Below are 72,089 nucleotides of genomic sequence, written 5' to 3'. Positions count from 1 at the left end.
TGAGTACAGGAAAAAGCAGTATAATTTGGCCAATTATGTTGCCTGTGTCTCTACATCTAAGCATTTCTGAAGTTGGTCATAATTCCACATAGGGAAACACAGGTGCTATATAGAAAAGTGCTTTGGTATTTAAGTGTACCAAAAAAAAATCTGTATGGTAACTCTATGCAGTTATATACAGGTGAACATTGAAATTGCTGGCCCATGGTAGTTGGATATGGATAACTTTTTTCATTCAGGTATTAATTTCTCTGAATTATTAATATTTGCATGGTAAATGATCCTGATTACATATTGACCTAGCAGCAGGGCTGAACCATTCTTTTCTTTCTAACGATTGAACCTGGAGGCAAGAGCTTTCTCAATCACAATGCTTACTGTTTTGATGGTATGCTATTCAACTAGTTTCCTGATACTAGATATAGGAGCACATGAACATTTGTCCATAGCAGAAATTATGGAGCCCTATTATCTGTTAATACTGGCGAGTAAGAACTGTGCTTCTCTGAGAGGGAAATTTCCCCTTGTCTTCCTGCATCTTTACCTGTCATTTAAAACATACTTTGAGGATTCTATACACGGGATTTGGATGCTTCCATGAGGACATAGATTGATACTGTCTAGAGAATGCTCCAGCTCACCTTCTCAACTTTATCCAACCTTATTTTGCCACTATTCTAATGTAGTTAGTATAAATCTCTTCACTAATGAATTTTTAAAAGACACTTTTTGATAATATTGAATAAAATATTTAACTTTAAAACCCGTGTAACAAGAACAGTAGTTTCTCTGCCTAATTTTCATGTCGGTGTTATATAGAACTGCCAGCTATTTAACAATTGGATTCATTTCTCCAAGGTAAAAGTGAAGCTCCTTGAGAAGTGTAATAATGTGTGGCATAGGTCCCCCATGTGTTTTGAAAAGCAGTTTTTTTAAGAAAACTGGAAAATTCCATAGTACTAGGTCATTTCCTTTCTGTGTTCCTAAGAATCTCTCTCTCGTATCAAATATTTCTGCTTATCTTTTCTTTATAATGGTTACTTAGTTTTAATCTCACAAGGCCCTAATGTTTATATGCACATAGATGAATCAACAGATGAGCAGAACAAGTTCCCTCATTTTTGCCCCATGTCATGGACTAAACAGGAGTGCTTAGGCAATCAATGCACATGTCATCTCTGCTATAATAAATGTCTTTCAGTGATACATAATTAGCATAAGCTCTTGTCAAAGTTTAATTCTTGCATTTCTGACTTTGTCAACTACAATGTATTGCATTGGGAAAGTGATGTCCTTGTTTATATTTCATCTAATAAAAAATATCTTTTAATAAATACAGATGATTTCTTTGAATTATTGGATGCTTCAGCTGATTATTATGTAAGGGTTTCTTTGTAGAACCTTAAAACCACAGTCATGAAACCACATTTTACTCAGAGATGGTATGTTTTAGGCTTGACTTTGTTAGGTCAAGTCTAAATGTGTGCAGACACATAACATTGCCATTGTTTTGTTATTCTAGTGCACTTGGTACAACTTAGGACTGTACCATTTATCTGTCCCTTGTGTTCTGATAAGTCCTTCCAGGCATCTCCATTGTGACACTTATTTCTAGTAGCTTGAATTGGGAGGATTAACCACATTTTCTCCTATACTTCATCATATTATTCTGTTTATCAGTTATAGACTTTGGGTCATCTAAAGCCTGCAATCTGAACTCCAAATTATTCTTAATGTCATTTTTTTGGTCATTATGCCATAAAGTATACAATATAAACTATTTATATAGCATTTATATTGTAGTAAGTATTGTTAAGAAATATAGAAATGATTTGAAATATACAGAATATGATTTTAAAGCAAAAAGGAAGTACATGAGTTACATTTGTGCGAATATTATACCATTTAAAAAGAAAGAACTTGTGTAACTTCAGATTTTGTATCTATGGACTGGGGTTCTGCAACCAATGCCTCTTGCATACTAACAGATTACTACTTCTTAAACTTCCATTGTGTGCAGTAACAGACAATGTTGAGGACATGGTCTTAATCATTTGGGATCTTCTAAATAATTAAAATATATAATATAGATATAGCTATGTGGTCCTTCCTTCCTTACCACAAACAACGTCAGATATTCAGAGGTATACATATTCAAAGGATGAAGATTATTGTTTAGAGTAACTGGAAGGAATTTGAAGAGAATTGTTCCTAGCAGAAATGTTTGGAAAGTTGTAGGGTTCTTGAAAAGGGTCTTATCTAGAAATCTTCTTAATATCACTTGTTGGATTTTGATTCATGTATTTTTGCCTTTTGTAGGGTTTATGTATTATGTTACTGAATTCCATTCCTATTCTGCCTTGGTTCTCATGGCTTGAGTACATCAGTATCCCTCATGATGGCTATATGGTAGGCTGTCTTCATTTGTTATCGTAAGTAGGTTCCAAATCTGTGACAAAATCAAAATAAAACCTGACCGGCTCATTTCCCCAGCCATGATCTGTGAATGTCCCCCATTTGGGACTCTCCTTTCAAGAGCAATGAATGAAACTCTACTGTTAATGTCAGTTAGCACATGTTCCTGGAGCCATGGGGGGTTTTCCCCAGTCACCCATTGTTTGATGAGGAGGAAAGTTGTTGAGAACTATTATAGTAACATGTAAAGATTAACTAATGATGATAAGCATGCTGTGCTTTAATTATGTAAGGAAATAAATGAGAGGATGGGGGATTAGAATTTATAGTTGATATCAAAAGGAAAATTAGAAGAGAAACAAAGACCATATAATTATATTTATAGTTGATATCAAAAGGAAAATTAGAAGAGAAACAAAGAACCATATTGGCTTTAGTGAACTACTCTACACCAGAATAACCTGTGTCAATACAGTATGACTGTTTCCAGTTCCCATAATTACAACTAGATTTGAAAAAAACAACAAGAAACGATTGTTACTGTAAATAAGCTATATTATTTGTGCTCCATTGTATTATTTTAATTATAATGTTTGAGGTATAAAATTGGGAGAGAAGAAAGTAACCACAGTCTAATCTATCCAGAGTTCTCGTTTCTCAGCGAGTGGGAAGCAATATCACAACCCTAGGCCACTTGAATTCCAGGAAAAATAATTTTAATTACTTTGGTGTGGCAAACACATTAAAGGGAAAGAGAATATTTTTAGAAATAATAATAATAATAAAGATTAAACCTGAGGACATTATTGTGATAATCCCTTGACACTATTTACCTTGCTCCCTTGTAATAATCCCTTGGAAGTATTTATCTTGCCCTGCTCCCCCTTGTGTTTTAGGCTATTCAGCACAATGAATTTTGGGGATGAAACTACTGTCCAGAACTCAATACAACAGAAAGCAGTAGCTGTTCCAAATATGTGATGTAAGTTTGCATTCAGTGTCACATTGGATTTGCTTACTATCATAGTATGATGTGGAAAGATCCCTGGGCTTAGAGCTGGTAAGGATCCTTTCACAGTCAATAAGCTTTTCTGAGCCTATGTTTTCTCACTTGTAAAGTGAGTGTTGTACACTAGTGTATGTGATCATGCTGTGTGATTCTTGTTCTCTTAACAGTAAAATATTATCTAATGTGAAAAAATGAGTTCTTTTTCAGAAACACTTGAATTTGTAATAGACTGTTTTAATGGTTTAGCAAGGGTTTATAGTCTTTGAACCTGTGGATTATTGGATACTTATGGGCCCTACCCAGGTGCTTTTCTGACCTGTATCAGGGATACTTACTTTATCCTGCTGTGCTCCAGCTGCTACCTAAGGTCGAGCCTGATCCTGGGCCTCCTGGTATCTTCCTATAACTGATTATCTGCAATGCTCATTACAGGCTTGGTGCAAGAACTGATAGAACATGGTTTTGTTCATTAGCCCTTTCTCCCCTCTGATCCTGGTTTTAGAATTCTTAGCTTCTTTTTTGAGTGACTGTCTTGTGTGTAAGCAGAACTATAAGGAGATTTGATCATATGGGCAGGAGCCACAGGTGACATCAGGTAAACTGAGGTTTCCCCACCAGGTGTAAATGAAGTTACTCCATCAGTATTTCCTTTGAGGAGAGCAGCATCATAGATTTGAAAACAAGTGAATCTGAGGAGCCTAGGAAATTGGTTCACAGTATGGCTGTGTAAACATGGCCAAGTAAGTTAAGCTTGCATCACTTCTTTTTTGAAATGTGTATAATATTTATATTTCCTTAGATTGTTTTAGGAATTAACTAAGCTGTCAGGCACAAGATGCTTAGTATATCTAGCCAAATGTTAAATATTCAATAACTGTTACCTATTATATATGAAATGGCAACTACTGAAGTTTTAGGTGACCTATAGACTTCTTTAGGAGTAGCAACTATATTGAGTAAAATTTGAAAGATTCTTAGAATATAGTCATATATTTTTGTGTTGAATTGCAGATGTACTGGTGAGGAACTCTTGACAAATGAGGGCATCAATCTCTTACCTTTGAGATTATGGAAGAATCATGTGGCTTTTGCTTTCTCATAATTGTCTACCTAAAATTGTGATTTCTTAAAAGAAGTTATTAAGCTCCCCTTTAATATACTGTGAGTTACTCTTACATTAATAAGAAGCACCTTAATTTATTTTAAGTATCCAATGAAGTTTTTTGTTTCTTGTGCATGATTGCCAAACATACTGTCAAATTATTTTCAATAGAAAATATTTTCAGAAAAAAACACAACTAATGGGATTATACAAGAAAGAATCCAAGCCAAAAACTATTGTATATTGTCATTAGACAGTAATTGTGGACAGTAATTGTGGGGAAGAAATCCAGTTGAATTTATTGGTCAGAAAAAAATTGAATCCTGGATACTCTTGTCTAGTTACTAATATCTCTGGAATCAGTTTTCTCATTTTCAAAATTAATATGTTGATTAGTAGTCCTTCAGTTTTAATAGATTTGCTATTACTTAATAAATAACAGATGTTACTATATTAATGCTATAATGGTAGAATTAAATCTAAAATAGGTTGAAAAAACAGAGATATATCCAGGGTAAAAAATTATACAATTCTTAATACACCTATATAATAAGAATAATAAGAATTGTATGCAAAAAAGATAACTCATGTATAATGGCATAATTTGGTGTGAACATACTTTATATACAGAGTTACAAAAAATTTTGCTGTGAATGGATAATTATAATGTAATGCACTCCACTATTGTCATGTATGTAAGAAATAAATAAAAAAAGAAAAAAAAATCATGATTATAGAAAAATTATGTTTATTATAAGTCTATTAAGATTGTGGAACTTACTGTAGTTCTCTATTGGAATTATGAAGTTTCAGTAGTCTTATATGTGGGCTTTGAGATTTAGTAGAGGGCCAGGGGTCTGTGAATATAGTTATTGTGCATTTTGGGCACATTTTGCCTCTGAAGTCACTTCACTCCCCAGATGTCTCAGTGGCATATATGTGGTTGCTTCATAATCTCCTGAGAGCTCTGTTAAGTCACAGATGTCTGGCCCTGTCTGTCCCACCACAGCAGCACCTGCAGACCTGCCTCCTTGAAGAACTTTCCAGGACTGGATTTGGCCATGTACAAGGTCCATTAGCTCTTAAAGCTTTAGATTTATAGTCTAATGACCGTTGGATCTGGGTCCACACAGTATCCCCCTACTTGTACACCTCTTTTATTTCCATATACTGTGTTCTTTTTCACCTTTACCAGGAATAGGAAAGTATTTACCATTAATACTGAAGTATTTTTAATCCTTTCTTTTACTGAAGGGTAATTAACCAAAAGTACAATTCAGTGAATTACTAAAAAAATGAAGACATGTGTTCAACCTCCAGTTCAGCCCAAGAAGTAAAACATGACCAGCCTGGGAGGCCCAGGTGCCCCTCTCCCAACCACTACTTCCTCTTTTCCCCATGGGTTGTTTTTGAAATGACACTTATGTAATCATGTCCGTTGCTGTTATCAGAACATCACTACAGCTCAGGTTTGTGGTCTTGTGTGCACAGCTACATAGTTAAATCTCTTTCCCACAATTAGTAAACTTTTAATTTTCAAATAATCTTAGATTTATAGAAAAGTTGAAAAGATAGTGTAGGAAGTTCTCATGTGCCCATGCCCAGATTCATTTAGTGTTAATATTTTATATGTTCCTATAAAACAAGGTACAGTGTCAGGCTAAGAATTAACATCAAGACATTGCTGTTGATTCAACTGCACACTCTGTTCAGATTTCACCAATTTTCAACCATCATTGTTTCACTGTTCCAGGCTGCAGTTCAGGAGGTCACAGTCCATCCAGCTACCCTTCCTAAAAGCAAAATACTTATAGGAATCAAGCAATTTGGAAGTTAGTGAGCAGAGATCTCTAGTTACTGGTCATCCTGTTATATCATTTAGCCCATCTATGCTGCCTGTCATGTTGTTGCAACATGTGTCTGAAGACAAAGATTTGTATTTTTATATTTGAATTTTAAGAAAAAGAAATTTCTTCTTATGATTTGACTAAGCCTTCATCTCAAAACTTATAATGTAGTTTTTCTGGTTATTATGTGAATGTCAAGGTGAATAAATCTTTCCTGTGTTTTATACAGTTCTACCTGTGCCTTCCTCATTGTGTACATGCTTCCATATTATGTACACGTATACCTTACGCTCACACTAGAACAACCAGATTAAGCAAAACAGTCAAAAGTACAATACCTATACTTTTTTAAAAATTGATTTTATTTTTTAAATAGATGATAGTGGAATGCATTACAATTCTTATTACACATATAGAGCACAACTTTTCATATCTCTGTATATAAAGTATGTTCACACCAATTCATGTCTTCATACATGTACTTTGTATAATGATGTCCATCACATTCCACTATCCTTGCTAATCTCCTACCCCCTCTCTTCTCCTCCCAAACCTCTACCCTATCTAGAGTTTGTCTATTCCTCCCATGCTCCCCTTTCCTATCCCACTATGAGTCAGTCACCTTATATCATAGAAAACATTCAGCATTAGTTTTTTGGAATTGGCTAACTTCACTTAGCATTATCTTCTTCTACTCCATCCATTTATCTGCAAATGCCATGCTTTTATTCTCTTTTATTGCTGAATAATATTCCATTGTTCATATATGCCACAATTTTATTCATTTCTACTTTTGAAACATGAATTTAATAAGAATATATACTACTGTCTTTATTTCCCTTTTGTTTTACAATGGTCTTTGTAGTTATATATATATATTTTTTTTATTTTTGGTCATTCTTGAGATTGAACTCAGTGACGCTCTGCCAGGGAGCTTTATTTTCAAGACACCTCTTGCTATTGCTCCTTCCGTTTTTTTTTTTTTTTTTTTTTTTTTAATTTTTATTATTGGTTGTTCAAAACATTACATAGTTCTTGACATATCATATTTCACACATTTGATTCAAGTGGGTTATGAACTCCCATTTTTACCCCATATACAGATTGCAGAATCACATCGGTTACACATCCAGTTTTTTACATATTGCCATACTAATGTCTGATGTGTTCTGCTGCCTTTCCTATCCTCTACTATCCCTCCTCCCCTCCCCTCCCCTCCCATCTTCTCTCCCTAACCCATCTACTGTAATTCATTTCTCCCCCTTGTTTTTTTTCCCTTTCCCCTCACTTCCTCATATGTAATTTTGTATAACAATGAAGGTCTCCTTCCATTTCCATGCAATGTCCCTTCTCTCTCCCTTTCCCTCCCACCTCTCATCCCTGTAGTGTAGTTTGAAAATTGGTATCACTATACCGCCTGATTCACACTTCCTGCTTAGAATTGCTTTTGCTATTCTGGGTATTTTGTTTTTCCATATGAATTTCATGATTGCTTTATCTATTTCTACAAGAAATGCCGTTGGGATTTTGATTGATATTGAATTGATCCTGTAGAAAACTTTGGGTAATATTGCCATTTTGATGATGTTAGTTCTGCCTATCCATGAACAGGGTATATTTTTCCATCTTCTAAGATCTTCTTCTATTTCTCTCTTTAGGGTTCTGTAGTTTTCCTTGTATAAATCTTTCACCTCTTTTGTTAGGTTGATTCCCAAGTTTTTTTTTTTTTTGAGGATATTGTGAATGGGGTGGTTTTCCTCATTTCCATTTCAGAAGTTTTGTTGCTGATATACAGGAATGCCTTTGATTTATGCGTGTTGATTTTATATCCTGCCACTTTGCTGAATTCATTTATTAGCTCTAGTAGTTTCTTTGTAGACCCTTTTGGGTCTGTTATTTATAGAATCATATCCTCCACAAATAGTGATCATCTAAGTTCTTTTTTCCTATTTTTATGCCTTTAATGTCTTTTGTCTGTCTAATTGCTCTGGCCAGTATTTCGAGAACTATATTGAATAGAAGTGGTGATAGAGGGCATCCCTGTCTTGTTCCAGATTTTAGAGGGAATGCCTTCAATTTTTCTCCATTCAGAATGATGCTAGCCTGAGGCTTAGCATAGATAGATTTTACAATGTTGAGGAAAGTTCCTGTTATCCCTAGTTTTTCTAGTGTTTTGAACATAAAGGGATGCTGTACTTTGTTGAATGCTTTTTCAGCGTCTATCAAGATGATCATATGGGTCTTATATTTAAGTCTATTGATGTGGTGAATGACATTTATTGATTTCCATATATTGAACCATCCTTGCATCCCAGGGATGAATCCTACTTGATCATGGTGAACAATTTTTTTGATGTGTTTTTGTATCAGATTTGCCAGAATTTTATTGAGGATTTTTGCATCCTGGTTCATTAGAGATATTGGTCTGTAGTTTTCTTTCTTTGAAGTGTCTTTGTCTGGTTTAGGAATCAGGGTGATGTTGGCCTAATAGAATGAATTTGGAAGAGCTCCCTCTTTTTGTATTTCCTGAAGTAACTTGAAAAGTATTGGTATTAATTCTTCTTTAAAGGTTTTGTAAAACTCCGCTGTATACCCATCCGGTCCTGGGCTTTTCTTGGTTAGTAGTCTTTTGATGGCTTCTTCTATTTCATCCATTGATATTGGTCTGTTCAAATTGTGTGTATCCCCTGACTCAGTCTGGGCAAATTATATGACAAGAAATTTATTGATGTCTTCACTATCTTCTATTTTATTGGAATATAGGTTTTCAAAATAATTTCTAATTGTCTTCTGTATTTCTGTAGCATCTGTTGTGATATTGCCTTTTTCAACCTGTATGTTAGTAATTTGAGTTCTCTCTCTTCTTCTCTTTGTTAGCATGGCTAAGGTTCTGTCGATCTTATTTATTTTTTCAAAGAACCAACTTTTAGTTTTGTCAATTTTTTCAATAGTTTCTTTTGTTTCAATTTCATTGATTTCGGCTCTGATTTTAATTATTTCTTGCCTTCTGCTACATTTGCTGTTGTTTTGCTCTTCCTTTTCCAGGGCTTTGAGATGAATTGTGAGCTCATTTATTTGTTTTTTTTTTTTTTTTTTTTGTCTTTTTTTGAGGAATGACCTCCAGGCAATGAATTTCCCTCTTAAAACTGCTTTCATTGTGTCCCATAGATTCTGATATGTTGTGTCTGTATTTTCATTTATCTCTAAGAATTTTTTGATTTCCTCCTTCATGTCTTCTGTAACCCATTGATCATTCAGTAACATATTGTTCATTTTCCATGTGATGTAGGATTTTTCCTTCCTTCTTTTATCATTGATTTCCAGTTTCATTGCATTATGATCAGATAAAATGCATGGTATTATCTCCACCCCTGTATATTTACTGAGGGTTGCCCTATGGCATAATATATGGACTATTTTTGAGAAGGATCCATGTGCTACTGAGAAAAGTGTATATCCACTTGATGATGGTTGATATATTCTATATATGTCAGTTATGTCTAGGTTATTGATTGTGTTATTGAGTTCTATAGTTTCTTTATTCAACTTTTGTTTGGAGGATCTGTCCAATGGTGAGAGAGGTGTGTTGAAGTCACCCATAATTATTGTGTTGTGGTCTATTTGATTCTTGAACTTGAGTAGAGTTTGTTTTATGAACGTTGCAGCACCATTATTTGGTGCATAAATATTGATAATTGTTATGTCTTGCTGGTGAATGGTTCCTTTTAACAGTATATAATGTCCTTCCTTATCCCTTTTGATTAACTTAGTCTTGAAGTCGATTTTATTCGATATGAGGATGGCCACCCCTGCTTGCTTACGAGGGCCATGTGTGTGGTATGTTTTTTCCCAACCTTTCACCTTCAGCCTGTGTCTGTCTTTTCCAATCAGATGTGTCTCCTAGAGGCAGCATATTGTTGGATTTTTTTTTATTCCATGTTACCAGCCTGTGTCACTTTATTGGTGAGTTTAAGCCATTAACGTTTAGAGTTACTATTGATATATGGTTGGTACTTCCAGCCATGTTTGATTATTGATCTTTTTTTTTTTTTTTTGGTTTGTTTCTCCATGATTAGCTTTCCCCCTGCCCTCTGGCTTTACTGAGGTACTTCCCACTGTTGATTTTGGTTATTGTTTTTCATTTCTTCCTCGTAGTAGTGTTTTGCTCAAGATGCTTTGCAATGCTGGTTTTCTGGCTGCAAATTCTTTTAACTTTTGTTTATCATGAAAGATTTTTATTTCATTGTCGTATCTGAAGCTTAATTTTGCTGGATACAAAATTCTTGGTTGGCATCCATTGTCTTTCAGTGTTTGAAATACGTTGTTCTAGGATCTTCTTGCTTTCAGCGTCTGTGATGAAAAATCTGTTGTTTACCTTATTGGTTTACCCCTGAATGTAAGCTGCCTCCTTTCTCATGTAGCTTTTAATATTTTCTCTTTGTTCTGTATATTGGATATCTTCATAACAATGTGTCTTGGCGTTGGTCTACCGTGATTTTGTATGCTCGGTGTCCTGTATGCATCTACAATTTGTACATCCATTTCCTTTTTTATGTCTGGAAAGTTTTCCATAATTATTTCATTCAACAGATTGCTCATTCCCTTGGTTTGAACCTCTATACCTTCCTCTATCCCGAAGAATCTTAAGTTCGTTTTTTTTATGTTATCCCATATCTCTTGGATGTTTTTCTCGTGATTTTTTACCAGCCTTTCTGAGTTGGCTAGACTCTTTTCAAGATGATATATTTTGTCTTCATTATCTGACGTTCTGGTTTCTACTTGCTCCACTCTGTTAGTGATACTCTCGTTTGAGTTTCTAATTTGGTTTATAGTTTCCTTCATTTCTAGGATTATTGTTTGATTTTTTTATAATCTCTATCTCCTGATAATGATGCTTATTTGCTTCTTTTATCTGTTTATGTAATTCATTTTCAATGTGTTCTTTCATTGTTTGAATTTGATGTCTCATGTCCTCTTTAAGATTCCATTCCATCTGTCGAAGGTATTCCTTAAATTCTTTATTTGACCATTTTTCTGATGCCTCTAGGTCCTCCTGTATATTTAGGCTGATCTGCATTGTTTGCACTCCTTTTCTTCCTTGCTTTTTCATGCTGCTCATGTTATTTCTTGTTCTGTTTGACTGCTGAGTTACTGTTTACTCCTATAAATTTATTTGGTTTTGTGTATCTCTGGGGTCTCTCTTTTGTGATGGGAGACTATGTCTAGAGATGATGCATTTTGTTGCACTTTAAAGCAGATTCTTCGTTTCTTAAATCGTGTACGGATTCTGATGGCGTATAGCAGTCTGCAGTTTGGTCTTGAGACTTATATTTAGGTCGAATGATGTGATGGTATTGAGGTTGGTATCTCTTAGCAACCTTGGAACGTTGCTCTACTGATGAGGGATATTAACAGGAGAATGGTCTGGAGTATTTGGGGGTAGCTAGGGACTTGGTAGCACTATATAATGCCTCGGAACATTTACCTATATATATTTAGTAAATTACACATAAACAGCGTCATGATGCTTGGGAGGAAAGGTATTGAAGGGGAGGGAAGAAGTCACTTAAGAGAATGAGAGTAAACAGGTAGAATTCAAGGAAAGGGGAATAAGGATATTGAAAAGAAATGAAAAGACAAAAGAAAAAAAAATAGAAAATAAAAAAATTAAAAAATAATTAAAAAAATAAAAATTAAAAAATAAATTAAAAATAAATAAAAAAACAAATAATAAAAAAATTTTTAAAAAAAATTAAAATTAAAAAATGCAGTCTTAGAGTTTGATTAACCTCTCTTCCAGCAGGTGGAGCTGTGCCCACCAGGCCAAGCTTCTCCTCTCAATATGCAGCAACAAATCACTGTGAAGCAGCTCCTCCTCCCCGACTGGGCGAGTCTCCAATCCTGAGTGCCTAGGGCCTTTTCTTGTGTCTAGTCACTTCCCCACTCCTCCTCTAGCCAGGCCCCGCTCACCGGTGATGCTCACCACAATACTGGCTACACACCAGGTCTGCTGCTCCTGGGAGCCCTATTTTCTTGAATGGATAGGCACACTCTCCCTGCTTGCCATTCCCTCAGACCCTAAGGTTGTGGAGCATGGGGCTGGAAACCTCTGGTAGCCATGCCCCGGATAGTTGATGCAAGAGACCTCAGTTGTCAGCGCTGGTAGGAGCAGTAGACGGGGGTCCTGCGCTGCGGGTCCTGCACCGCTCCTGGTTCCCTCGGTCTGACTATCAGGCTCACAGGAGAGCTGGGAGGGACCCTTGAGGTTTCCCCGCCTTGTGAAGGGGGAGGGCTAGGGGGTTACATACCTGCCGCCCGCCAGTTTCAATGAAGTTATCTCCTCCGCCACATTCTGGTGACATAAGTTCTCTGCCATGGTGGTATCCCATGCAAATAGCAACAGTTCATTCCCTTTGCTGGGTGTCCGATGCAACAGGTGAGTCCTGAGCAGCTCTCCCAAGCCCCGTCTCAATCCTGTGGCCACTGCCTATGAAGGCTGTGTTGGTATTAACCTCCCCAGGTTCAGGAGTAACCGACAAGTTGATTCAGCAGGAGCGTTTAGCGCTGAGTCATAGTGGTTTGTCTGCGAGATGCAGGCGAATGGGAGCCTGAGTTCAGTTGCTCCGGGCTCGGTGTGTGTTCTGAGAGGCGCAAACCGTTCGCCCCATATCCACGTCAACTCAGCATTGCCTAGTGATCCTGAGCAAACAGCATTTAGACGTTTTAGGACTCCCTATGCAGGCACAGCTGAAGAGGTCAGAGACTTGATCTCTCTGCGCCCGCCGCCATGTTGGATCCTCCCGAACTGACTTCTTATGTTAGTGATTTTTAATGTCAACTGAAAGCAAAAACCTAAAATAAAGTGAATCAAGATTCCCTCAGGTTCACAGAAACTTGCATGATCATCATGTTTTTGTACATCCAATATCAACTCTGTTTTTCTTTTCTTTTGGAGTTCCACTTTAACCAACTGGCTCATGCACATTTTAAGACCCAGAATCAGTTAAAACATCATTTCATTTTTTGAAAAACCATTGTGCATTCTCAAGTTTGTGTTTCTTTTTTTTCAAATTGAATTTTATCAATTTATTTTTATTTAATTGATTTTTTAAGTACATGACAGCAGAATGCATTACAAATTTTATTACACATATAGAGCACAATTTTTTATATCTGTGTATATAAAGTGTGTTCATGACAATTCATGTCTTTATCATGTACTTTGTTTTTAGTTATTATTTTTTTTGCATTACAATTTTTATTACACATATATACCACAATTTTTTTATATATCTGTTTGTATATAAAGTGGGTTGACACCCAATTTGTGTCTTCATACATGTACTTTGGATAATGACATCCATTCACATTCCACCATCCTTGCTAATCCCCTGCCTCCTCCCTAATGCTCCCACCCCTCTGCCCTATCTAGAATTCATCTATTCCTCCCATGCTTCCCCTCCCTACCCCACTATGAGTTAGCCTCTTTATATCAGAGAAAATATTTGGCATTTTTTGGGGGGGATTGGTTAACTTCACTTAGTATTATCTTCTCCAGTGCCATCCATTTACCTGCAAATGTCATGATTTTATTCTCTTTTATTGCTGAGTAATATTCCATTGTGTATATATGCCACTTTTTTTATCCTTTCATCCATTAAAGGGCATCTATGTTGGCTCCACAGTTTAGCTATTGTAAATTGTGCTGCTATAAACACTGATGTGGCTGTGTCCCTGTAGTATGTTGTTTTTAAGTCCTTTGGGTATGGTCCAAGGGAGGGATTGCTGGATCAAATGGTGGTTCCATTCCCAGATTTCCAAGGAATCTCCATACTGCTTTCCATAGTGGCTGCACCAATCTGCAATCCCACCAGCAATGTGTGAGTGTACCTTTTTCCCCACATCCTCGCCAACACTTATTATTCTTTGTCTTCATAATAGCTGCCATTCTGACTGGAGTAAGATGATATCTTAGAGTAGTTTTGATTTACGTTTCTCTGATTGCTAGAGATGATGAGCATTTTTTCATATATTTGTTGATTGATTGTGTATCCTCTTCTGAGAGTGTCTGTTCAGGTCCTTGGCTGTTGGGGTTTTTAGCCCCCGTCTTCTCTTGATCAGCGGGAGAAGCCAGAAAAGCACGCCCTGACCAGGACGAGCCAAGAAAGGTAATGGTTGACTGGCCGCCCATCCCAGCCCTCCCTCTCAGGAGGACAATCAGATGTGCCAGGGAGAACAGTCAAAGCAGGATCTTGTTTAATAAGGAAGTACACACAGCTTATATGCTGCACAGGAGCCAATCAGAATAAAGGTCAGAGGGATGGAGCAAGTTCATGTGTACACCCACCCCATAGTCTGTAAGGGAAGGCACAAGCTATCCATGAGATTGGAAGAGTCCTGGACCTATCCTGAGGTGGTCAGCGTCACTGCCCACAGAACCGCCTCCTGGCTGATAGCCAGGAGTTGTCCCAGCCATGTGTGCAGCCTCAAGACCAGGAAGCAGGCAGCCACGCCCTACACTTGGTCCATTTCTTGATTGGGTTATTTATTTTTTTGTTGCTTAGCTTTTTGAGTTCTTTATATACCCTAGAGATTAGTGCTCTATCTGATGTGTAAGAGGTAAAAATTTGCTTCCAGGATGTAGGCTCTCTGTTCACCTCACAAATTATTTCTTTTGCTGAAAAGAAACTTTTTGGTTCACTTCCATCCCATTTATTGATTCTTGCACTGTAGAAGTCTTATTAAGGAAGTTGGAGCCTAATCCCACATGATGAAGATTAGGGCCTACTTTTTCTTCTGTTAGATGCAGAGTCTCTGGTTTAATTCCAGAAAGAGTTGAAAGATCTATACAATGAAAAATATAGAACCCTAAGGGGAGAAATCAAAGAAGACCTTAGAAGATGGAAAGATCTACCTTGCTCTTGGATAGGCAGAATTATTATTACCAAAATGACCATATTACCCAAAGCACTATACAGATTTAATGCAATTCCAATCAAAATCCCAATGGCATTCCTCATAGAAATAAGAAAAGCAATCATGAAATTCATCTGGAAAAATAAGAGACCCAGAATAGCTAAAGCAATCCTTAGCAGGAAGAGCAAAGCAGGTGGCATCACTATACCAGACCTTAAACTATTCTACACAGCAATAGTAACAAAACGGCATGATATTGGCACTAAAACAGATTAGTAGACCAATGGTACAGAATAGAGGACACAGAGACTAACCCATAAAATTACAATTATCTTATATTAGACAAAGGTGCCAAAAAACATGCACTGGAGAAAAAAATAGCATCATCATCAAATAGTGCTGGGAAAACTGGAAATCCATATGCAACAAAATGAAATTAAACCCCTATCTCTCACCATGCACAAAACTTAATTCAAGTTTGTATTTCATACTCACTTTCAAATAAAACTGCCAGAGGTTACAAAGTCATCTCCCGGGTGCAGCGTGCTCTTTTCTAATAAAATGTGCCCCCAGTATACCAAGCTTTCCTGTCACAAATTTACTCACAAGGCTTCCTATCCTTTAAAGTGAACAAAGACTCCTGCCATGGTACACATGTGCTCAGAGGCAATGTGTTAACAGTCTGAATAAACGTTGAGAAGAGTCAGCTGGAGCTGGCAAACATGCCCAGAAGCCACAACTTCCCTTGGATAAGGACACCATGAAAATCCTGAAGGGCTTTTCCCAGCTCCCCAGGCTCCTTTCCTTTCTCCTCCTTCCACCCACCATTCCCTCCTCAGTGGAGGACAAAATGCCTCCCCTTTCCTCCTGCTCTTTTGGAATGTGGTCTGCGCAGACCCAGGACACCTTGGCAGCCACAGCAGAGACCTTCCCTAGGACCAAGCACACAACTCGGGCACCCGCCTGTCCAGGAGCTGGGGAGCCAGCAGTGAGGAGGTGGCACCAGCGGTACAAATGTGGCTGGGACAAGCAGGGTTTAGCGGCAGTGGTCACTCCAGTGAGGCTTGCTCCCCTTGATGTGGGAGAGGTGAGGAAAGGAGAAGACCCAGGCAGCTTGCCAGGCAGCCTTAAGCACCTAAGCCTGGGCACCTGAGACCAATTAAGAAATATGTTCTTTGGTTGTTAAGTCCACAGGTAGCTAAGTCCTGCCAAGTAGAGTACAAGGGAAAAAATATTAGGGGCTGGTAATCAGTCTGGAGTGTGTCAGATAGTACAGTAGAGAATGTAATAACAGTGTTCCCTGAATACTAGGCAAAATGGTTACATGGTAAGAGTCCACCACACTGAATTTCAATACCCATAGCAATCTTTTAAGTCCACTTTTTTCATTGAACTATAATGTAGACTTTTAAAAGTCCAAGAAATAAAATTAGCTTTATAAAATTTACAACATGAATACACCTGTACATCTGCCACCCAGATATTTGAAAAGAGCTTTAACAATTTGCCCAAAACTTCTCTCCTGCTCCTTCCTAATTCTTATCCCATCCAAGCAGTGCCACCATTCTGAAATATATATTAGTTTTTGTGTTTTTAATTAGTTATTTATTTAATTATTAACTTATGCATGCTAGGGATCACCATTGAGTTATATCTACAACCAGTGGGAATTTTAATAAATCTTCTCTTTATTTTGAACTCTGTCCTTGGTTTCCCACGAAGCTCTCACCAAGTCCCTGGGGATCTTTTCATTGCCATATTCTCCTTTTTTAAATCTATGACTGAGCTTCCTGATGAGATATTTTACATACATCTCATCTCTGTCTTAAAACTGCTTCATGATCCCACCTGCCCAAACATGTTTTAGTCATAGTCTTTATCTGGGTGAATATTGCCATCACCTGCAGGAACACCTCACCCAAAGCTTGAGTGGCATCTGAAACACCTTCCCTTCCCTTTCTTACAAAATTGTTCTATTTCTTTAGCACCTATCAAAAGTATCTTTTTTCATATAGCACTTGCTCTCATTTAAGCCCTCATCATTTTTTTCCATGAATTATGCATTGTTTTTATTCATGTGACTCTTCAATAACTTAACTGAAAACATATTTAGGGCCTAAACTTGTGAGGTAAGTGGTGTAAAAGAATACAATTGGGGAACAGGGTTCCCCTATAGAGAAGACCTCTCAAAAGCCTGAAACAATAAAGGGAAATGTTCAGGTGAGTGAGAACTGCATAAATGAGCATCCTGAGGCAGGAAAACATTCAGAACATTCCAGAAGTTGAATTATCAGTTACTGGAAACTGCCATCCAATGAGAATGGAAAGGTAGTCATGGGTCAGATCCTAGATCAGATGGGCTTTCTACAGTGATTACAGAGGGAAGTAGAACTTTAAAGTAGGAGAATGACACAACTTTAAATGTTAAGATGACCACTGAATTCCATGTGGACCACATTGGATAGAAGCCCCTCTCCCTATGCCCAGACTTTTAGGATTGCCAGGAATTATCTCTAGGTGCTCCTGATTCTGAAACCAGATGAATTAAGATTTATCTCCCGTACCACTTCCAAAATAAACTTTAAAATCTTAAGATAATGGACTAGTATTTCACTACATAGCCTTTGCCTACTTGCTCAAAACTGACACTCTTGGGCTGGGGTTGTAGTGTTTGCCTAGTAAGTGTGAGGCCCTGGGTTCGATCCTCAGCACCATATAAAAATTAAATAAATAAATATTGAGTCCAACTACAACTAAAAAATAAATATTAAAAAAATTTAAAAAACTGATGCTCTCTAAAAACATATGGTACTTTAACCATATCAAACCATTTTTAATTTTTTTTATTTTTTTTTTCTTTTTAGATATACATGACAGCAGAGTGAATTTTGACATATTATACATACATGGAATAATGAAGCATAACTTATTCTAATTAGGATCCATTCTTATAGTTGAACATGATGTGAAGTTACACCAGTCATGTATTCATATATGAACATAGGAAAATTATGTCTAATTTATTCAACTCTCTATCCTATTCCCATTCCCCTTCCCCTCCCTGCATTCCCTTTTGCCCAATACAATGAACTTCTAATCTTCCCTCCCCATTCCACTTACTGTATAATAGCATCAAATGTAAGAGAGAAAATTTGGCCTTTGGTCTTTGGGGACTGACTTATTTCACTTACCATGATAGTCTCCAGCTCCATCCATTTACCAGCAAATGTCATCATCTCATTCTTCTTTGTGGCTCAGCAATTTTCCAGTGTGTGTGTGTGTGTGAGAGAGAGATAACGGGTCAAATGATGGTCCCTTTCCAAATTTTCTGAAGAATCTCCATACTGCTTTCTAGAGCAGGTGCAACAATTTGAAGTCCCACCAGCACTATATGAGTGTATTTTCCCCCACATCCTCACCAACATTTTTTATTACTCATATTCTTGATAATTGCTATTCTGACTAGAGTGACATATCTCAGTGTAGTTTTAATTTGCATTTGTCTAATTGCTATAGATGTTGAATATATATTTTTCATATATTTCTTGACTGGTCATATTTCGTCTTTTGTAAAGTGTCTGTTCAGTTCCTTTGCCCATTTATTGATTGGGTTATTCATTATTTGGTGTTGCTTTTTGAGTTATTTACAAATCCTGGAGGTTAATTCTCTGAAATTTTTCCCATTCTGTAGTCTCCTCTTCACATTCTTAATTTCTTCCTTTGCTGTGAAAAAAGCCTTTTAGTTTGATGCCATCCCATTTATTGATTCTTGATTTTACTTCTGGTACTTTAGGAGTCTTGGTCAGGAATTCTGTTCCTAAGCAGACATGATGAAGAGTTGGGCCCATATTTTCTTCTAGTAGGCACAGGGTCCCTGGTCTAAGGTCTAGGTCCTTGATTGAGTTTTGTGTGGGGTGAGACAAAGTGGTTCAATTTCATTCTGCTACATTTGAATTTCCACTTTTCCTGTATGTTTTGTTGAAGAAGCTATGTTTCTCCAATGTATGTTTATGCTGCCTTTGGCTAGTATGATATACCTGTATTTTTGTGTCTTCTATTCTGTTCCATTAGTCTTCATGTCTGTTTTGGTGCAAATACCATGCCATTTTTTAACTATGGCTCTTTAAGTTCTGATATTGTGATGCCTCCTGCTTCACTTTTATCACTGAGGATTGCTTTGGTTATTCTGGGTCTCTTATTTTTCCAAATGAATTTCATAACCACTTTTTCGTATTCTATGAAGAGTGTGATTGGAATTTTAATAGGAATTGCATTAAGTTTATGTAGCACTTTTGGTAGTATGGTCATTTTGACAATATTAATTCTCTCTATCCAAGAACATGGGAGATCTTTGCATCTTCTAAGGGCTTCTTTAGTTTCTTTCTTTAGTGTTTCATAATTTTCATTGTAGAGATATTTCACTTCTTTCTTTTGTTAGATTGATTCTCAAAGATTTTTTTGTTTGTTTGTTTTTTGTTTTTTAGGCTGTTGTGAGGGACAGTTTTCCTAATTTCTCTTTTAGTTGATTCACTATTGGTGTATAGACACATGATTGATTTATAGGTGTTAATTTTATATCCTGCTACTTTGCTGAATTTGTTTATGGTGGTGTCTTTTGGGCCTTCTAAATATAGATTTATTTCTTTGGCAAATAGGAATAATTTGAGAGCTTTTATTCCTATTCATATCCCTTTAATTTCTTTCTTCTGTATAATTGCTTTGGCTAGAGTTTCTAGGACTATGTTGAATAGAAGTGGTGAAAGAGGGTCTTCCTGTCTTTTTCCAGTTTTTAGAGGATATACTTTCAATTTTTCTCTATTTAGAATGATGTTGGCCTTGGGTTTAACATATATAGCTTTTAGGATGTTAAGGAATCTTTCTACTATCCCTAGTTTTTATAGTGTTTTGAATGTGAATGAATTCTATATTTTGTCAAATGTCTTTTCTTAATCTATTAAGATAATCATGAGATTATTTTCCTTAACTCTATTGATGTGGTGAATTATTGATTTCCACATGCCGAAACAACCTTACATTCCTGGGATGAACTCAACTAGATCAAGGTGCACTACATTTTAAATATGTTTTTGTATGCAATTTCCCATTATTTTATTAAGACTTTTGCATCTATGTTCATCAGGGATATTGTTCTCAAGTTTTCTTTCCTTGATGCGTCTTTGTCTGCTTTTGAATCAGGGTGATACTGGCTTCATAAAATATGTTTGGAAGGGTTCCCTTCTTTTCTATGGAATAATTTGAGGAACATAGGTGTTTGTTCTTCTTTGAAAGTCTGGTAAAACTTGGCTGAGAATCCTTCTGGTCCTGGGCTTTTCTTCCATGGTAGGCTTTTGATGGCATCTTCAATTTCATTGCTTGAAATTGATCTGTATAAATTTTCTATGTCCTCCTGATTCAATTTGGACTCATTCATTTCTATGTCCTCCTGATTCAGTTTAGATCATACAATCTAGAAATTTGACAGTCTTCAAAATTTTTTCTTTTATTGGACCATAAATTTTCAAAATTGTTTCTGATTATCATCTATATTTCAGTAGTGTTATGTCTTGTTGATGTAAAATTCCCTGAAGCAGTATGAAATGACCTTCTGAGTCCTTTCTCATTAACTTTGGCTTAAAGTCCATTTTATGTGATATGAGGCTAGAATCTCCTGCTTATTTGTGAGATCCAGATAAATGATATATTGTTTTCCCATCCTTTTAGCTTCAGTTTGTGGATGTCTTTGCCTATAAGGTGAGTCTCTGGAAGACAGCATATTGTTTTGTCTTGTTTTTAATCCAATCTCTCAGTCTATGTCTTTTGATTGATGAGTTTAGGCCATTTATATTAAATGTTGTTATTGAGAAATTATTTTTATTGCTAGTCATTTTGATTTCTTTCTGGTTTTTACTTTGAATTTGTTTTTCTTTTATTGACTATTCTTCTAGTGTAGTTCCTCCATTTTCTGGTTTTAACTTTTATTTCTCTTTTCTTCTTCATGAAATATTTTGATGAGTATGTTTTGTAATGCAGGCTTTCTAGTTTTGAATTCTTTTAACTTTTGTTTATCATGGAAGGTTTTTATTTCATCTTCAAATCTGAAGCTTAATTTTTCTGGGTATAGTATTCTTGGGTGGTATCCATTTTCTATCAGAGTTTGATATATATTATTCCAAGACCTCTTAGCTTTGAGGGTTTGGATTGAGAAATCAGTTGAGGTGCATATTGGTTTCCCTGTACATGTAAACTGTTACTTTTATCTGGCAATATTTAAAAGTCTATCCTTATTCTATATGTTAGACATTATCATAATACTGTGACTTAGTGTGGGTGTGCTGTAATTTTGTATATTTGGGGTCATATAAGCCTCCTGTATTTGATTTTCTATTTAATTCCTAAGGTTTGGAAAATTTTCTGATATTATTTCATTGAATAGATTGTGCATTCCTTTGGTTTGTATCTCCAAGCCTTAATCTATCCTGATAAGCCCTATATTTGTTCTTTTCATGTTATCCCATATTTCTTGGAAGTTCTGTTCATGGTCTTTTAAATCGTTTCTCCATGGTCTACTCTATTTTAAAGATCATTATTTTGTCTCCATTATGTAAAACTTGGTCTTCCAAGTAGTGTAGTGTGTTCATGATGCTTTTCATTGAATTTTCAATTTGGTTTATTGGTTCATTTTGGGGATCTCTACTTGATTTTTCAGAATCTCTCTTTATTAAAATGTTCTTTCACTTCCTCTGTGTTATTTCACTCCTTATGTCAACCTATACCTTGCAGATCAGTTTAATTATGAACATTCTAAACTATTCTCTGAGATTTCTTCCACCATGGTATTGGTGGACTCTGTTATTGAAGTATCTTGGTGTTTGGAGGGTGATTTTTTCCCTTGCTTTTTAATGTTGTTTGTGTGTCTACCCATCTAAAATTATGATTTTAAGGCAGTAGAGTTTCTACATTGTGGATTTATAGTGTCCTTGAAGGTTTCCAGTACATCACAGTTTAGTGGGAGACAAATTATAACACACAATACAAACAATATATAGCATTAAATCAAATAGTTCCTATTATGACATCTACAATATTAATTGTCACAATAAATAGAAATCATGTGGTCAGTTATTGCCCATAGTAATCAGGGTAAGTTTGCAAAAGATTTTATAACTTCAAATGATGGACAGGGAGAAAATAGACATGACATAGAATATGATAATTATGAGGAAGGGAGAGAGAACCTAGAAGTAAAAAAAAATAAAGGAAGAGTGAAAGAGAGAACAATCAAAATTGGTTGTTAGGAGAAGAAAAGGGAGAAAGAGAATCAAGGGTAATAGATAAGTGAGAAAAATAATATATAAAATTAAAAAAAATAAAAATAAAAGAATACAAAATATATTACTCATACTAGTCCTGAAAAACAGATTCATGAAAAAATCTGGCTTCAAAAATGCTAGAAATGAGAAAAAAAAATATGAATATGTATATGTGTGTCCATGAACCATTCAGGTCACAATTAAACAGAAAAGAAAAAATAAGAATTTAAAATTAAGAACAAAAAGATCTTAATGAAAATTTAAAGAATTTTTTCCACTGGAGTTTAAAAGATTCTCAGCTTCCCTACTCAGCAGTGTTAGATGGGATGGGCTGCAGTGTGATATCTGCTCCACTCTCAGATTGGGATTGCTGGAGTGTGAGAGGATATCCTGTAGGTAGAGCTTTTAGTAGTGGGGTTTAGGCTTTGGTAGGCTTCAGGTTCTTCACTGAATAGTGATTAGTCTGAAGATTTTAAATCAGCATACTGGCAGGGCCCAGCAGTTATCAGTCCATACTGGAAGACTACACCCCAGAGATCTCCCCTAGGTTCTACTCATGTGGTGGAAAAGCCAATTTTTAGCCCCCTCCATCACCTGTGGACCCTATGTTTCCTTGTCTATCAGGCTCAGTCTTCAATTCTTCCACCCTTGTGAATTCCTGGCTATGCACATCTCTCTCAGCAAGTAATGCAAGTGGCAGGATTGAAGGGGAAGGGAGAAGCTGGGTGGATTTCCACAATCAGTATACCTTTGTGCAAACCTCTCTCCATTTTTTACTTTCTCCTGGTCACTTACATACACTCTATGTCATGCAGTATGGGTTTGCCAGGAACAAGTTCCCTCAGCTGCCAGCCCCTGCACAATGGCTGCAAAATCGTTCCTTCCTCTGGCCTCCAAAAGCAGCACAGAAGGAAATTATGTAGCATGTCTTTCAATTAAGTTGGGCAATACCTTTCATCTCTGATCTCTCCATATCCAAACATGCCTCAGGCCTTCTAAAAATAAAATAATTCCCTTATCCCTCCAAGTTGCTCTTGGAGGGACATCTCTGGCTATTGCCTCCGATGTCAGTCACTACAACCCCAGCAATGGCACTGGGGATTTACATCTCATTTTATTATATCCAAACTTCTGAGTCCCTAACCTGTTTTGAATGTCCAATATTAAATCTGAGTAAAGTCCCCCCCACACACTTTTTTTTCACTCACCTTGCTGAGAAGCTGCCTATCTGCTTTCTTGATTTCACACCATGGAGCAGCCAGGAAAATGACCTCATGTATTCTGCCATCTTCAGAAACCTCTACATAAGGTTTTGGAGTTTTTCATACCATATGTATGTGTGTGTGTGTGTGTGTGTGTGTGTGTGTGTGTGTATGTATATATATATATATATATATATATATATATATATATATATATATATATATATATATATATATATATATGTATTTTATGAAAAAATATAGATATTTTATGAAAATAAATATATACATACATTTATTTTATGAAATGTTGATTATGGTATTGACTATAGAAAATATTTAATACTATTGGAGAAAAGCTAAACCCAATACTTAGTTAAAATAATTAACTTTTAATACACAGAGCACTATGAAGAAAAAGGCATCTCATTGAAATGAGAGTATTAGCCAGTGAATCTATACTTCACCCACAGGATGGAAAAATTGACTATAAGGCTGCCCTCACTATGAATCTGTCAAACAGAATAACCATTGGGAATTCGGGTCACCCAAGAAAATGGAAAGATCCTGCTAAAAGCTGTCTTGAAAGAATGAGCTCAGTGGTAGACCATCACTGGATTCAATCTCCAGTATAACCAAAAATAAAACAAAATAAAATATAAGTAAAAAGACAATTATAATACAAAAGTGGGATAATCATACTAGTATATATTCTTATTAAATTCATATTTTGAAAGTTGGTATTATAATTTTGATAATTTGCCTTGTTCTGATTGGTCTAGTGTGAGGGGAAGTTATAGATGTATGTAATATGGAAGCATGTACAAAGTGAGGTAGGAATGGCCAGAACTGTACAAAACACAGGAAAACAATTATTCACTTGATATTCACATAATAACCAGGAAAACTGTATAAGTTTTGAGATGATGCCTTAGTCAAATCATAAGAAGAAAAAATTTTCCTTAAAGTTCAAATATAAAAATACAAACTTTTGTCCAGACACATGTTGTAACAACATTGCAGGCAGTTCTGAAGGGCTAAAATGATATACAAGATCACCAGTAACTGAAGATCTCTGTTCACTGGCCCCCAAATTGCTTGATTCCTGTAAGTATTTTGCTTTTAGGAAGGGTAGCTGTGACCTCCTGAACTGTAGCCCAGAACAGTGAAACAATGATGGTAGAAAAGTGTTGAAATCCGGACAGAGTGTGCAGTTGAATTAACAGCAATGCTTTGATGTAAATTGTTAGCCTCATCACTATACCTTGTTTTATATGAATCATATAAAATATTAATATTAAGTGAATCTGGGTAAAGGGCACATGAGAACTTCCTACACTATCTTTTCAACTTTTCTATAAATCTTAGATTACGTGAAAATTAAAAGTTTACCAAAAAATGTAGGAAGGAGACTTAACTATGTACCGGTGCACACAAAAACAAACCTGAGCTGTAGTGATGTTCTGATAACAGCAACAGAGATGAATACACAAGTGTCATTTCAAAAATAACCCATGGAGAAAAGAGGGAGTAGTGGTTGGGAAAAGGGCACATGGGCCTCCTGAGTGCTGGCCATGTTTTACCTTCTTGACCTGTGTAGAGAATCAGATGTGACTGTGTTACTATTTCTGTCCTTGATGGAATTTGCCTGCAAATGGGATATTCTGTCAAGGTATAGATAGGTAACAAAGGATATGCTTGAAAACGAGGTGTCTGCTGTCCTTGGGAGGGCCTGCTCGCAAATGAGAGGCTCCTTCAAGGTTTAGATAAGGTAACAGCGGACATGCTTGAAAATGAGGTGTCTACTGTCCTTGGGAGGACTTGCCCACAAACGGGATGTTCTGCCAAGTGGGCTAAGAGGGCGCTAAGAAAAATTTTATTATCTGTTCTTAACAAGAGCAAAGCTTGGCATGCTCCAGGCTGAGAGTAGATTAACCATGAGAAGCAGGTCACTTCTGATTAGAAAGTAAAACATCTGTATGCAATGTTTAATTATCTGAAAGACCTGATTCATTGATGTCGGAAGGCTGCCTTCTTTGTTCACAATACTATAAAAAGATGTCTTGTACACAATAAAGGACTTTTTTTTCTACTGCTGCTTTGCTTGCTTTGCTTTTTATTTCTTTCTTTCTCATGCTGACCTGCAAGTGAATTACTGCAACATTTGGCGTAGTCAGCAGGATCCAGCACTGAAAGGGTAAGCACCCCGGGTTAAGAAAAAAAAAAAGGGGGACTTTCGGGATTAACAAAATATCGAAAGGTATCGCCCCAGGTTGAAAGAAACTTTAGGGGGACTTTCAGAACTAACAAATATCGAAAGGAATTGCCCTGGGTTGAAAGAGACTTTAGGGGGACTTTCAGAACTAACATGGGAAACCCCCAGTCCTTAAAGGAACAATGTGTGGAGTTACTACAAGGATTATTATATTTCATAGGTGTGAAAACATCTCATAAGAGACTCAAGGAGTTATTTAAAATTATAGAATGTCATTGTCACTGGTTCCAGTATCAAACTAAGGTCCAGTTAAATTTAGGGGAATGGAAATTGGTTCAAAAAGAGCTCCGTAAGCAGCATCAGGCTGGAAATGTTATTTCTTTGAAGATTTGGACATTGTGTAGCGCTATTACTCAGGCATTACGATTATTAGAAAGTGATAATAAAAAAGGGCTCTCTTTGTGAAAGACAAGTTTATACATCAAAATCTGATAATAAGGTTAACAAAACGGAGCCCATGGAAAATATATGTGATACTATAGATGACTCTCCTGAATCAGATCTGGGTGATAAGGAAGATTTAAAAAGTTCAGATAGTGACTCCAATATGAAAGAAATTATGGAGGCCTTTGTGGATAAAATGAAATTAAAAAAAAAAAAAGGTCTTCTCTTAAACCTACTACTCCTTCTAATGCTTCTTTCTTTCCAATGACAGAGTATAGAGTTGATGTAGGTAGAAAACAACAAAGTTTTTCATTTCCTCTTACTATGATACATGATGATGATGATCTTGCAGCTCCTCCTGTTTGTTTTGTTGATCCACCACATTTGTTTCCTATAACTAGACAACAAAACCTTCAAAATCCCCCAATGATTGATTTCACTATACTGCAGTGGAATACAAGTTTATAAAGGATTTAAAAGCTGCAATCTTTCAATATGGCCCTCAGTCTCCTTTTGTGTTAGATATGTTAGAAAATTTGGGAACTTCTAAATTACTTATTCCTTTGGATTGGGAGGCACTAGCAAAAACAGTTTTGGAGGGATCTCAATGGTTACAATTGAGAAGTTGGTCGGAAGATGAGGCACACAAACAAGCTGGAGAGAGTGAAACTCAAAATCCCCCGGGACCTATGGAGGATAAGTTAATGGGGGAAAGTAATTACCATGCCTTTAGAGAGCAGGCTCAATATACAGATCCAGATCTTCAACAAGTTTGACAGGTTTTCTTAAGAGCTTGGAGATGTGTAATACCCACTGGTCAAGCACAACCTTCCTTTACTAAAACTATACAAGGGGCTACTGAAACGTACACTGATTTTCTTGCAAGACTGTGTACTGCTGTAATGAAGGCAATGAGTCAAGATCAAATAGCAAAGGTATTATTGGAAACATTAACATTTGAAAATGCAAATCCTAAATGTAAGCATATTTGGGGGCCATTAAAAGGACAAAAGGCCTCATTGAGTGAATATGTGAGAGCTTATGCTGGAGTGGGAGGAATTGAACATCAAAGCTTCTGTTTTTGTTGCAGCCATGGCTGGAGCCCTTAAAACCAATAAATCAGAAACTTATTTCAATTGTGTAAAAGCAGGTCATTTTAAAAGGGATTGTTAAAAAAAATGTAAATTTTATGGTACTTTCTAATTACCGGCTGGTCATTTTTTCTAGGACTCTTGCTTTTTCTTAGATTCTGTATTTTTTGAGCTCATAATTTTGATCCTACAGACCTAAGTTAAAGTTTTTCTGATAAGTTCTATTTTTGATCAACTGTGAAATATTTAAACATTACAATGGAAATTTCACCTAAAATAGCTACAAAGCCTTTATTGTGTTATGTGTGCACATTTGTATTATATGTTATATGTCTGTTTGTGCGTATGTCCATATATCATGTACATGATATAAAGATTGATATATATGTAAAGAGCGCTCATAAAAATTAAAAAAAAAATGCATCCAAATATTTTTAATTCACTGATTTAAATGGCTCAATTTAAATTGGGTAAACAAATTAAAAATAAGATGTCTTTAACATGTTAATGCTTGATGTGCCTTGGTTCTAGGACTTTTCTTCAACAACAACAACAACAAAAAAAATGGCTAACACTGTTCATTATACTTGTCTAATGTTTTGATAAAATAAGTAATTTAATTAGACATAAGATTACTTGTTTATGAGTACTTTCATTAAATATCTGATTGATTGACAAGGTTAATATGCTAAATGTTAAATATACCATTAAATGCTTTTAACTCCTTAAATTACATTAGATAACATTATTAATAATTTTTTAAATTGGTAAATAATATAAATAAATAAATGGTTGCTTTGTCATCCCTAATATTTAGACACTATATTTTCATAATATGGTAAACAGATGTGATTAATTGTGTACTACAAATAACAAACTATTTCTTATTAAAATAAAATAATTTGCCTAAATTCAAAAATTTACAAGGATTGTTTCAAAATATGAATAAAGAAGGGGTTAAAAAATTAAAATGTTCTAGGTATAGATTTAATAGAAAAAATGTGTTTCTGGAAGTGAGTAAATAAAAGGGTTTAAGAAAGTCATAAAGAAGGTCTATGTATGTTGGCTATATATGTTTAAGCAAGTGATAAAAAAGGTCTATGTACGTTGGCTATATATGTAAGTTTTTTAAGCAAATAATCTTGAAGAAATTAAAGATTATACAACTATGGTTAAACAACAACTATTATTTTGCCATATTCTAATATGTTATTTCTTTTAGAGCTAAACTTAATTAATATAAAAACATCAATAGTAATTATGGTACTATTACACTTCTTTGTATATTAAATGTGTTCATATTTTCCAGGTATATAATCATTAAGATAGAAGCTTTAAAAAAATTATATCAAGCTGGTGTTCTCCAAAAGGTTACATGGTAATTTTAGGCTTATAAAAATAACATATTGGAGATTTATTTATATCATTTAATGTTCTAAAACTGGGCCTATTATCAATAAGATATATAAAGTTTATATTATTTTTTACACTGAGGTACAATTTAAATGTATTTTTTAAGTTAATGAGAGCCAAATCTACATAAAGGTTAATATTATAAAACACAAAAACATTTTTCTATTTTTCTACAAAAAGCTAAAATTTTCAGCCTTTCTTTATTTCATGTTTTAGATGTGTTATCATATTGTGTTAGTTTTTACTCAAATAAAATTAATCAATTATTTATATAAAATTTATAAAATAATATTTAAAAACAAAAATAAACTTTAAAAATATAACACTTATTTAAAATTTATAAAGAGCCCTACTTACCTAAGATAAGACTCTATGTCCTATCTCACTACATGTAAAATTACTACAAAAATAGTAGGCCAAATTTCAGTATATTTTACTCATATTAGAGCACATTCTACACTGCCAGGACCATTAACTAAAAAAAATCAAAATATTGATCAACTATTATTCCCCTTACAAAAGGCTCATCTAGACCATGCTTTACATCATACAAACACTAAAGGACTTTATAAAAAATACAAAATAACTGTTCATCATGTGCTCCTTTTAATATTCCTTATTGTCCTCCTGGTGTTAATCCAAGGGGACTCCATCCTATTGCTCTTTAACAAATTGATGTTATAATTCAGTCATTTGGACAACTAAGATATGTACATCATACTATTGACACTCATAATCATTTTCAATGGGCCACAGTTTATCCAAAAAAAAAAAAAAAAAGAGCTAATGCAATCATTTCTCATTTATTATCTTGTTTTGCTATCATGGAAATTCCTAAGGAACTTAAAACTGACAATGCACCTGCATATACCTCACAAAAATTACATTCATTTTTACAAAAATATGACATTACACATACATTTGGCATACCTTATAATAGTCAAGGTCAAGCTACTATAAAAAGGACAAATCATACATTAAAAAAATGTATACTAAAAATAAAAAGGGGGAATATAACTATGGCTTATACACCTCAAAATATACTTCATAAAACTTTACTAACTTTTAATTTTTTAAATGTCTGGTCAACTTCTGAGGTTCCTGCAGCTCAGCAACATTTCTCTACATTTAAATCTCAACCATTATTTCTAAAATCGGAAATACCTATATAGTACAGGGATGAAAATAAAGAATGGATTTCTGGGTTGTTGCACCACATGGGAAGAGGGTTTACTCTTATTTCTACAGGTAAAACACCTTTCTGTGTACATTCAAGACTTATCAAATTGCAGATTGAGCGACCCATTTGTCAGACAATTTCAGGAGCTGGCAATGCAGAGAACTTTTACGATGGCATCGAGAACAGCAAACCCCCCAACATGGGGACAGATTAAAACGTTGACTCAAGAAGCTGAAAAAAAAAAAAAAAAAAAAAAAACTTTTCAAAAGGCAAATCAGCCTTTAAATCCTGTTAATCTTTTATTAGCTGTACTTGCAGTTATTAATTGCCAGGTAAGTATAGTTTCTGCTCATTCTTTTGCTTATTGGGCCTATGTTCCTAACCCTCCTTTGGTGAGCAGTGTTTCCTGGGGAGAACCTAAAGTTCGTGTGTGTACTAATAACACTAATTTTCCCCCCTCCTGTATGTGGGGGAATTAAAAATATTCCATTCCATAAAAATATGTATAATATTTCTAATATAACTGTAACTGTTAAAGGAGTCCCATTGTGTATAGGGGCTTGTTCTTTCTGTTTGCCTCTTATAGCACATAACGACTCTCTTTCTTATAATACTTGGGGAGTTAATTATCGTAGTTATTCTACTGCTGTTTTTACTGTCATGATATCTTTTCGAGGATTTAATACCATAGTATGTATGTTAATCAATCATGGCTAACATCTGAAGAATGTTTTGTCAGAACTCATCTTCCTTTATGTTCAGCTAAATATTTTTAAACATTTTTAACTCATTTAAAGTGGAAAAAATGTCATGATCATCACCCTAAAACAATAGTCAAATATCAAAATATCACTATAGTTGCTTGGAGTCCTAATCATTCTAAATTTATAGAAAGTTGGTCAAATCATACTTTAAGATGGCATCAACATAATGGGACAATAAATGCTTGGGGTAATGAGACAATTAAAATGCAACATTATGCTTTGGTCCCTCCAATGTTACAGCATATAAAGTTTTCTAATATTCAAGGGGATATATGAAAATTATGGGCAGTATCTGGGAAACTCACTGTTTGGACTGGAAATTTCACGTTAGATGTATCCCATTCTCTCCTTTTGAAGTACATCTACATAATAATCTGACTTATTTTGCTTCTACATGTGTTAAAGTCCCTTATTCTCTTATGATTGGAAACTGGGAATAGAATGAAACTTGGGGAACAATATCATGTATAGACTGTTATCTTACTCAATGTGTAAATAGAACTAATTGGGAATTAATAGAAATTAATAATTATTCTTTAGTTATTGTTAAAGCTTGCACAGAATTGTGGGTGCCTGTTAATTTGACTCATCCTTGGTCTGATTCATTGTCTGTTACTCATTTTTACAATGCTGTTCAAGTTTTGTTACATTGCTCTCCACAATTAATAGGAATACTTATAGCTTCATTCCTTGCAGTTGCTTCTGTAACTGCCACTGCTGTGATAGCTAGAGTTGCTTTGCATCAAGACATTCAAACTGTGAATTTCGTGAGAACATGGCATCAAGATACTCATTTATTATGGCAACAACAAAAGGACTTAGACTCTCAATTGACTACAGATGTGATCAATTTACAACATACTGTTTCCTGGCTTGGCGATCAAGTGACTATCTTGGCTACCAGAAGTGTTCTAAAGTGTGACTGGAATTCTTCTCATATTTGTGTGACTCCTGTGCCATATAATACCAGTGATTTCTGGGAAACTATTAAAAGATGGTTAAATGGACATCAAAATTTAACTTTAGAAATTATAAATTTAAAAACAACTATTATGGACACCTTTAGTAAGACATTACCTGAACTAACAGGATCTGACATTTTACAAAAATTGTCTTCAAGTATTGCTAATTTAAATCCTTTAAGACATTTCTCTACCTTGTTATCAACTACTTTAGGTAACACTGTAATAATTTTTGTTTCGTGTTCTGTTTTGTATATAGTCTTCCAACGCTGGAAAAAGTGAAAGCAACTGAAACATAAAACCTCTCTCATCACTTCTGCTATGGCTCATTTACAAAAACAAAAGGAGGAAAATGTAGAGAATCAGATGTGACTGCGTTACTATTACTGTCCTTGATGTAGTTTGCCTGCAAACGGGATATTCTGTCAATGTATAGATAGGTAACAAAGGATATGCTTGAAAATGAGGTGTCTGCTGTCCTTGGGAGGGCCTGCTCGCAAACGGGATGTTCTGCCAAGTGGGCTAAGAGGGCGCTAAGAAAAATTTTGTTATCTGTTCTTAACAAGAGCAAAGCTTGGCATGCTCCAGGTGGAGAGTAGATTAACCATGAGAAGCAGGTCACTTCTGATTAGAAAGTAAAACTTCGTATGCAATGTTTAATTAGCTGAAAGACCTGATTCATTGATGTTGGAAGGTTACCTTCTTTGTTCACAATACTATAAAAAGATGTCTTGTACACAATAAAGGACTTTTTTTTTCTACTGCTGCTTTGCTTGCTCTGCTTCTTATTTCTTTCTTTCTCATGCTGACCTACAAGTGAATTACTGCAACAACCTGAACTGGGGTTGCACACATGTCTTCATTTTTGGTAATTCACTGAACTGTACTTTTTATTACATACCCTTCAATCAAAGAAAGGATTAAAAATATTTCAGTTTTACTGGCAAATACTTTCCCATTTCTGGTAAAGGTGAGGATGAACACAGAGTATAGAAATAAATGAGGTGTACAAGTGGGGGGATTCTGTGTGGGCCCAGATACAACAGTCATTAGACTATAAGTCTAAAGTTTTTAAACCTGGAAGGATCTTGGAAATGACCAAATTTAGCCCTGGCAAATTCTTCATGGAGGTAGGTCTGTAGGTGCTGCTGTGTTGGGACAGGCAGGGCCAGACATCAGTGTCTTAACAGAGCTCTCCGGAGATTCTGAAGCAACCACATATATGCCACCAAGACATCTGGGGAGTGAAGTGATTTCAGAGCCAGAATATCCCAGAAATTCACAAGAACCATATCCTTGGCCTGGCTTTCTGTATAACTAAACCTCAAACCCATAGTAAAGACTACTGAGATTTGAGATCCCCACTAGAAGTATCAGTAAGTTCCACCAACCTTAATAAGATTATCATAGACATGTTTTGTTATCATCATGAATTTTTTTTACCCTAGAAATATCACTGTTTTTTTCAATCTAATTTAGATTTCATTCTTCCAATATAGCATTAATATTTTAACATATTTATTATTTATTAAGTAATGGCAGGTCATAGTTCATAAACTATTAAAATAGAAGGGCTACTAACCTATGTATTGAAGTTAAAAAATGAGAAAACTAATCAGTCAGAGATATTATAACTAGTCAAGAGTTCCTAGAATTCAATTCTCTTTTTTCAGACTGATAAATTCAACTGAATTTCTCCCCATAATTATTGTCTAATAAGAGGAACTTATATATACTAGTTTGGGGCTTGGATTCTTTCACTTATAGTTCTGTTAGTTGTGATTTTTCTGAAATTTTTTTCTATTGAAAACACTTCAACAGTATGTTGGCAATCATGCACAACAAAAAAATCTTCACTGGATACTTAAATTAAGGTGCTTCTTATTAATGTAAGAGTAACTCATAGTACATTAAAGGTGAGTTTAATAACTTCTTTTAAGAAATAACAATTTTAGTTAGGCAATTGTGAGGAAAATTATCATCATAAAAGCCAAAGCCACATCATTCTTCCATAAACTCCAAAGTGAGAGATCGATGCCCTGGTTTGTCAAGAATTCTTCACCAGTACATCTGAAATTCAACACAAAAATATATGACTATATTCCTAACATCTTTCAAATTGTACTCAATATAGTTGCTATTCCTTTGTTAAAGAAGTCTATAGGTCATCTAAATATTCAGTATTTGTCATTTCATAAGTAATAGCTAACAGTCATTGAGTACTTCAAATTTTGCTAGATATACTAAGCAACCTGTGCCTGACAGCTTAGTTAATTCCTAAAACAATCTAAAGGAATATAAATATTATGCATATTTCCAAAAGGAGATGATGCAGGCTTAACTTACTTGGCCAAGTTTACAGATTCACACTATGAACCAATTTCCTAGGCTTCTCAGATTCATCTGTTTTCAAATCTATAATGCTGCTCTCTTCAAAGGAAATACTGATCAAGTAAATTCATTTTCTCCTGGTGGGAAAACCTCAGTTTTGATGATGACAACTCTGTCCCCTGTTTATATGATCAAAGCTCCTTAAATTCTGCTTACATCACAAGATAGTCATCCAAAAAATGGGCTAAGAATTCTAAAACCAGAACCAGGGGGGGAAAGGGCTTGTGAACAGAATTCTGTTCTGTCAGCTCTCACACCAATACTATAATGAGCATTGCAGATATTCAGCACAGGAAGATACCAGCAGGTCTAGGATCAGGCTCAAACCTTAAGTAGCAGCTGGAGGAGAGCAGGATGGAGTGCCTCTGTCACAGGTGAGAAAAGCACCTGGGCAGGATCTACCAGTAGCCAATAATCCAGAGGTTCACAGACTATAAGCCTTTAGTAAACCATCAAAATAGTCTATTACAAATTCAAATGTTCTGAAAAAGAACTCATTTTTTCACATTCGATAATATTTTACTGTTAAGAGAACAAGAATTACACAACATGTTCACATACATTAGTGCACAACAACTCACTTTACAAGTTAGAAAACTTAGGCTTAGAAAGTCTTATTGACCTTGAAAGGATCCTTACCAGCTCTAAGGCCAGGGACCTTTCCATATCATACTATGATAGTAAGCAAACCCAATGTGACACTGAATGCAAACTTACATCACATAATTGGAACAGCTACTGCTTTCTGTTGTATTGAGTTCTGGACAGTAGTTTCATCCCCGAAATTCATTGTGTTCCAAAGCCTAAAACACAAGGGGGAGAAGGGCAAGATAAATAGTGTCAAGGGATTATCACAATTATGTCCTCACATTAAATGTTTATGATTATTTCTAAAAAAAATATTCTCTTTCTTGCCATGTCTTTGCCACAGCAAAGTACCTAATTTTCCCTAGAAATAAAGTAGACTAGGGTTGAGATGCTGGTTCCCATTGGATAAGAAAGGAGAACTCTGGTTAGATTAGACTGTGGTTACTTCCTTCTCTCCCAATTTTATGCCTCAAACACTATAATTAAAATGATATAACAGTGAAATGGTTCTGTGATTGGGTTTGAAGTCTCTGATGGCTTCACAACTGTGGCATGCTTGGTGGCTAGGAAGTTTCTGTGCAAAGACACAGAATGTCTGGCTGCTAGGAAAATTTCTGTGCAAAGATATGGGATGCCTATCTGCTGTAGCAATGCTCTGCATAAGGAGGATCTGTGCTAGAGTCTTATCAGCCTCAACCTTGACCTCAGGCTCACAGCTCCTGGGAATAAAAAAAAAAAAAAAAAACTCTCTTGTTAGACAACCACAATGTTTCACCAAGCTCTGCTGCACCTGAACCTGTCCACATAACAGTAAATTTAAACAATGGACTCTTGAGAGCTACACAAACCTCTTAACATTACATATTGCAACTATAGCATGTAAGTGAGGAATAAGCTGCATAATGTTACTTACTCTGTAAGCTGCCTAATGACACAACGAGCAATAATGTACTACTGATGCCAATGATCTAATGTAACTTATTGATATAAATAAAGCTGACAGCTTGGCTATTCTGCTATTCTGCCTCTGTGTCTTGTCTCTGTGTCTCTTTTTATTTTCCTTACATAATAGAGCTCAAAGAATATTGGTGATTTTTAATAGCAATCTTCTCTTATTTATTTTCTTCCAATCCATTTTAATTATGATAGTCGAAAATGTAATCATTCTATATTGACACAGGTTATTTTGGAGTTGAATAGCTCATGAAAGACAATATGGTTTTGAGTATTATATGATTTTCGTTCTCTTCTAGTTTTCCTTTTGATATAAACTATAAATTCTAGCCTCTCATCCTCTCATTTACTTTCTTATTTAACTAAAACACAACATGTTTATCATCAACTTTTATCTTCACATTTTACTATGAGATTTATCCATGACTTCCTCTTCCTCAAACAATGGGGTGACTGGGGAAAACCCCATGTGACTCCAGGAACTTGTGCTAACTGAGGCTAACAGGAGTGTTTCATTCATTGCTCTTGAAAGGAGACTCCAAAATCACAGACATTCACAGCTCATGGCTGGGGAAATGAGCTGGTCAGGCTTTATTTTGCTTTTTTCATAGCTTGGAAACACATGTACTGTAACAGATGAAGACAACTTACCAAATAGCCATAGTGAGGGATACTGAAGTACTCAAGCCATGATAGCAAAGGTGGAAGAGGAGTGAAAGTCAGCATATACCCAATAAACCCTATAAAAAGCAAAGACCATGAATCAGAACCCAACTGGTGATTTTATGAAGAATTCTAGATAATACCCTTTTCAAATTTCAACTCTACAACTTTCCAAACATTTCTACTAGGATCACCTCTCTTCATATTCCTTCCAGTTACTCTAAAAAAAACTTCATCATTTGAATGTGTATACGCCTCTGTGTATCTAAGGTTGTTTATTATTTTAAAGGAAGGACCATTACCTATAATCTGTATAATATATACTATTTGGATGATCTAAAATTATTAAGACTATGTCCTCAACATTCTCTGTAACTGCACACAATGGAAGTTTAAGAAGTAGTCATTCCTTGGTACCTGAGGGGGATTGGTTCCAGAACCTCAGTTCACAGATACCAAAATCTTCAGGTATTCAAATACCTTATTTTTAAAATGGTGTAGTATTTGCATGTAAATCATGTACTTCCTTTTTTACTTTAATATTACTTCCTATATATTTCAAATCCTTTCCATATCCCTTAATGATACTATAACATAAATGCTATATAAGTAGTTGACAATACATATTTTATGGCATAATGACTAAAAAATGACATTAAGAATAATTTGAGGTTCAGAATGCAGGCTTCAGATTACCGAAAGCCTAGAACTCATAAACACAATAATATGATGAAGTACAGCAGGAAAATATGGTCAATACTTCCATTTAAAGCTATCAGAAATCAATATTACAATAGAGACACTAGGAACGACTTCTCAAAGCACAAGGGACAGCTATGAGGTTCACACAACACTTGTCCTAAATGGTACCAAGTACCATTTAGGTGGTACTTGGTACCACTAGGATAGCAAAATAATGACAATGTTGTATGTCTGCCCACATTTAGATTTCACCTAACCAAGTGCTTCATATAACACATACCATCTCTGAGTAATATGTGGTTTCATGACTATGGTTTTAAGGTTCTACCAAGAACCTTTACATAATATTCAGTGAAAGCATCCAATAAATCAAAAAATTCACCTGTATTTATTAAAGGATATTTTATTTATTAGATGAAATATAAACAAGACATCACTTTCTGAATGAGATACATTGTAGTTGACAAATTCAGAAATGAAAGATTTACACTTTGACAAGAACTTATGCTAATTATGTATCACTGAAAGACATCTATTGTAGCAGAGATGACAAGTGCATTAATTGGTTAAGCACTCCTATTTAGTCCATGTCATGGAACAAAAATGTGAGAACTATGTTGGGGATATAGCTCAGTGGGTAGGGTGTTTGCCTCATGTGCACAAAGCCCTGGGTTCAATCCCCAGCACCACACACACACACACAAAAAAAAAAAAAAAAAAAAACCAGGGGAACTTGTTCTGTTTATCTGCTAACTCATCTATGTGATTACAAACTTTAGGGCCATGTGAGATTAGAATTAAGTAACCATTATAAAGAAAAGATAAGCAGAAATACTTGATATAGAGATTCTTAGGAACGCAAAAAGGGAATCACCTAGTACTGTGGACTTTGGAATGTTCCAGTATTCTTAAAACACTCCTTTTCAAAATACAGGACCCAGGTAAGACACCCCTCCCCATGCCACACACTATTACACTTCTCAAGGAGCTTCACATTCACCTTGGAGTTTCAATGCATCCAATGAAACTGTCTCTGCTGGTTAAACAGCTGGGAGTTCTCTAACTCCAGCATGAAAAGCAGGTAGAGAGTCTACTGTTCTCATTACTGTGGTTTCTAAAGTTCAAGGTCTTATTCAATACTATCAAGAAGTGTCTTTTAAAAGCTCATCACTAAAGGCATATTCATACTAACTACATTAGAACACTAGCAAAACAAGTTTGGATAAAGTTGAGAAGGAAAGCTGGTAAATTCTCTAGAATATACCTCATCTAGGCCTCCTGGAAGCATCCAAATCCCATGTATAGAATACTCAAAGTAGGTTTTAAATGACAGGTAAAGGTACAAGGAAGAAAGAAGGGGAAATTTTCTTCTGAGAGAAGTACAGTTCATACTCACCAGCATTAACAGATAATAGGTACTTAAAACTGCTGCTATGAACAAACATTTATATGAACCTATAGCCAGTAGCAGGGAAGCAGTTGAATAGTACACCATCAAAACAGTAAGCATTGTGATTGAGAAAGCTTCTGTCTCCAGTTTCAATCCTTAGAAAGAAAAGAAGGGTTTAGCCCTGCTGCCTAGGTCAATATGTATTCAGGATCATTTACCATGCAAATAATGCTAATATTCAGAGCAATTAATACCTGAATGAAGAAAGTTACCCACATCCAACTACCATGGGCCAGCAATTTCAATTTTCACCTATATATAATTGCATGAAGTTACAACACAGATTTATTTTGTACATTTACTTCCAAAGCACTTTTCCGTATAGCACCTCTGTTTTCTATGTGGAATTAGGACGACCTTCAGAACTACTTAGATGGAGAGGCACAGGCAACATAACTGGTCAAATTATACTGCCTTCTCCTATACTCAGACATCACCACATTGCTCACTGTTTGCTGTCACTGCATTACTGAAGAAATAGGGATTAGGTTTCACAACTTCAGTGGTTTTAATGCCTGGAGGAAGGAAAGGAATCTCCATACCTAAGTCTCCCAGATAAACCATCACATGGCTCTGTGATAGAGAATGGAATAAGATAAGTATACTTTAAAAAGTGTAACAAGTAAACATTCATTATATAGTTTAAAGATTTGGAACAGCTATAAGAACACAGATCAGGAGTCTGGGGCCTAGATACCATGACCAATTCCTTATAACACACCTCTTATTTGTAAACTGGAAGTTTTTGGTTCTTATACTATAGTGTGCTATCATAAATAGATATTTCCAGTGTACGTGAGAAAGAGAGAAACATATAGAAATTCAGAAGCAATGACCCTGGGGTAAAGTCTGAGAACAATGCAACAATGATCTATTAAATTAATAAACCCAAAGTAACCACCTTTCTCTCATTATTAAGGGTAGAGAGAAAGAAGACATGTGTGCACAGATTCTTTACTTTTCTATATATCTCTGTAGACCTTATCAATAATACATACCAATCTAAATTTTATCTGTATATAGTTACATGTTGAGAGACAAAGAGAAACAATATAGATAGATAGGCAATAACTATCACAGCTCCTCAGCATAGTGTTGAGTTTTTTATAAATTATTTCTATGTTTTTCCATGATACATGGCATCTTGGTAAAATGAAGTTTTGTAAATATTGAAAGTTCTGTTGAGTAGAGCATGGGGCATGTGTGTGCAATCCCAGTTATTCAGCGGACTGAGGCAAGATGATCTAAATTTTAATACCAATCTGAGAAGCTTAGAAAGACCCTGATCAAGACAAAAAAATTTTAAAACAGCTGGGGATGTATCTCAGAGATAGAGTGTTTGTCTATCATCCATGAAGCCATTGGATTGATACCCACCACTGCACCAAAATCAAAAACAAGAAGCTTCACTTGGGAAAGACTTGACAACAAGACTCAACTGAATGGCTATTGTTGAGCATGCACAATGGATACACATTTCCCTAGTGGTGCGAAGTGTGTACTTCTAGTTGTAGGAACCAAAAACATGCTTGCAAAAGAAATTGGTTTTAACACATAAGCAAAACTAAAGACACATTCTCTTTGTATTGTTACTTACCTATCAAGAAGTATGCTACACAAGTACATATAATTGGCAGCAAACTCCTGGGTAGTAAATCAGATACTAGTTTTCCAAAGAAGTAAGATGACACTTCATACCATCCACTAATAAGCTCTTGTCTACAAAACAAAAACACACACCACACATCCCAGATTAGTCCAAGGCACAGCCCAGCTGAGATGCTGCTGTCCAGGTTCCTGCTGCCACCAGGTCTGCCACCAGCTACCCACGGGCTCCAGGCTAACCCTCCCACCCTGCCCCCATCCCTTCTCCGTTGCAGGTATAGCCTCCATGGAGGTGGGACACATGCATCTCCACACTCTTCTCAGATACCCTGCTTCTCCTCTCAGGCTGACTCCCTCTTAGTAGTACAAACAGGGCTAATCTTAGCAGTAATGGAAGATTTTCTTCACTACAATTCTGACCCTGTAAAAGATGACACTGTTATTCTCCAAGGCCTCAAAGCAACTTATGATCCCTAAACTTTTTATACTTCTGCTACTCTCATGTTAGAAAAAGAAAAGGACTTCTCTCTTCAATGATCACCAAACAATACACCCATCAGCTACCAAACCCTCATCTTTCTTCTTCCTGATATCTCTCTCCTGTAATTCCAAACTCTTCCACCAGTATATCCATTCCTTCCTTTTCTGATAATTCCAGTCCTTGGCATATAAATATGGTAAAATATCTTCCATCTTTGAAAGCAGAAGAAACAACCCAGTCTGCTTTTTAGTGTAAGACTGCCCTCTTGATCTTTCCATTCCTTCATCCACTAAGGCCAACTGTACTCCCACCTCCAATTTATTGCTAATTCTACAACTTAACTCTATACCAAGAACTTCAAACTTTTCTTGCAAGGGTCGTGGTGGCCTGTTATTTCCAAAAAATCTAAAGATACTTTTCAGCTCTTTATTGCTGGCTTTCTCTGCAGCACTGCAAACTGATGACCACACCTAATTCTGAAACTTTGTTTTCCCTTGGTGACAGGCCCCACAAGCTCTTGATTTTCTATTTTACTCTTGACTGCTTGTATTCAATTAATTGTGATAACCTGCATACATATTTCAAAAGCTCATGTTACACAATGATAAATACATACAATTTATATTTGTCAACTAAACAAACCAAGAAATAACAGAAAAATACTGGTAATCCTCTGGGTCACACCTTTGACCCAATTATAGATACACTCCCGAAATATAAACCTACTCACCTAAAGAGCTTCTCCAGTTCAACACTCTTTCCTCCTAACAGGCCGGCCAAACTCTGGAAGATAGTCAGTGTACAGAGTGCCTGGGCTCTGCCAGGACTGAAGAACAACAACAAAAAAATCCTCAGTCAATTCAAAGCTATTAGATCAGCTTTCAACTCACAGGATCTCCTTCCACAAATTATATAACATTTTTCTTTAAAATAGAGTCTTTAGTATTTTGTTATGTCAGCCTGAGCTATCTGGTCAAAGAAATACAATCACCTTGAATTCAATGTTCCTCTGTTTATATTTTAGGAATGAATGCTTGGCACCATTCCTAAAATATAAACAGAGAAACAGCAAATTTAATAAACTCCTCAGAGGGTTAAAAATTTAATTAGCAGTTTGATTTTAAAGTTGAGTCAAGAAGATGGTGAGACATGTGGAAGAAAAATGCCAGATATTGGAAGGAACCTGCACTCAGTTCCTTCAGACACACAGACAGCACACACGTCAGCAAAGCAAGACAGCATCCATGACCAGGACAGCCACCTTCCTACAAGGTCTTCAAAAATAAACCAAAGAGATATAATTTAAGAAGAAAAAAAATTCTGTGTACCTTCTCAGTAAAAGATTTGTGTTTTTTTTTAAAAGGGTTCAGTGAATTTATGCCTTTATAAAAATATAAATTTTATGATTATATACCAACCTCCTGGAAATAAGAACAAGCATCTCTTCAAACCAACTTAACTGATATGAATGATTTTTAATTGAAACATTTTGAAAAAAAAGATAATGTAGTACATCAATTAAGTGACATAAAAAACAAGAGAAAAAATATTTTAAATATAAATTCAAGTGAACAATTCCAGCTATCTTAAAGGAAAAACAGGAGTCCAGAGACACTCCATATATTTTCTTAATGCTTAAAGAATGATGAAATAATAGTACCTGTAAATGTGTAAACATGTAAATGTTAATATTATAATTAAAATAAATAGGAAACAGCCATGCCTAGTAGATAATCAACTGCATAACTATGAGTCCAAAAATATACTTTATGTAAACTTATAAGCTAATTTGAGATGCATGGGATATAGCAAAGATTCAGTTCAATATAGCTAATGATATTATAGTGTTCATAACTCTGAGAAAAAAGACAATAAAATTCATTCAGATATGATTTATTTTATATTACTTTATTTATTTTATATTACTTTTTATTATTACAGAACCAATTCAGTCTAATTATTTATAAGATAGTAACTCACATTTGTCATATCTAGTATTATCTAGATTGATTTTAATTTTTAATTTCAAATAAATCAAAATATACTTGTGCATATATGGTACAAAGTAATGATACAATTCATAAATATGTTAAATAATGAAATCAAGGTAATTCAGGTGATCTCCACCACCTCATATATTTATCATTTTTCATGGTGAAAACATTTGAAATTTAATCCAAGCAATTTTGAAAGGATTATTATTATTTAGCATCTTCACAGCAATGAGGAAGGTATCTCAAAAAAATAAAAAAAAAATGTGTCTCTTCAATCTGAGACTTTGTACCCTTTGATCATAATCTCCTCATTCTGCCCATCCCTCAGATTCTGGCAACCACCATTTACTATTCTATTCTATGCTTCTAAGAATTTAATTGTTCTAGATGTATGTATGAGTGAGAATATGTGTTATTTGTCTTTCTGAGCCTGGATTAATTTACTTTCCATAATATTCTCCACTTCCATCCATGTTGTCACAAATGACAAAATTTCATTTTTCAGGGCTGAACAGTATTCCATTATGTATACATACTACATTTTTTTTTCCCATTCATCTGCTGACAGGCACTTTGATTCCTTAACTTGACTATTGTGAATAGTGCTGCCATGAATATAAGACTGATGCCACCTTTTTCACAAACTGATTTCAAATAATTTCCATAAATATTTAGAATTGGGATTAGTGGATGCAACCATTTTAAAATACATTTTCCAAATTTGCTTATCCATAACTACAACCTTATAAAGCTATTAAATCAAAGGTGCTCACACTCTACATAGGATTCAAAGCCAGTTCTTAGTTTTACAGATTAGAGAAAGTGCAAGGATAGTAGTTGATCCCAAAGAAGAATAAAACCTTTGGCCTCCCTAGCAATTTCAAATGATAAAGGACTGATAGTCACTGCTGGAGAGTGCTTTAAGGACATAGTTTCCAAAATGATGCAAAACTACTGTTTTCTAATCAAAGGAATAAATCACTGATCATCTCAGGAGGGATTAGGTAAGCTACACACACAGGTTACTTTCACATAGCCAAATGCCCACAGAAAATGTTAACAAAGATAAGTCAAAAGGATGAATTAAAATAAGGTTGATGTCTAAATTCTTCAAAAATAATCTCAAGAAATTGACCAAGATACTTAGCATAAACAATGTTTTTTGGAACCGGGGGTTGAACCCAGGGGCACTTTACCACTCAGCTCCAGCCCCAGTCCTTATTTTTTATCTTGAGCGAGGATCTTGCTAAGCTGCTGAGGCTGTTCTGACTCCACCTCCCAAGTAGGTGGGATTATAGGCAGTACCTGGCTCTGACATAAACAATTTACAGGAAAAAAAAATTACACTGATATACAGTTTCAGAGGTTTCTGACTCCTTTGGTTGGGGTTAAAGCAGAATATTATGGCAGAAGTGATGCTGGAGGAAAGCTGCTCAGCTCATTGCAGCCAGGAAGCAGAGAGAAAGAGAGAGGAGGAGGGGCCAGGGAAAAGATAAATCTTCCACCAGGGCATGACCCCAGTGACCTGCTACCTCCAACTAGGTCCCACACCCACTAGTCTTTCTAACTATCAATTGATGAATCCACTGGGGAGAAATGTGCCTTCATGATTCTATCACTACCCGAAAGCCCCACCTCTAAACACTCCTGCATTGGGGAACCCTTCAACACATGAGAGTTTGGGGGACAGTGTAAATCTAAACAATGCTCATTCTTAGTTTAGAAAATAGCCAGCCTTCTCCATGTATCAAAATAGACTCAACACAAGCTTTTACAATCACCCTCTATAATAAAATGGGGATAAGACCATACAGCCCCTTTGGCTGTTTAGAGGTGACCTTAGGCTCTGGATGACAAGCAGCCATCCCATCAGGTAGCCATGTATGGTTCTCCATACATGAATTCTGAGGAGAACCCTGGGTCTGGGATGTTGCTGAGCACCTATGTTCAGAATATGACACAGCCAGTTAAATCTCTCATCATGAGGAGAGATTAAAGGACACATTACAGTTGAAACTAGGCAACAATCACAACAAGTAATATGAGTGCTCCACACAACAGGAAAAACTGAGTCCTGTCCTCTTATCTGACACTCCTATGTTCCAAAAAAAAAAAAAAAAAAAAAAAAAAAACCAAAACTCAAAGAAATTGACTCACTATTAACAACAACAGACAATCTTGATTACATCAAAATTAGAAACATTTATGTGTCAAACACACTACTAACAGAGTGAATAGATAACCCAAAAGATAGGAGAAACTATGCACAAATTAAGTAACTGATAAAGGATCAGAAATCCATAAATATAAAGAACTCCAAGTCAACAATAATGAAAAAATAAAACAATTCAATTTTTAAAAAGGCAAAAGACTTCACAAGATATTCACCAAAAATCCAATAGATCTCTATTATTTACAAAAAGAAAAATGAACAAGTTCTGGTGGGGACGTGGAGAAACTGGAACCCCTGCCTGCTGCTGGAACAATGGAAAATGGTGCAGCTGCAGTGGAGGACAGCATGGCAGGTCTTGTAAAACTTAACAGAAAGTCCTTATGACCCAGCCATTCAATATACCCCATTGAGGTGAAAGCAGAGACTCACAGAGATAATTCTACTAATAGCAGTATTACTCACAATAGCCAAAAAGGGGACAATGACACAGACTTTCATCAATGGATGCATAAACAATATAGTGGACAATTAGTTGGCCTTAAAAAACAAATTCCAACATATACTACAGTTTGGATGAACCTTGAGAACATTATGCTAAGGGAAATAAGCCAGTCATATGCAAAAAAATATTATATGACTGCAACAGAGAAAGTCAAAGATGGTTGCCAAGGGTTGGGAGAGGTGGGTATGGAGAGTTGCTATTCAATGGTATAAAGATTGCATTTCAGAATATGAAAGAAAGGTCTGGAGGTGGATAGCAGTGATGGATGCTCAGTATAAATGTATGTGATGCCACTGAAATGTACATATAAAAATGGCTGAAAGGGTAAACTTCAGCTTGCATATAATTTACCACACATATGTATACATGTATAAAAAAGAATATTGACTCTTTCCTGAGTTTTGCACCATACTTATCATAAATCCAAATTCTTGAATGGATGTCTACAAGCTTGAATAAAGTAATGGCATTTTATCAAAATCAAGATCCAAATTGAGCTACCTATGGTAGACGTCAGTACAATCATGTTTTAGTGCCAGGAAAAATGCACCTATGACCACTCCCAGAATGACTGCCACAGTTATCTTTTCAAGAAAGAAAAATGAACATAAAAAAGGTAAGAAGTTCAATTAGAGTTAAGATTTTTCATGTCATTTATTATTATATGATACATAGATATATATAATCACATCTCTCCATTTCAGTAAATACTTTAATGGTGTGGACAGAGTCCCTAGGAGAATATAAAGCAGTATATGTTATGAAAATGCTATCTAAATTAGATGGCAAATAAAGGTATATTTTCTTCAGGGAATTGGCAGGACAACAAGTAGACTACTGGACAAGCTAAAATTACTCTCAGTGTCCACAAGGCACTGTCAGTTAAGGGTCCAGTTCAATTCAGGTACTGAACCTACAAATGCTACTAAAGTTAACAGACATGCAGGGATCTGGGGAAGTCATTTGGGAACAAATGAAAATCAATACTATAACAGTATTAAAATGTGAAATAATCTGTGAAGGACATTTATGGCATAAAGGAAAATAAAGTTTTAAAAAAAATGAAGCATGATCTGTAAAGAATAGTTTGTGAGGACCCTAATCTGGAAAGACTTCCAAATAAATGCTGATGGTTCTACCAATGTGCAATATAAACTGGTAAACAAGAGTATTTACTTTCATACAGTATAACTTTTAAGAATATTCAATTTTTCAGTTTCAACACTCCATATTCTTAGTTTATTTTCATTCCAACTTGACATCTTATACTACCAATAAGTACTAGGATGTTTCCTATAGTTTTCAAATTTTGTTTTCAAACATTTAACAAAACAAAGAATTGCATGACAATATCATGCATACTTTTATGAGGTTACACATATTATTCTGTCTTACATTTAAAAAAAGAAAACTAAGCATTAGTAGTGATAATGGCCATATATATGAGCTTTGTGTATCTGGTCTGTTTTAAACACAAAGATGAAAAAGGAGTTCTCCCAAAATGTTACTCAGTCTTTGTTCAAATATGTTGAACCAACATTTCTCAAGGATATGTTCTGAGGGATGTCTATAGCTTTCACTAAAAAAAAAAAAAAAAAAAATCTATAGATGTTCAATATGTTAATAGAAACAATGATTCCCAGACAGATTGATAACAATGGCTTCCAGATTGATTTAATCAGGAAAATTTTAGCACACTGAATAAACTCTAAATAATTTTATATAGATAATTCATTTATTCTAAGACCTTCCAAATACAACTGCTGGCTAGAGGTCAAGTCTAAATTGTGTAAATAACTAGTGTAACTAAAAGCATAGCTATCAGGGTCTTATAAGAAGGACGCCATAAAACAAATCTATCTTAACATTTTAACAAATCTATCTTCAAAACTTAGGCAAAAAGAACACTCCAGTTTAAGAATACTAAACCACAAGGATCATTAAACTATGTTCCACAGGTCAAATGGGGCCAACTACTGTTTTTTCTTCTGCCCACAAACTAATAACAGCTTTATAAAGTAAAAAAAAAAAAAAAATCATAAAAATACTATATCTTTTGATATGAGATTTATATGAAACTCATGATCCATGAATCAAAGTTTTAGGAGAACATAGCCAGGTTCATTTTTTTATGTATGACCTAATGTGAGAGGTAACTACCTGAGACAAGGAGTATATGGACCTGAAAAGCCTAAAATATTAACTATTTGGTGCTTTCCACAAAAGAGTTTGCCTCTTCCTACACAAACATTCCAGCATTTACAAAATTGTTGAGATTTGTCCCACTAAGCTCAGGGATCTCTAAGAGTTCTCCCCTTATTGTAGAGACTACTATTCTCTGAATATTGCTGGACTTCCTTTTGCATAACTGAGTTCACTGATGAGACCAGAAGGCTGAATACCAAGCCTGGAGGCACTGGGCTTCTGTTTGCATCTTAAGGACACCTAGGACCAAATGCACAATCCTGGTGTATTTGCAAGCAGCTATGTCCTAATCATACTCTGTCCAGAACTACTACTTTGAGAAGCAAGTAAAAAACATAATACATAAATTATATGAAAGAATGAATGGATTACATCACATTGTTCAAAAATACATAATGCAGGTTGATAGATCTAAGTCATCTGACATGCTTCCAAATGACATCAAATTTGCTCTGAAACAGTAAAACTTTACCCTTGATTGGTAGGACATAAAACTGTCCATGGTCTGAGAGAAGTGACAGATCAAAAGCACAACAAACATTTGCAGAAAATGATAATCTGACTCAAATACAGATGCAGGCAATAATTAAATATGAAAATTATGATGGTTAACCTTAAATAGTCAGTAGTACTTCATTAGAGCCAGCAAAGGCCATCTTTCAGTACTCAACTGAAACTCAATGATTGAAAATGTGCATTTGGTCCTAGGCCTCCTTAAGATGCAGACAGAGGACTAGTGTTTCCAGACTTGGTGTTCAACCCCAAACAATCAGCTAAACTGATTTCCTTACAAATGACAGAAAATGAACTGGAAGTTAGAAAAGCTTTGTATGACACAGGGGTTAAAAACAACAGAAAAACCTTGAGAAGTGATAATCAACAATGACCACAGAGCTAGCCAAAGAAGAAAATTACATTATATCATCCTAGTTAAGAGGGTTAACCTGACAGTGAATAGTCTTGTTAAGTCTGGTTACTATCTGTGCATAAAATGCAAACCCTTTGAGGTATCTAGTGCTTTCTAAAGTTTAAAATCTCTCAATAAGGAAGGTGAATTATAAGGAACAGCACTTTGCATACAGGATCCTCCACCAGACAGTGGGCAGCCCAGACGATGGTCAGCCTAGACAACCCTCAACTGTATTCATTAACATCAAGTTCTCTCACTGCCTCATTTCAAGGGCAAAACAACCCTCTTGCCCCTACTGCCTTTTGTCTCCTGTCCCTCTTCTCCCTCTGTCGGTGCTTAAATTTTCTGTATAGACCTTTCTGCAATCTGATATATCAATTATCATGTCTCTACCCTCATAACAAATGAATTGCGTGAGAACAGAAATGTTTATTTTTACTCATTTTGTGTACTGCTTTGTGAGTTCCCAAAATGCAACACATGATCTTGTGAATGACTCTGCAAATGAAAGTGGACAGCTATGCAATACTCATACATATCTGAGACACATTGTCTTTATTTTTTTTTGAGGAAAATTTTTTTCTACTCAATATTACCCATTATAATTTGTCTAAATCAACAAAAATTCTGGGTGAGGTAAACTAAGAATCACTAAGAAACTTTCCCATAAGTAAAACTTGTGATTTTTTTTTTGTTCTATTGGCCATGATTACATACCAAATGAAGCAAGGATAATAAGTGAATGGAAGAGAATAAACCAATTTCTGAAGTAGATCATATCAAAACCATGTTACTTCTACATGGGTATTTCACAGCATAATTAAAAGAGTCTCAGGTCACCTGAAATATGTTTTCTTCAGGATCACTCAGCAAGTTCTTGAAAAAACATCAGACAATCCATCTGAGCTGATGATAGAAGGAGGTGATATAAGTGGTCTCCTTGAAGGCTGAGCTCCTCTTCTTCTGACCACCTGAGAGTAGGTCTAACTCAGCTTTCCTTTCTCTGTGGATGGAGGAGTTGAGGTAAAACTCAACTAATGTTTCTATGACTGGTATTTTTCCCTTGGAGAGCTCTTCAGTCTTGCTGACTTTCAAATAAAAATGAATAAAGAACAAAATCACTACTATCAGACAACAAGTTATTTAATCCATTTTTCTATGACTCCTTTCTTCAATAAAAATTTGATTTTAGAGCTTGAATATAAAAATTACTAGCTTTATTGCCACATTTCACATTAGGAATACACAGGTGAATGAGCTGGCTACTACTATGATTGTAATTACAGATACAGGAAACTCACTGACCTTTTCCTCCCAACTTGGAACCTAACTATTAAAATAAATATCTTCATAGAGAGTTATAATGTTAATATAAAATCTGGTCCTTTTATTCTACATGTGAATGCATAAAAAACTGTTTCTCATTTATAAGTACTATAACAATGAGCATATTTATTTTTGAATGGAAACCCCCCATAAAATCAAAAGTAGCATATAAATGATCACTCATATATAAAACAAACAAACAAGCAAACAAAAAACCATAGCACTCACAGGTAACAAAGCCTATCTCATGACTGGTATCAGAACACAACATTAATGTAAATTCACAAAGCCTTGTTAGAATATCTTTCCATATCACAAAACCTCAGCCAAATTGATTAGGCAAAAACTGTGAATCTGAGACTTATGTACCTTCATGCCCTTCTTCCTCTCTGTTTAATACCATAGCAGAAAATTCTCCATTAATGATCTCCAGAAAGAAGACTGCAGGGCTGTTGTACAGCTCACAGGGATAACCTGCAAAAGAAGGCACTCCAACAACTCAACCAGATGGTTTTCGAAAGTAAAGAGGACTCACACAGTGTGAGACAGGTGAGACTAGGGAAGGCAGAATTATCATCTTCTCCCTCATTTTCATTCATACATACATACATAGATACATACATACATACATACATACATACATATCCAACCAAATCTGGACTCTTTAGAACATATTACATTAGTTATTACCTACAATAAGTAGTAAAATTCAGTAAGCTTTCTAAATTTCCTGGAGTTTATCAATACTCCTTCATAAGACTAAGGCTAAGTCCAGGAAGGAAGTTTTGAAGTCCCCGATGCATTGTATTCTCTGAGTTGATCCACGAAATACTGGAATGGCAGTACTAATGACAACAAGTTAGCTTTTCCACCTATTAAATTCATATTTCAAATTTATCATCTGTCAATCTGTCATAATTCTAAAGAGGAACAAATCCTTCAGAGTAGCACTCTGGAAAGAAAATGACCAGTACAGTACACGTGAACTCTTTCCTCCACTTGTAGTGGCATAAATCATCTAAACTTTGCCTGTGGTCTGATTCTTATCTCCTCTGGACTCCCCAGACCCATACATGCTTGAGTATTTTTTTTTAAATTTCTTTTAAAGAGAGAGTGAGAGATATTTTTTTAAAGAGAGATTGTGAGGAGAGAGAGAGAGAGAGAGAGAGAGAGAGAGAGAGAGTTTTTAATATATATATTAGTTTTTGGAGGACACAACATCTTTGTTTGTATGTGGTGCTGAGGATCGAACCCGGGCTGCACGCAGGCCAGGAAAGTGCGCTACCGCTTGAGCCGCATCTCCAGCCCATAGAGATAATTTTTTAATATTTATTTTTTAGTTTTCAGTGGGCACAACATCTTTGTTTGTATGTGGTGCTGAGGATCGAACATGGGCCGCATGCATGCTAGTCGAGCACACTACCGCTTGAGCCACATCCCCATCCCCCATGCTTGATTATTTTTAAAGGAGAGATATTAAACAAAAACAAATTTAAAAAGACAACTGTTTGGGGTCATAGAGAAGCATCTATGATCATACCCAAATATCTCTGACGCAGATTGTATGAGCTGTTAAAAAAATCATATAATTTAATAAAAAATTCAAAGAATCAGACATCCCTGAAATATTGGTCCAATCAGATTTGGGATTAGACATTCCATTGACTAATAGATCACTCACACCCACTTAAGTACTAAATCTTGAGTCTAATGTTTCTAGAAAGTTAAGTAGCACCTCCACGAGCTTTTGTGAAGGCAGAGCAAGATTACATGTCATGGTAAAAACTAAAAAAGCAATATGTTATAGGTCTCAAAATAATAATATTAGGCCATTCCATAAATATTTAACTGACAGAATAACTGGATATAAATCCAAGTAGTTAAATTTTGAACTTTCAGGGAAAGATCACTGTTACAGTTTGGATATGAATTTCCCCAAAGATTCATGTTGTTTTAATCAACTGTGACCAAAAGACCTGAAAATAAAAACATAGAGGAGGAAAAGTTTATTTTGGCTCATGATTTCAGAGGTTCAGTCCACCATCAGTCAACTCCATAGTGGTGGGCCCAGGCGAGATAGAACATCATGGTACAGGGGCATGGAGTAGGAAAGCAGCTCAGGACATGATAATTAGGAATTAGGGAGAGGTTCACTCACCAGGAACAAAATATAAGCCCAAAATGTATGTCCTCAGTGACCTACTTCCTCTAGCCACCCCCTATTTGCCTGTAGTTATGATCCAGTTAATATATACCAGTGGATTAATCCATTGATCAGGTTATACCTCTCATAGTCTGATCAATTTACCTCTGAACATTCTTATGCCATCTCACACATGACCTACTGGGGAAAACCTCATATCTAAACCACAACACATGTGTTTAAGGCATGGTACCCAATATAGCAATCTGATAAATTAATAACTTGAATGGACTACTGTGTGGTGGGAGGAATTAAGTTACTGGAAGTATGCCCTGGAAGAATTTATCAGGCTCCTGATCTCCTCTCCCCTCCCTCCCTCCCTCTCTATCTCTGTCTCTCTGTCTCTCTCTCTCTCTCCCTCCATCTCTCCCTCCCTCCCTCCTCACTGGCAAGAGTTGAACAGTTTCCACCACTACACCTTTCTGCCATGATATTTCTCACCAAAGGCCCAAAGAAATGAAGTTTAGATCTCACCTAAGGCCAAAAGCAATGCATATAGCTGTATTGGAGTGAAACCTCCAAAACCATGAGCCAAAATAAATCTTTCCTCCTCTAAGTTAGTGTTCTTAATTATTGATCACAACAATGAAGAGTTGATTAACAAGAAGTGGGGTCATTGCTGTGACTATACCTGACCATGTGCTTCAGAAGCCTTTGAAAATGATTTGTAGGAGGAATTTGGAAAAATGTGGAGATACAAGATAAAGAAGCTTTGGAATATTGTAAGCAGAGGTTAATGGACAATTACGGTGTGATCTCAGAGGACCAGAATGTCAACAGGAATGTGGACAGTAAAGATTGTGTTCATGAGATTTCAGATTGTAATGAGGACTGTTTTGGGAACTGGAAGTGGTATATTCTGACAAGGAAGTTGTTTCCATTTTGTTCATGTCCCCACACTCTCTGAGGCTGAATTTAAAGATGATGAACTAATTAATCTACTGGAGGAAATTTCAAGGCAACAAATCATTGGGACTGTGGCATAGTTATTGCTAGTAGCTTTTAGCCATATGTTTAGTGAGAAATGGCAACAAGAAGCAGAAAAGAAACATTTAAAAATTTTCTGTTTGGCCAGAAAAACACATGTAAAACTGCAAATAAGGAAGGTGTGGTTGCTGAAGAAATCAGAGCCTTTAAAGAGAAACAAATGTTTCATGGAGAAAAAAGGAAAGATGTTTAAAGGTGTAAAAATGATAACTTGTGTGAAAGACTCTGCTTTAAGAAGATAGTCCTGGGTTACATTGCAGGCACAGGGCCACCTAGAAACTTGTCCTGCCAGGACTCATTTCACTGTCTAAACACTCAGTAGCTGCTACAGCTATTGTTCGAGCAGACCCAGCTACTGTTCCTACAGGCAGTGGGCCTTGGTGTCATCTGTGTTGTGCCAGTTTTAAATAATGCACAATTCTGAAGTAGGGGGTTCATGAAAGTTTTTACCCAGATTTCAAAGGAAGGCCTGGGAGATAGGAATTTGTGTCAAGGTCGCAGTCTCTGCAGGCAGCCCCTGAGAGTGTGATGTGAGATTCTGTGAGAGGAAGCTAAATCAGTAATGGAGTTGCCAGGACTAAGAGATGTCATGAACCATGGAATGTCTGCTGAGGAAGGATATATGCAATGAACAAGGCTTTTTTGGAGGCTGTTTATTCCCTTTTGGAATGGAAATGTCTACTCTGTTCCATTGTAATATTAGAAGCATGTAACTTACCTATTATTATGTATATGGGCCCACAGCTAAGGTGTTACCATGTGTCTCACAGAATACTTTGGATTTAGAGTTTTGAGAAATGTTGGAATTGTTAAAGACTAGAGGAACTTGTAGGACTGAATGCATTTTGCATTATGAGATGGACATGAGCCTTTTGGGGTTGGGGCAGAATATTATGGTTTGGATATAAAGTATACACTTTAAATACTTAAATACTAAAGAATTTAAGACTCGGTCTCCAATGTACAGAGATGGAGCTTTTAAGAAATTATTTGATTATGAGGGCTCTAACTTCCTCAGGAAACTAATTCATTTCATGGGATAATAATTAGAATAGATTACTTAGAAGTGGGACCTAATTTGAAAAAGTAGGTCACTGGGTTCATACCCTGGAAGGATTTATTTTGTCCCTAACCCTTTTCCTCTCCTTTCCTCTCCCCTCCCCACCTTTCCTTCTCATTCTCTCCCTCCTCTTTTTCTCCTTCTTCTTTTTCTTCTCTCTCTCTCTGTCTCTCCCTGTTTCCTTCCCTCCCTCTTTTCCTTCCTCCCTCCACCTCCCTCCCTCGCTCCCTGCCCCCCTTCCCTCCACCACACCCTTACACAATTTTTCTGCCTCACCTCAGGCCCAAAGCAATGAAGCCAGTAGACTGTGGACTGAAACATCTGAAACTTGAAGCCAAAAACCGTCATACTTTTTGTAATTAGTTTTTCTCAGATATGTGTTATAGGAATGAAGAGCTAACCCACACAGTCACTGGGAAGCAGTACAGCTACAGGACAGGTACAAACACTCTCACACACATATGCTGCCATATGAAGAAAATGTTTGGCAACAAAGTGACCAAGGATGTTTTAGAGTGGTGGAACCCGAGGTAAATTTATATAAAGATCAAACAGCACTCCCATCCATACCTCTGTTCTCTCCCAGAATTCCAAGAATGAAGGATCTAGTGCATGAAAAAGTCAACAAAACCTGCTGATGCAAAGTATTCCAAAGCCTTCTGTGCAGGACCCTGGTACATTAGTTTTCCTGAGGCCAATAAGGTGAGGCTGTCAAACAGCTTGAAGATGGAATACCGAGGGTGATTATTGGTAAAGATGATTGTTGGTCCCTGCTCAGAAATCCTAAGTCAAAAGAGGGAAGATAATGAATCATTACACATCTGAACCTTGCCCTTCCTAATAAAACAGTTTATTCTTACCACTAAAAGAAGAGTTCGAAGTTCAACTTCATTTTCTCTTATAGTCTTATCACCTAATCTTATGTTACCTACATGACATCTGGGGAATCTAAATTCAATATTTTTTAAAATATTTTTCTACTTGTAGTTGGACACCATACCTTTATTTATGTATCTTTTGTTTTTTTTTTTTTTTTTTTAGTTGTTAATAGACCTTTATTTTTTAATACATGGTGCTGATGATTTAACCCAGTGTCTCATTTATGCCAGGGAAGTGTGCTATCACTGAGCCACAGCCTCATTCCTAATTCAATATTTTTATTAGTACTAAATTGTTAGAAATTCACTTTAATATGCAATTTAAAAATTAAAGGGGAGACCCAACATGGTGGCGGGCGGGGAGGCAGCACTTTCAGTACCTCCTCATTAGCAGGATCAGGGAGACGCATTAATATGCTTAGATTCTACCTGCTGAGAAACTTCTAGCAAAATTCCGCTGAAAGGAGACCTGCCGGGAATTAGTAAGTTTATTGGAGGTGACAGTTTGCCCCAGACAAGTGATTCTCTGCCACGCGGCGCAGAGGTCCAGAGGTCCACCCACCGGTCGCCGCCGAACGGCCCCCGCCCGCCCAGCTCTGCAAAAGGCTCCTGCCCGCCTGGCTCAGTGAACGCCCCCGCCAAGTGGCTCAGGGAACAGCCCCTCCCCCGCGCGGCTCAGCAAAAGGCCTCCGAGGCGCGGCCCAGCAGGCGCCGCAAAGGGACTCTAACCAAGCCTTTATGAAATAGTGAACCAAGAACTAAAACCAGAGATTGGTTCAGACCAGAAACAAGCCAGTCCCACCCCTCCCTTCAGACACTCCAGCAAGGAGCCTGGGGCCCGCCATAGCAGAGAGGTGACATCACCAGAGTTTGGCCAACGAGATTCCTTCCCAGCAGAATCCACTTTAGCAGGTGTGTGACTCCCACCCCCACCAGATACAAACTACCAGGAAACTTCAAAAATCTCTCCGTGGGCATGACTGTAAGGGCCAAGGGACTCCCGACCCCCAACTCCCCCTACCGCCAGTGGTGTGGGCGTGACTGTAGGGGCAGAGGGAAGCAGAGAAGACTCCCCACCCCCAACTCCCCCAACCGCCAATGGAGAGGGTGTGATGGTAGGGGCAGAGAGAAACAGAGGGCACTCCTGACCCCCAACTCCTCCTACTGCCAGCGGAGTGGTTGTGACTGTAGGGGCCGAGGGAAGCAGAGGGGATTCTCGATCCCCAACTCCCCTTACCACCAGTGGTGACACCCAAGGTCTTAGCCGCCAGTTTCCGAGGGCGTGCCCACCAAAGGGGTCTGGAAAAATTAAACTGTTGGCTCGCAGTTCACAGCTCCACAGCACTGGGGCTTAGATGAATGACAGAGAGAGTGCTCAGTCGTTCGGGAAATAGGGCATGCAGTGGGGCTGAAAGTGTAACCAGATCCTTGGGGAACCACCTCTGGTGAGCAGGACCTGGCTGGCTGGCAGGAGGAAGGGGGCAGGGGCGGAGAAGTGAAACGGCTCTGGACTAACAGGATTGAGAGACTCCCAGGAGCCGCCTTACAGGGATTGCTGTGGACACATAGAGGACAGAAGCTCAGCTCGGAGGGCACAGCTCCACATACAGGAAGAGAAGAAAATGGATCTCTAAGACCTAATTTTATTTCTTATTTTATTTTTTCTCTCCCCTTTTCCTTCTTTCTTTCTTTCTTTCCCTTTTCAAGTTTTATTGTTCTTTCCAGTCTCCTCTATTCTATCTATCTCCCTCTCCTTCTTTCTTTTTAAAAGCACCTTCCTTCCCCTACCCCCCAACTTTCATCTCAAGCATTATGTCTTCCATTACGTGTAATTGTCTAAATGCAAATAGGTGAATGTTTCGAGGCTGTCTATAGGGCTCCTAAATACCTAGCTACTACCAACACCCTGATCCAATTGACTGTTAGTATCCCCATTCAGTAGAGCAAACTTCTAAAGAAGCCAAGACATACTAACCCTTATACCTTCATAGCACCTAACCTAAACATAAAGTCCTAAGAACAAACAACAAATCACTATATGCATACAGAATCCAGAAGCCTTTTATAAATTGAATGAATCAGCTTTAAAGTACAATAAAGCCCAACATGTCTAGGCATAGTCTCCCACCACAAAGGAGAGACAACAGAGATATACAAAGCCAAAACAAATTTATAGGACAAAGCAAAAACACAGCAGTCAAACAGAGCTGGAAAGTAACGTGAACAACATGAAAAAAACAAGGGAAAAAAGGATTACAAACAATGCAGGACAACTTAAATCTACAGGAGGACCTAGAAGCATCAGAAAAATGGACAAAGAAAGAACTCAAGGCATATTTAACTCAGATGGAACGGAATATTAGAGAAGACATGAGACAGCAAGTCCAAGCATTGAAAGTATATTTTGAAAACAAAATTAATAAACAAATCCAAATGGCAAAGAGCGAGCTCTACCAGGAGATAGAGATTAAAAAAAAAAAAAAATCAAACAGTAATCCTAGAAATGCAGGAAACCATAAACCAAATTACAAACTCAAACAAGAATATCACAAATAGACTAGATCAAGTAGAAGTCAGAACATCAGATAATGAAGACAAAGTTTATCAACTTGAAAAGAATATAGTCAACACAGAAAGGATGCTTAAAACTCACGAGCAATATATCCAAGAGATATGGGATGTCATAAATAAAACCAAACTTCAGAGTCATTGGGATAGAAGAAGGTATAGAGGTCCAAACCAAAGGAATGGACAACCTATTAAATGAAATAATCCTAGAAAACTTCCCAGATATGAAAGATGGAATGGATTGCCAAATCCTGGAAGCTTACAGGACCCCAAACATTCAAAACCATAATAGACCAACTCCAAGACACATAATTATGAAGATATCCAACATACAGAACAAGGAGAGAATATTAAAAGCTACAAGAGAAAGGAGGCAGATTACATTCAGGGGTAAGCCAATTAGGTTAACGACTGATTTTTCATCACAGACTTTGAAAGCGAGAAGATCCTGGAACAACGTATGTCAAACGCTAAAAAATAATGGATTCCAACCAAGAATACTGTATCCAGCAAAATTAAGCTTCAGATTTGACAATGAAATTAAAATATTTCACGATATACAAAAGCTAAAAGAATTCGCAGCCAGAAAAGCAGCACTGCAAAGCATTTTGAGCAAAATACTATAAGAAGAGGAATTGAAAAATAGCACCCAAAACTAACAGTGGGGGGTATCTCAGTAGAGGGGGAGAAAAATAACCAAAGAGTAAAAACTAGCCAAACTAAAATAAGTAAATAAATAAACATGACTGGAAGTACAAACCATATTTCAATTGTAACCTTAAATGTTAATGGCTTAAATTCACCAATCAAGAGACATAGGCTAGTAACATGGATTAAAAAAAAAACAAATCCAACAATATGCTGCCTTCAGGAGACTCATATGATAGGAAAAGACATACACAGGCTGAAGGTGAAAGGTTGGGAAAAACCACACCACTCACATGGCCCTCGGAAGCAAGCAGGAGTGGCCATCCTCATATCTAATAAAATCAACTTCAAACCTAAAAGGGATAAAGAAGGACACTATATACTGTTAAAAGGAACCATCCACCAACAAGACATAACAATTATCAATTTGTATGCACCAAACAATGGTGCGGCAACATTCATAAAACAAACGCTCCTCAAGTTCAAGAGTCAAATAGACCACAACACAATAATTATGGGTGACTTCAACACACCGCTCTCGCCATTAGACAGATCCTCCAGACAAAAGCTGAATAAAGAAACTATAGAACTCAATAACACAATCAATAACCTAGACTTAACCGACAAATATAGAATATATCAACCATCATCAAGTGGATACACGTTCTTCTCAGCAGCACATGGATCTTACTCAAAGACAGACCATATATTATGCCATAGTGCAACTCTCAGTAAATATAAAGGTGTGGAGATAATACCATGCACCATATCTGATCATAATGGAATGAAACTGGAAATCAATGATAAAAGAAGGAAGGGAAAATCCTGCATCACCTGGAAAATAGACAATATGTTACTGAATGATTAATGGGTTATAGAAGACATAAAGGAGGAAATCAAAAAATTCTTAGAGATAAACGACAATACAGACACAACATACTGGAATCTATGGGACACAATGAAAGCAATTTTAAGAGGGAAATTCATTTCCTGGAGTTCATGCCTCAAAAAAAGAAAAAAAAAACAACAAATAAATGAACTCACACTACATCTCAAAACCCTAGAAAAAGAAGAGCAAAACAACAGCAAATGTAGCAGAAGACAAGAAATAATTAAAATCAGAGTGGAAATCAACGAAATTGAAACAAAAAAAAAACATTGAAAACTTGATAAAACTAAAAGTTGGTTCTTTGAAAAAATAAATAAGATTGACAGACCCTTAGCCATGCTAACGAAGAGAAGAAGAGAGAGAACTAAATTACTAACATACGGGATGAAAAAGGCAATATCACAACAGACACTACAGAAATACAGAAGATAATTAGAAAGTATTTTGAAACCCTACATTCTAATAAAATAGAAGATAGTGAAGACATCAATAAATTTCTTAAGTCATATGAACTGCCCAGATTGAGCCAGGAAGACACACACAATTTAAACAGACCAATAACAAAGAAAGAAATAGAAGAAGCCATCAAAAGAATACAAACCAAGAAAAGCCCTGGACCGGATGGGTATACAGTGGAGTTTTACAAAACCTTTAAAGAAGAATTAATACCAATACTTTTCAAGCTATTTCAAGAAATAGAAAAGGAAGGAGCTCTTCCAAATTCATTCTATCAGGTCAACATCACCCTGATCCCGAATCCAGACAAAGACACTTCAAAGAAAGAAAACTACAGACCAATATCTCTAATGAACCAGGATGCAAAAATCCTCAATAAAATTCTGGCAAATCTGATACAAAAACACATCAAAAAAATTGTTCACCATGATCAAGTAGGATTCATCCCTGGGATGCAAGGATGGTTCAATATATGGAAATCAATAAATGTTATTCACCACATCAATAGACTTAAACATAAGACCCATATGATCATCTTGATAGACGCAGAAAAAGCATTCAACAAAGTACAGCATCCCTTTATGTTCAAAACACTAGAAAAACTAGGGATAACAGGAACTTACCTCAACATTGTAAAATCTATCTATGCTAAGCCTCAGGCTAGCATCATTCTGAATGGAGAAAAATTGAAGGCATTCCCTCTAAAATCTGGAACAAGACAGGGATGCCCTCTATCACCACTTCTATTCAATATAGTTCTCGAAATACTGGCCAGAGCAATTAGACAGACAAAAGACATTAAAGGCATAAAAATAGGAAAAAAGAACTTAGATGATCACTATTTGTGGAGGATATGATTCTATAAATAACAGACCCAAAAGGGTCTACAAAGAAACTACTAGAGCTAATAAATGAATTCAGCAAAGTGGCAGGATATAAAATCAACACGCATAAATCAAAGGCATTCCTGTATATCAGCAACAAAACTTCTGAAATGGAAATGAGGAAAACCACCCCATTCACAATATCCTCAAAAAAAAAAAAAAAAAAACTTGGGAATCAACCTAACAAAAGAGGTGAAAGATTTATACGAGGAAAACTACAGAACCCTAAAGAGAGAAATAGAAGAAGATCTTAGAAGATGGAAAAATATACCCTGTTCATGGATAGGCAGAACTAACATCATCAAAATGGCAATATTACCCAAAGTTTTCTACAGGATCAATTCAATATCAATCAAAATCCCAATGGCATTTCTTGTAGAAATAGATAAAGCAATCATGAAATTCATATGGAAAAACAAAATACCCAGAATAGCAAAAGCAATTCTAAGCAGGAAGTGTGAATCTGGAGGTATAGCGATACCAGATTTCAAACTGTACTGCAGAGCAATAGTAACAAAAACAGCATGGTACTGGTACCAAAACAGGCAGGTGGACCAATGGTACAGAATAGAGGACACAGAGACCAATCCACAAAATTACAACTTTCTTATATTTGATAAAAGGGCTAAAAGCATGCAATGGAGGAAGGATAGCATCTTCAACAAATGGTGCTGGGAAAACTGGAAATCCATATGCAACAAAATGAAGCTGAACCCCTTTCTGTTGCCATGCACAAAAGTTAACTCAAAATGGATCAAAGAGCTTGATATCAAATCAGAGAGTCTGCGCCTAATAGAAGAAAAAGTTGGCTCCGATCTACATATTGTGGGGTCGGGCTCCAAATTCCTTAATAGGACGCACATAGCCCAAGCGTTAATAACAAGAATAAACAAATGGGACTTACTTAAACTAAAAAGTTTTTTCTCAGCAAGAGAAACAATAAGAGAGGTAAATAGGGAACCTACATCCTGGGAACAAATTTTTACTCCTCACACTTCAGATAGAGCCCTAATATCCAGAATATACAAAGAACTAAAAAAAATTAAACAATAAGATAACAAATAACCCAATCAACAAATGGGCCAAGGACCTGAACAGACACTTCTCAGAGGAGGACATACAATCAATCAATAAGTACACAAAAAAATGCTCATCATCTCTAGCAGTCAGAGAAATGCAAATCAAAACCACCCTAAGATACCATCTCACTCCAGAAAGATTGGCAGCCATTATGAAGTCAAACAACAATAAATGCTGGAGAGGATGTGGGGAAAAGGGTACACTTGTACATTGCTGGTGGGACTTTAAATTGATGCGGCCAATTTGGAAAGCAGTATGGAGATTCTTGGGAAAGCTGGGAATGGAACCACCATTTGACCCAGCTATCGCCCTTCTCGGACTATTCCCTGAGGACCTTAAAAGAGTGTACTATAGGGACACTGCCACATCAATGATCATAGCAGCACAATTCACAATAGCTAGACTGTGGAACCAACCTAGATGTCCTTCAATAGATGAATGGATAAAAAAATGTGGCATTTATACACAATGGAGTATTATGCAGCACTAAAAAAATGACAAAATCATGGAATTTGCAGGGAAATGGATGGCATTAGAGAAGATTATGCTAAGTGAAGCTAGCCAATCCTTAAAAAAACAAATCCCAAATGTCTTGTTTGATATAAGGAGAGCAATTGAGAATAGAGCAGGGAGGAAGAGTATGAGGAAAAGATTAACATTAAACAAAGACGAGTGGTGGGAGGGAAAGGGAGAGAGAAGGGAAATTTTATGGAAATGGAAGGAGAACCTCATTGTTACACAAAATTACATATAAGAGTTTGTGAGGGGAAAAGGGGAAAAAAAAAGGGAGAGAATTGAATAACAGCAGATGGGGTAGAGAGGGAAGATGGGAGGGGAGTGGAGGGGGGATAGTAGGGGATAGGAAAGGTAGCAGAATACAACAGTCACTAATATAGCATTATGTAAAAATGTGGATGTATAACCGATGTGATTCTGCAATTTGTATTTGGGGTAAAAATGGGAGTTCATAACCCACTTGAATCAAATATATGAAAGATGATATGTCATGAGCTTTGTAATGTTTTGAACAACCAATAAAAAAATAAAAAAATAAAATAAAAATTAAACATGTTATCATTTTTTATTATTTCAACAACACTGCAACTCAAAAAAAAATCATGATGGGCTGGAGATATAGCTCATCAAAAGTGCTTTCCTAGCATATGTATGACCCTGGGTTTCATACCCAGATATGCAAAAAAAAAAAAAAAAAAAAAATCTTTTTTTCAAGATTTTTGTGCACCTTAGTAATTATTATGAAAAAGTAGTAATTATTATGGGCTTTGTATCTTTAATAATAACAACTAAGGGAATTTTTTATTTGCTTGTTTTGAAAGAATTGTTCATATACATTATTAATATTCTTTGTGTTCTAAACAGGATTTAACTTGGCAGCATTTATAGTCAGTTTTTTCCTTGGAAGAATTTTGCAATGTTTATAAGTACCATAACAGCAATTAAAATACATAATAAAGATAAATAAAAAAGATGATTCTTACCAAGAAAAATAAAAACTAAAAACATTAGGCTTCTGAGAAGATGGTACATCGACAGTCTAGAATCTACTATAAGGCTTATTAAAAATACAGATGCCTGGACAGTCCTCCTAGACACTGAATTAGAATTTCTGAGGATGATACATGGAGTCCATATTATTAACAAGCTGTCCAGGTAACCTACAAGTATAATCAAGTTTGAGAAGTAGTAATAGAGTAAATATTAAGAAAACATTCTGGGCTGGGGATGTGGCTCAAGCAGTAGGTAACACGCTTGCCTAGCATGCATTCAATCCTCTGGGTTCAATCATCAGCACCATATAAAAACAAAATAAAGATGTTGTGTTCACCGAAAACTGAAAAATAAATACTAAAAAATTCTCTCTTTCTCTAAAAAAAAGACAATAGTCATTGATAATTTGTCTTCTATCGCTTTAGGATTAGTTTTCCTTTTTTCTACCTTGATAAAACAATGAACATTCTGAAGTATGTACTATGAGATTGCTAAACGCTTTAGAAATTACTTCAGTTTAATTTTCACACTACTGTCATAAGGTAGTTTCAATATTATACTTTCATAATTTTTAACAGGAAAAGCTTAAAAGTTAAGGGAATACCCACTAAGTCACAATTATGAAGAAATAAGGCTATGATTCTATCTCTGGTTTAATTTGTGGTAGAAATAGTGTTAAAAGGCCATTTCACATGAGTTATTACTATGGATGCAAAAAATAAAGGTAAAAATGTTCAAAGTAGATATTTAAAATGTTTATGAGCCAGGTGTGGTGGTATGTGACTGTAATCTCAGCTAGGCAGGTGGTTGAGGCAGGAAGATTTCAAGTCTGAAGTTAGCCTAAGCCACTTGGTGTACCTCTGTCACAAAATAAGAAGTAAGAAGGTCACAGGATCAGTGGTAGAGCACACTGAGGTTCAATCCTGAGAGCAACAACAACAGCAAAAAAACTTTAGAAGACCCACTTCAATGTACAAATTTGATTAGTTCCTAGTACAGTTTAGTAGTGTGCCCAAGGGTGCTCTGCCCCAAAGAGATTTAGGCAAGAAGACCAAAAATTTCAATAGAATGTGGAATAGATATAGCTAAGGGTTCCTTGTAAAGGCTAACAACCTAGGCTAAAGATGATACAAGTGGAACATCAAAAGGACCAACAGGAATCAGCTAAGAAAAGGATACTCCTGGTCAAAGAAACTCAGTGTTACAAAGCAAGAGGTGTGTTATATATATCTGAGAGACAGTGACTTGGTACTAAATGAATAAGGTAACTAAAAAGACTACAAAAAGAGAATGACAAGCCTAAGATTGGCCCATCTCTCAGAAACTGGAACAGTATTCAGTAGACATCATTGAGCTGGTAGACAACTAGAAGCAGGAAGCAGAATTGTACGAGAGCCCTGCTACTCAAAGTGTGATTGGATGGGCAGTGTCATTTGTATAAGTATCTCCTCTTAGAGTCCTCTAGGGAAAATCCTGGGCTCCACCTCAGACTTAAAGAAACAGAATCTCCATTTTAATCAGACCCCAAGTGATGACTGTGCATAGCAGGGCTTCATCTCTCAAGAGGCAGGATGCTTGAATGCTGCCCAGTAAAAAAAAAACATAAAGGAAATAGTTACAATATTCTGTATCAATTCATCATTGTCTAATGAACACTGTCAGCAGAGCTGTAGATAATAAAAAATGTCCTGGGTATGTTCTATAAAGGTACCCGAACTTCAGGCCCATAACCTGGCATCTTCACTTATATGTATGTTGACATCTAGAGCATAAGATATTTAAACAAACAGCCATCTTTGCATTGTCCTGTTTTTTCTCTCCTATCAGAAACTTTCTCACGGGTGCATGGCCATCAGAAAAAGCAAGGTAAGTACTAGGGGAAGCCATGAAGGTGTTGTGTCAGGCACCTTAAAGTATGAAGTAGAGGGGTTTCCAGAGGTAGGAGTCAAAGTTATAGCCCAGAGCAAGTGGCAGACTGGTTGCATTAAACAATTAAATTATAGTCAGACCAAGTAAGTGAATATATTTAAATAAAAGGAGTCACTTCTCTCATGGTCTGAAGTGACTTGCAAAGGTTGAAAGGGAAAGAACTAAAAATGACACAGAGGTATTGGACTGGAAATAAAAATAATAATATGAACTCAAGGGTATCTAAATATATACTCTTATAAACAGCAATAACTACAGAAGTATGTTTACATGTTTTTTTATAATATACATACATATATACACAGAGAGAGAGACAGAGAGAGAGACAGAGAGAAAGAAGGACTGAAAACATTGCTCAGGTGTAGAGTAAGTGCTTAGCAAATATGAGGCCATGGGTAGGAACCCTGCCACACACACAATAAAAACCTCACTACACACTAACACACACACACATACACATCTGTATACACACATATAAAATTCATCCAGGACCAATGTTTCCAAATAAAATAGAATATATTTCCATATTTTATATAAACACATACAGTAGGCCTAGGTATGCCTACTGAAGATCTAAAAGCAATGCCACTCCAATAGCAGTGAGCACAACAGCAACCACATTTTGGTTTCCTAATATTAATTAAACCAGAACAAACCAGATCCATACACAAGTAGCTAACTCAGGAAAAGTGCAACACAAACATGGAACATCACTGTGACTACAAAGTAAAAAAAAAATGATGGAATAATGATCAGGGAGAGGTCAAAAGAGCACACAGACAATTGAAAAGCCCTAGTCAAATCAGGATCAATTTAATCATTAAAACAGTGAAGAAAAGCAGATTCCAACCCATTACATCACACAGAAAATGAACAGGGGAAAAACTCTTCCTTAGATAAAATGTCAACAATTACTTGTTATGCAGCTACCACAAGAACAGGAGTTATTAGCTTATGCTAAAATTGGTGGGTGAGACTTGAGGAGGAACACAATCTTGGTATAATAGGCAATTATCTTCCCAGAAAAAAAATACTAATCTACTCTAAAGAAGAAAAGCACTTTCCCAGCAGAGAAGCCCAGCAGACCCCAACTTGATCAAATGATGGAAGTTCACACCACCTACGAGACCGGAATCTGCTCATGGAACATAGGGATGGACCCAGTAGAGGGTCACCCCATGAAATCCACCAAGACTTGCAAGAGCATCACGGACAGGAAAGGACTGTAGAACTCACACAGATTATCAAACCAACCAAAACAGGAAAGCCATAAAAGACATGTTTCAGTGAAGAATCCCAAGGCACTGCAGGAAACAGACACTGCAGGGGAAGCTGGTGACATGTGACTAGAGTCTAAGCACTGGATGGTTGTGAATCCACCACTGTCAACTTCCTTACCTGAAGGCTGGTGTAGTGGAATGTCCTTGCCTCTTGGAATTTACACCGGGGAGTATGTACCAGAGATGGAGCATGAGGTCAGAAAAAAACTTACACAGGTGGAACATAGATGGAAGAAGAGGGGAGCAAATGCAGTAAAATAGAAGTTAGGGAATCCAGGTGAGGGAACTGGGAATTTTTTTTTTCTTTAAACTTTTCTTGGAACTTTCTTGTCAGTTTGAAATATTTTTTTATAATTTTAAAGAAGATGTTCACAAATTAATTTTAAAAATTTCTATTACATTCCTGCCAGTCTCCTTTCTTGATGTAAATGAATGACTTTTTTTTCCCATTGTTCTACTTTTCCAGGCCCCCACTTAGAAGTCATTGTGTCAGTCATAACAGGCCAAGTCCATTTCCTAAGCTGATCCAGTTGGTTTCACCTTCAAAAAAGACCCAGAACCCATGCTTTTCTTACCACCTGACCACCAGCATCCTAGTAGAATGGGGCCTACTTCAGCAGCTATTTCTTGATGTCCTTCATTCACCTTGGCCTCATTGTGCAGTCAATGCTGACACTCTCAAAATGACCCTGAACCTTAGCAGCAGAAAATATGTCTCACAGGGGCCAATTAGGTCTATGTAATCTGTCCCAAGCCCAAATTTACTTTACATCATTTCTAATTGGCTGAATTGTGGCCTCTCCAAAACTGATATGTTAAAGTCCTAACACCCAGCACCTCAGAATGTGGCTACTTCTGGAGAGTCTTTAAAGAGGTCACTAAGATTAAAGAAGGTCATTAAATGGTGACTCATCTGACTGTGTCTATTGAAGGATCCAAGAAGAAACAACTTGTAGACACCTTTATCTCAACTTCCAGCTTTCAGAGCTAGAAGAAAAGTAGTATCTGTTATTCAGCCCCCAGCCCGTGGTCTTGTTATAAGAGTCTAGCAGCCAACCTGCACTGGGTTCTGTCCCTCTGGCCTCTCAGATGCTCCACACACATCAAGCATCAAGCATTCTGGGCCTGAGGGCCACTGGCTGCTCCTTCCAACCAAAACTCTCTGCTGACAGAAAGAGCAGGACTCACTCTGTCACAGGTCTCTTTTCATATATTTGTGGTCCTCCATGACTATCCTGTTTTTTAAAACAATTCCTCACTCCTTCCATGGCCTTTCTTCCCCAAGTTGTTCATTCATTTTTCTTAATAACACTTCTTTGCTCCTTGACTATTTCTCTTTAAGAAGAAAGGAAAGAATTTTTCTCTTCACTTCTGAATCCCTGGCACCCAAACACCTGGTACATGGAAGTCATCCAATTGTAAATAAATAAAAGAACAATGTTCCTACAGTATTTACCTTTTCAGGAGCAAAAGCACAGTATTTGCTGTGCTTATATGTAAACCAGTTGTTGGTCGATCCAAGAACAAGATGGAAGGATCAGCAATCAGCTCCATTGCTATACTGGTCCTTTTTTTCTCTCCTCTAGATAAAACCTAAAACACAGATTATTACATTGTCAACAAGAACCACTGTGGTCACCACCATAGTGAATTAACTTCATTTGGTGGATTAACTTCAGTCCTACAAGATACTCTTTCTCTATTACCCTCATTATTCTGAACAAGAAATAAATGGACACCTGAAAGAAGAAGGAGGTCTCTATTTGAACAGATAAGTACCTGGAGGATAAGGGCAGAGGATCTAAGTGGCTGGACCTGATATGAAGCTCTTACTTTTAACATTCTGTATATTCCTCTCCAAGTCAAAGGTTTAAAGACAGTGAGTAACAAAACTAAAAGACATGGACCTGACACAGTGAAACCACAGTCTAAAACAGGAGATAATGCTAGGAGATGAAAAAGGAAAACACCTTGAGTATTATATTAGTCTTCTAACAACAACCCCCCTTCCCCCACACACACACTTCACTCCTTCTGACAAAAGTCCCTGAGTGGACTTACAAGAAAAGGGTACACTTGAAGCCAGGAGAGCTCATGTTCTGCTATACCACATAAGCACTTTTTAATTCCCATAAGATTTTCTAAATTGATACCATCTACACCCTAACTCAATACAGAATTCCCATTTAATGATTTCAGATAAAAGCAGGAGGTGGGATAGTCCGCAGGTACCTGGTTCAAACTTTTCAACCAGTCAATATTATTGTGTGTGCTGAGAGGACTAGAATAGTTCTGGGGAGAAAGGCAGTAGGGAACAACTCTCAAATGAAGAGTCTCCACTGAGAAATAATCAAATGCAAATCATAACCCTTCATTGGGAACTTTTAATAACTGAGCTTTAAAAAGACATCTGAAGACAATTTGGGAAATGTGGATTAATATGGTTTGACATAGTTGATGATATGAGGATATGATGTTACTCTTCATTTTGTTAGTTGGTAATGGCTTTGTGATAAGGTAGGAAAATGTCCTTTTTTCCCAATGCATATAAGTATTTTGGGGTAAAATATCATACAAATTTGTATAAAATAGTTCCATAAGACAGAGTTATAATAATTATGGGAGATGTTAACAATTGAGAAATCAAGGTGAACAGTACTAGTAATTATATTAACTTCCATATAATTAACATAATAATAGATACATACTAAACATAATGTATAATATATAAATAATACAATGTACATATAATATATAACTAATATATTAATTACCCCCAAATCACATCATTATAGTAATCAGACCATCTTCTCTAGATTTCTGTTATGTTCAAAATATCATAAAAACTAAAACTATATAAACTTATTTGATACTTTTAGATTATGTTAATTATAAGAAATCAAAAACAGCCTTTACATATATTCCCCAGAAATCCAAGAAAGTAACTAAGTACAATGAGTGCTTAATGGTAAAGAATAGTGTAAAAAAAAAAAAAGTACCAAACTGGAATGAGAAGATCAAATAAATAAAGAGAGCCAAGGAAAAGAAAATCAATACTCAGTAATAAAAAATAAGTAGCATCACAGGACTATTTTTCTAAATAAAACACTTCACATAAAGCCTATCAGCAAGTATAATAGGAAGCAGCAGCCAATAGGATGCTCCACCCACATTCTTCATTTTTTTAGGAGGGAAGACCAGGGGCTTCATTCAAAGACACTACATTCTAAACAACTCATTATCACATACAGCTCCAAATATCTGCTCAGCAAACCCTCCACATGGAGCATTCGATCATTCTCTCCATGATCCTGCAAACCCACAAAAGGTTGAGTTACTTAGTCCATTCTATTACTCTTGCCCACAAACATACTTCTCAAACCTAAGAGCCTGGTAGATGAGTCTAGAAATAAATATTGGCAGAAAAAAAAATGGGAATGAGGAGAGGATGAGGAAAAAAACTGCCAAAGATAAGCTATAGAAAAAATTAGTAGCAACGCAAATTAGAAGTCAGTTCTACTATGATCAAATATAATTCTGGAAGTCAAATTACAGACAAGTTATATATACAAAGAAATAATACCTGGAACTTTTCATTTATCAATTCCAGAAATATGCCTCAAAAAAAGCCATGAAACAAAGGTCCCAGGAAGAAGAGAAAGAAAAGAGCAGTGAAAGTCAGGAAGAGAAAAACAGGAAGAAGAAAAGTTAGTGCAAAGACATCAAATGAGCCCTGACTACAGCAATGAGACCACACTCCACTCCAGGGATTCCACCGTCTTTGAGATTGTTTCTCCAGCTTCATTTCCATCTTCCCAGTAGCTATGTAGTCATTTTTCTCATTATTACAGAAAACAGCCACACATGTCATAAGAAACTTCTGATTAAGGTCACACTGTCCACACAGGGAGGTCCGCTTTCCTGGCTACAATTCTACCAGTTTTTTTTTTTTCACATTACCTTGTAATCAGCCACTTCACTTAGATCTAAATCCTCAATAACCTTGTTGATCCTCTCTTTTTTTTTTCATGATTTGTCATCGTTGTTGGAAGCTGCTAAGAACTGCAAATTTTCTCTCACTGTCAGGGTGTTCATCAGGACATTATTCTGAAGGAAAATACAATTTTCATGAGACATACTGAGTCTTTTCTTAGACTATTCCTCTAGTATATGTAACTCAATAGATGAAAATAACAAACCCAAGGAAATGTTGTAGTTAATTCTATGTTTTCAACTCTGCTAACTACAGAGACTCCATATACAGACAGTTGCAGAGCCCAGGGAGGAATTTCAACACCCATCTGAACATCCAAGTGGAGCACAGGGAAGTATGATATGACTACTGGCAGACACATTCAAGTATGTTCTCAGGAAGGAAAAGAGGCAGGGAGGGCAAAAACAGATATCAGCAGACCCTTCTGAAAATGATACAAGTAGAATTGATATCCATGCCCTACAGAGGTCATATTCCAGGTCCTCTCTGCCTTTTCATTTAACTCCACCCTCTTTCTAATAGGAAATTATGAGAAACAGATGTAAGAAAAGTTGATTCTATGAGTACATCACATAATCAACTGGAAGCACAATAAACTGCAAACCAAGGCACTTGCCTATATAGAAACACATGAAACCTAAAAGTAAATAAACTAATACTTACTTGAACCACATAACCTGAATGATATTTGAAATTGGCAGGTCGAGGTTCTCCATTGATCAAAACATCTCCAGATAATCCACTTGGGTTTTTCCTTGCAGCTAAAATGTTTAACAACCTATAAAAAGACAAACATGGTGAGTTTTTTTTTTTTTTTCCCCTTCAATACAGGCCATCTCTCGCAGCTACTGTTAGTTCAAATTCTGTTCAAGCTATAAAATTAACTAATCAAGAGATATATGACTTAACTAAAACTTAGTACATGTGTGTTTGTGTGCTTCTGTGTGTGTGTGTGTGTGTGTGTATGTGTATGTGTGTTTACATTCAAATCCTCACCTTCCTTTTCATTTGTGCTATAAGAAAGCACAGAAATATAAAAGCAAGGCAAATTTGGCTTATCCTGCATAGACCTCCCAAAGGACCCTCTTGTCCATCTGACATTGGTGGATCCAACCCAGGAAATGTGCTCTTTTATCTAAATGTGTCTTCAATTATTCCTATGTTCCATCTCCCTCACATTTAATATTATTACCTTCTTATTCTTCCTCAATAGCTCATAATAGGTTCGACAGGTGTACGTCACCCACTTTATGATGCTGTATTAGTAAGACTGATAAAAGTTATTTCTAAAAGCACACTGAAACTACAAAAAGAAAGCTGACTTATAATTTCTGTTATACTCACAAAGACTTGTTTTGACCTTTGGGTACCATAATGGTGTTGAGACCAGGTTTCATGATTCCACTGAAACACAAAAGCAAAAATGAGTAATTATTCCATTTTAAACAAAGTTCTATTAAATTAGGATCTATGTCAAATACACTTAAGGAAATTTCATGAAATTGCATCAGATTCTCATTAACATCTCTTAATTATTTTTTTTTAAAGAAGCAGGAAATTACGTACTGAAAATAGGTATATTCTGACTGAACAGAACTTAGTTACATTCCTACCTGTGATTTTATGCTCACATAGTGTGTCAGTCATTTATATTAGACTTGCCCTTCCCCTTCCTTTCTTAATAGTAATACAATGGATGTCCTTGGAGTAGGGCAACAGACACCAGCATCTGGGAATACAGGATGGAAAGCAGTGAGAGAGTAGAGGGGAAAAGTTGTAGGCTATGAAGAAGCTTATATGAGAAAATAAAAGAACTGAACAAATTAGTAATTACATTAAGACTATGAAGAGGCATTTTTTCACTGTTTTTAAATAGACTTTTAAAAAATACATTTTTTAAACATGGAAAA

General features: G+C 36.2%; 1 pseudogene; it reads right to left on the bottom strand.

Moving 5' to 3' along the window:
• Nucleotides 1–33,775: 33,775 nt before the first annotated feature.
• On the bottom strand, nt 33,776–71,857 carry LOC139706422 (broad substrate specificity ATP-binding cassette transporter ABCG2-like; annotated as a pseudogene).
• Nucleotides 71,858–72,089: the final 232 nt, after the last annotated feature.

Source organism: Marmota flaviventris, chromosome 7 (assembly GCF_047511675.1).
Source record: "Marmota flaviventris isolate mMarFla1 chromosome 7, mMarFla1.hap1, whole genome shotgun sequence".
NCBI lineage: Eukaryota > Metazoa > Chordata > Mammalia > Rodentia > Sciuridae > Marmota > Marmota flaviventris.
Note: the sequence above shows the minus strand (reverse complement) of the source record. Positions and strands in the feature narration are given on the sequence as shown.